The 72089-nt window shown below is 45.2% G+C and overlaps 2 protein-coding genes and 1 pseudogene across 3 annotated transcripts; all 3 read right to left on the bottom strand.

Moving 5' to 3' along the window:
* Positions 1-27528: 27528 nt before the first annotated feature.
* LOC123145538 (pyruvate dehydrogenase E1 component subunit alpha-1, mitochondrial) lies at positions 27529-31292 on the bottom strand. Its single transcript, XM_044564970.1, has 8 exons — positions 30508-31292; positions 30326-30405; positions 29712-29789; positions 28797-28892; positions 28638-28709; positions 28450-28503; positions 28297-28362; positions 27529-27873 (listed from the first exon to the last, which is right to left on the bottom strand). Exons 1-8 carry the CDS (start codon positions 31181-31183, stop codon positions 27829-27831), a joined length of 1167 nt encoding a protein of 388 aa, XP_044420905.1. The 5' UTR covers positions 31184-31292; the 3' UTR covers positions 27529-27828.
* Positions 31293-33099: 1807 nt separating this feature from the next.
* Positions 33100-36723, bottom strand: LOC123145537 (E2F transcription factor-like E2FE). 2 transcript variants are annotated; one of them, XM_044564969.1, is made up of 10 exons: positions 36166-36723; positions 35953-36073; positions 35749-35826; positions 35587-35652; positions 35355-35481; positions 35191-35258; positions 35021-35093; positions 34858-34919; positions 34321-34705; positions 33100-33469 (listed from the first exon to the last, which is right to left on the bottom strand). In XM_044564969.1, exons 1-10 carry the CDS (start codon positions 36351-36353, stop codon positions 33345-33347), a joined length of 1293 nt encoding a protein of 430 aa, XP_044420904.1. In that variant the 5' UTR covers positions 36354-36723; the 3' UTR covers positions 33100-33344. The 2 variants fall into 2 exon arrangements, with proteins under 2 accessions (XP_044420904.1, XP_044420903.1); XM_044564968.1 differs by having other exon boundaries at positions 35021-35096; positions 36166-36670.
* A 371-nt stretch (positions 36724-37094) lies between these two features.
* On the bottom strand, positions 37095-43304 carry LOC123145536 (protein Rf1, mitochondrial-like; annotated as a pseudogene).
* Between the last annotated feature and the right edge of the window lie 28785 nt (positions 43305-72089).

The raw sequence follows: 72089 nt of genomic DNA, 5'->3' as shown, positions 1-72089 counted from the left end.
TTGAAAAGTTTACCACAAACACTACACAAATTTACCGAAAAAGAAAATCAAAATTTCCCCCATTTAAAAAAATAAAAACAAGAAGTTCAGATTGAAACAACAAAGAAATTCAAATTATTTTTTTCCAAAAACTAAAAACGAAGAATTTCAGATTGAAAAACCAAGAAAGTCCAAATTAAAAAATAGAGAAGTTCACTACTTATTAAAACTGATTTTTCCCTATCCACAAACACTACTGCTTTGCGGCTTTAGTAAACAAAAGTTAAAATTTTGTTGAAATGTGTGCATCTTTTGCATTATACGGAGTGAGAGATTGAGAAATATGAATGTGTATGTTGCTGCTCTGTTCTGTTGGCTGCTTTTACAACATCAATGCTGCCATTCCTTTGTTTAATGAAATATGAATGTGTATTTGCTGACTCAAACATAAAAATTCACAGAAGTTCAATATAAAAGCCACTAGAAGTTCAAACACTAAAACTCTAGCAAAAATAATAAATTGAAATATGCTTATCAAAACAAAAAAAAGGTTGGTTGCAAAACATATTTTTGATATATCTAAAAAATCCAAGAAAGGTCAAATTAAATAACATAACATTTCAAAAAGTTTATAAAATATGAAGTTTCCCCAATTCTAAAATAAATTTAAATTCAAGTTGAAGTTCATGTATAAAAAAGTTGAATTCGCATATAGTAAAAAGGTGCATTTCTGAAAAAGATGTAAGAATAAATTATATATTTTCTTATAATAAAACCAAGAAGTTCAAATTACAAAAATAGAGAAGTTCGCTATTTATAAAAAACTTACATTTTCTTGGTACTAAAAGAAATAAAAACAAGAACTTCAAATTTTCACATTTATAAAACACACACAAAGAAGTTCAAATAAAAAAGTTAGAGCGGTTCAACGTCTATATAAACTCAGATTTTTTTTCCATTACTAAAGTGAAACACAGAGAAGTTAAAGGTGATATCAGCCAGAAATTCACGTCCTGCATGGTGTGTGTTTCGTACGAGAAAAAAGAGTAAAAAAGGCGAAGTTAATTTTTTGTTGTTAGAAGTTCAAGTGCTCTTCCGTCAGATGTTCAAAAATTCTTGTTAGAGAGGTTCAACGTGTGTTTACATGCTCAAAAAACACAAAAAAGATGTTGTGTCCCATGTTTTAAAATAATTCTCTCAATCAATTACAAATTCGGAACAAAAAAACTCTACATGAAAAAAATTCTTCTCTATTCAACAACTTTTCAAGGGGTATATTGTATGCTTTGTTCGAAAAATAAATTGGTGTATGTTGTTCGAAAAGAAAAGTTTAACCGTATAAAAAAAATTGCATCTTTTCAACAAGTTTCTAATTATTTATCATTTGTGGAACTCCGAGGAAAGGGTGAGGAATTACAAACAAAAACTACGTGGCCGAAGTTCAATATGAAAACAGCGAACAGTTCAATTACTATACAAAATGCATTTCAAATGAGAATAAAAGAATACAAACCACCCTACACGGTTCAAAAATTATATTACGAGAGTCCGAACTTCATAAACTTTCCAACCGTATATTATATGCTACATTCCGATGAGCGGTTTAAAATTTTCATGTATGCCATTTCAAATACATTTTTATATATTCAAAAATTCTTTTGAACCATCGCGAGCATGAAAACTAATCAACACGGGAAAGTTGCGAGTTTTCAATAGCTTTCCATCGGTATATCATTTGCTCAATTCCGGTAAGCGGTTTACGGGTAAACAACAACACGTGAAAAAAAGAGTAAAGTTCAAAAAGAACTGCTCCAGAAGTTCAACCTCTTCACAACAAAGTGCATTTTCGGAGACTTTGTTTTTTCGATGAAGGCAGAACGCATGTTCTCAGAAGTTCAGATTGATAACTGCTAGAAGTTCACGTACTACACGGTGTGCATTTTGTATTAAAAAAGAACAAAAATGCAAAGCCTAGAGTTTTTTTGCTAGAAGTTCAAGTGCTCGGCCGAGAAAGTTCAAAAATTCTTGTGAGAGAGGTTGAACAAAAATACATGACAGAAGTTCAAGGTGAAAACAACGAGAATTTCAACTACTGCAAGGAATGCATTTCAGGTGAGAATAAAAGTATAGAAAAATAAAATCTTAAAAGGTTTGTTGAAAGAAGTTCAAGTGCTTTGCCCGGGGAAGTTCAAAATTTCTTGCGAGAGAGGTTCACCTTGTATTTCCATGTTCGATTTTTTTTGTATAAAAATCGAATACAATTCTTTACTCAAAATATAAAAATGTGAAGTTCATATTGAAATAACAGAGAAGTTCGGAGTTTATTAAAACCTAGGATTTACCTGTTCAAAAAATAAAAAACACAACACCATTTTTTGCACTTTTAAAAACAACTCATAAACGCAAAAATGGTTCTAGAAGTTCAAGTGCTCGGTGAGGAAAAGTTCAAAAAATTCTTGTGAGAGAGGTTCACCGTGTCTTTAGATGTCCAAAATACATAAAAATATGTTGTTTTTTGTGTTTTAAAATAATTCTCTCAAACCAGAGAGAAGTTCAAAGTGATAACAACCAGAAGTTCACATACTACATGGTGTGTATTTCATATAAGAAAAAAACAATAAAGTGAAACAGAGTGAAGTTCAAACAGACATATCCCAGAAGTTCAACTACTTCATGCAGTGCAAAAAACAGCACGTCAAAAACAGAGTGAGGTTCAAACAGACATGCCCGAGAAGTTCAACTACTTCACGCAGTGCGTTTCCATTCGTAATGAAGGCAGAAATCATGATCTCGTCATTTCTCTAATTTACTTCAAAATGACGGGAATATCATTTGTGTAAGTTCAAGTCCTCGGTCGGAGAAAGTTAAAAAATATATTGTGAAAGAGGTTTGTACAAAAAGAATATCATTTGTGTAACACTGACGAAATGGATGAGAAAATTACAAACGAAAATACGTCACAGAAGTTCAACGTGAAAACAGCAGGAAGTTCTGTTGGAAATATGCCCTAGAGGCAATAATAAAATGGTTATTATTATATTTCCTTGTTCATGATAATTGTCTATTGTTCATGCTTTAATTGTGTTATCCGGAAATCGTAATACATGTGTGAATACATAGACCATAACATGTCCCTAGAGAGCCTCTAGTTGACTAGCTCGTTGATCAATAGATGGTTACAGTTTCCTGACCATGGACATTGGATGTCATTGATAACGGGATCACATCATTAGGAGAATGATGTGATGGACAAGACCCAATCCTAAGCATAGCACTAGATCGTGTAGTTCGTTTGCTAAAGCTTTTCTAATGTCAAGTATCATTTCCTTAGACCATGAGATCGTGCAACTCCCGGATACCGTAGGAATGCTTTGGGTGTACCAAACGTCACAACGTAACTGGGTGGCTATAAAGGTGCACTACAGGTATCTCCGAAAGTGTCTGTTGGGTTGGCTCGGATCGAGACTGGGATTTGTCACTCCGTATGACGGAGAGGTATCTCTGGGACCACTCGGTATTGCATCATCATAATGAGCTCAATGTGACTAAGTAGTTAGTCACGGGATCATGCATTATGGAACGAGTAAAGTGACTTGCCGGTAACGAGATTGAACGAGGTATTGGGATACCGACGATCGAATCTCGGGCAAGTAAAGTACCGATTGACAAAGGGAATTGTATACGGGATTGCTTGAATCCTCGACATCGTGGTTCATCCGATGAGATCATCGTGGAACATGTGGGAGCCAACATGGGTATCCAGATCCCGCTGTTGGTTATTGGCTAGAGAGGTGTCTCGGTCATGTCTGCATGATTCCCGAACCCGTAGGGTCTACACACTTAAGGTTCGATGACGCTAGGGTTATAACGAAGGTTTGTATGTGATTACCGAATGTTGTTCAGAGTCCTGGATGAGATCCCGGATGTCACGAGGAGTTCCGGAATGGTCCGGAGGTAAAGATTTATATATGGGAAGTCACCATACGGTCACCGGAAATATTCGGGGGTATACCGGTATTGTACCGGGACCACCGGAGGGGTTTCGGGGGTCCACCGGGAGGGTCCACCTGCCCCGGAGGGCCTTATGGGCTGTAGATGGAAGGGAACCAGCCCTTAGTGGGCTGGGCGCCAACCCCCTAGGGCCCATGCGCCTAGGGTTTGGGGGAACCGTAAAGGGGGGGCGCCCCCCTTGCTTGGGGGGCAAGCTCCCTCCCCCCTTGGCCGCCGCCCCCCCTCTAGATCTCATCTAGAGGGGCCGGGCCCCTTCCCCCTTCTCCCTATAAATAGAGGGGTGAGGGGAGGGCTGCAGCACCACATCCAAGGCGCAGCCCCTCCCCTCCCCAACACCTCTCCTCCTCCGCGTGTGCTTGGCGAAGCCCTGCCGGAGAACTGTCAGTCCACCACCACCACGCCGTCGTGCTGCTGTTGGAGCCTTCTTCCTCAACCTCTCCCTCCTCCTTGCTGGATCAAGGCATGGGAGACGTCACCGCTCCGTACGTGTGTTGAACGCGGAGGTGTCGTCCGTTCGGCGCTTGGATCATCGGTGATTTGGATCACAACGAGTACGACTCCGTCAACCCCGTTCTCTTGAACGCTTCCGCTCGCGATCTACAAGGGTATGTAGATGCACTCCTCCCCTCTCGTTGCTAGTAAACTCCATAGATTGATCTTGGTGATGCGTAGAAAATTTTAATTTCTGCTACGATCCCCAACAAGTTCGACTACTATAGTGAATGAATTTGAGATGAAAAACTTTTCGCGAGTATGAAAAAACGATCAACACGGGAAAGTTGCATGTTTACATCAGCTTTCCACCGGTATATTACTTGCTCAATTTTGGTGAGTGGATGGAGAGCTACGAGCAAAAAAAGCACGTGAAAAATAGAGTGAAGTTCAAGTAGACATGCCGAGAAGTTCAGGTTCTTCACGCGGTGCATTTTCGAAGAATCTGTTTCGCGAATGATCTCGCCATTTTCGAAATTACTTGAAAACGGCTAGGAATCAGAGAAAACCATCAACATGAAAAAGTTTCGCATTTTCCTTAACTTTTCAACGGTATATTATTTGCCCCATTCCGATAAAGTTTGTAAAAATTACGGCGAAAATACGTTTTTAGCCATTTTCAAAATTGACTTAAAACAATAAGGATCTGGGAGAAACAATATATACCAAAAAGTTTCGCATTTCCCCCAAGCTTTCCAACGCCATATCATTTGCTGCATTCGGGCGTACGGTTAAGAAAATAGATCGAAAATACCAACTCGGTGGAACTTGTATTGTTTTCTAAATTACTCTTAAACCGTTCAAAAGTAGAAAAAACTGTCTACATGAAAAAGTAGCGCATTTTCATAAGCTTTCCAACGCAATATCATTTGCCTCAATTGGATTAGCCGTTTAGAAATGGCATCGAAAATACGAACTCGACTGTTCGGTTTGCGAACTTTTACAATTTTCCTAATTACTCTTCAACCGTAGGGAATTAGAGAAAAACTTTGAACATGTGGAAGGAGTGGGTTTGCAGTAGCTTTCCAACGCCATATTATTTGCGTCATTCCGATAAACGGTTTTAAAATGCAACCGAAAATACGATTCACGTTTTTTGTATGAAGAAAAAACGGTTTTCAAAACTGCTCTTACACCGCTTACATTTTGCCAAAAAAATTAACTTGGGTCATGATATTGGTGTCCATAGCTTTCTAACAATATATCGCAAGCCCCATTTAGGCAATATTGGCGGAAGTTCAACCTAGCACTGGGAGAAGTTCAGGTCGAACAACTCAGGCAGTAAAATTGCAAAAAACGCAATTTCATCACGACCCGAGAGCAAAATCCGCTAATGAGCGAGATTTCTATTTAAAACCAGTATTTAGTTGATAAAAAACGTTTCTAGATTACACTAACATCATATAGAACACGACTAACCAGAATAATTCACGGGGGAAGCCACGGTTGCGAAGATAGCCCGAAGGTCGGGTTCGTACAGAGGGAAGTTCAGGCAAGTTACTCAGGCAGTTCAGGTTGTGATCAGAATATTATTCTGATCCCGTGATCAGAATAGTGTTTATGTATGTATGTATGTATGTATGTATGTATGTATGTATGTATGTATGTATGTATGTATGTATGTATGTATGTATATATATATATATATGAATATAGATATATAAGTGTAAGAATCAATCGTATCCAAGACATATCACAAACCCACATAAACAACTAAGAAGAGTTGTAGCCTAAGTCACCATGTTTGAGTATACATAACCTGGGATACCAAAGAGTTGAACTTTAGACCCATAGTTACTACTCCATCATTGTAAAGTACTATGGACACAAAATAAGTGTCATAGTGACTTTGAGAGTGTTGGTTTTATTTATGCATAATGTAGGGTGAGAGTACTCATGAATTGAGTGTCTCCCCCTAAGAATATGCCTACATCAAGACAAGACATTATGAAAATGCATGAATGGGTTCTAGATTTCACATAATATTATCAAGCTCCAAGATGCCAAGTTCACGCCTAAGTTGACAAAACCTTGCTTCATCCAATGGCTTGGTGAAAATATCTGCAAGTTGCATATCTGTGCCAACATGAGCAATGTCAATATCACCCTTCTCCACATGATCTCTCAAGAAGTGATACCTAATGTCAATGTGCTTGGTGCGAGTATGATCTTTGGGGTTCTCAGCAATATTGATGGCACTTTCATTATCACATAGAAGAGGCACATGTCTGTAAGTGCTACCGTAATCCTTCAAAGTTTGCCTCATCCATAGTAATTGAGTTGCACAACTGGCGGTTGCAATGTATTCAGCTTATGCGGTGGAGAGGGTAGCACAATTTTGTTTCTTCGAGGACCAACTTACCAAGGAGCGTCCAAGAAACTGACATGCGCTGGAGGTGGACTTACGATCCACTTTGTCTCCAGCCCAATCCGCATCTGTGTATCCAATGAGATCAAACTTAGCATCCTTGGGGTACCATAGACCCAACTTTGGGGTGTGAACAAGGTATCTAAGAATATTCTTAACCGCCTTATGATGACTTTCCCTAGGGGAAGCTTGAAATCTAGCACACATGCATACACTAAACATGATGTCTGGCCTAGATGCACAAAGATAAAGCAATGAACCAATTATAGAGCAGTATTTAGATGGGTCGAAAGGGATACCGTTTGTGTCTTCAGTGAGTACAATTTTGGTTGGCATGGGTGTCTTACATGGACTAGCATCAGACATGCCAAACTTTTCTAGGATATCCTTGAGGTATTTTTCTTGACACAAGAAAATTCCTTCTTGAAATTGTTGAATTTGAAATCTGAGGAAGAACTTCAAATCCGCATTGAGTGACATTTCAAAATTCTTGGTCATGGAAGCCACAAACTTCTTGCACAAATGAATGCTAGGAGAACCAAAAATGATATCATCTTGCCTTGTTGCGGATGATTACACCATTCTCATCTTGCTTGTTCTTGAAAATCCACTTTGTTCCAATGACGCTGTGTTCCGTAGTTGGCCTCTTGACTAATGACCACACTTGGTTGAGCTCAAAGCTATTCAACTCTTCTTGCATAGCAATGAGCCAATCGTTGTCCATCAACGCTTCTTGTACCTTGAGAGGCTCAACACTAGACACAAACGAGAAGTGAGCACAAAAGTTTGTCAATTGTTTACGAGTGACTCTACCTTCGATATGCCGGTGAGGATTTTATCAACATCAACACGACCGGCCACTCGAGGCATGATGGAGGTTAAGGTTTCGCGAGGTTCAACTTCATGTCCATCATCCACGTCCTCAACATATGGATCATTAATGTGTGGTGGAAAATCTTCTTCTTCATCTTGCATTTGTTGAGGTTCATTGTTAATGATTGTAATTTCTTGTTCTTGCCCTTGGGGATGATCTTGTTCTTGATAATTATCATGAAGAGGAACTTGATCATCATCTTGTACTTGAACTATGGGCATTGGTTGAGTAATAGGAGCTTGTGGTGGTATGGGTGTTGAAGTAGTTTGATGATGTGTGAAGTTTCCATCTTCTTCTTCATCATCATGAGGTTCTTGTTCCATTGGAAGAAGTGCAACAATACCCATGGTCAAGATATCTTGAGAAGAATCTTCTTCACCTACATCACTTAGCTCAACTTGCTCCCCATGGGAGCCATTAAATTCATCAAACACCACGTCACAAGTTTCTACAACACATCCATTGGATTTGTTTAGACTCTATAGGCGTGAGAGTTTGATCCATAGCCAACAAATATGCCCTCAATGGTTTTGGATTGAAATTTTCCTAACCGTTCTCTTTTGTTGAGGATGAAACATTTGCACCCAAATACACGAAAGTACTTGACATTTGGCTTGTTCCTAGTTAGAAGCTCATATGGAGTCTTTTCCAATATAGTGCGGAGAAAGAGCCGGTTTGATGCATGGCATGCAGTGTTGACAGCCTCGGCCCAAAAACTATGTGGCGACTTGTATTCATCCAACATGGACCTTGCCATCTCCACAAGTGTGCGGTTCTTCCTCTCTGCTACACCGTTTTGTTGGGAAGTGTATGGAGCTGAATATTGATGTTCAATCCCTTCATCACTAAGAAATTCTTCCAAGGTGTAGTTCTTGAAATCAGAGCCATTATCACTTCTTATTGCCAAGATTTCTTTGTCAAACTTGCGTTGTGCTTGCTTGGAAAAATCAATGAAGGTGATCTTCGTCTCGTCCTTGGACTTGAGGAAGAAAACCCATGTATATCTTGAGTAATCATCAACAATGACAAGCCCATACTTTTTCCCACCAAGACTATCCCATGAAGGAGGCCCAAAAAGATCCACATGAAGGAGCTCCAAAGGCCTTGAAGTAGACACAATATTCTTGGGTGGGTGCTTTGACTGATGTTGCTTCCCGGCTATGCATGCACTGAAGGAAATATGCCCTGGAGGCAATAATAAAGTTATTATTTATTTACTTATTTCATGATAAATGTTTATTATTCATGCTATAATTGTATTAACCGGAAACATAATACTTGTGTGAATACATAGACAAACAGAGTGTCACTAGTATGCCTCTACTTGACTAGCTCGTTGATCAAAGATGGTTATGTTTCCTAGCCATAGACATGAGTTGTCATTTGATTAACAGGATCACATTGTTAGGAGAATGATGTGATTGACTTGACCCATTCCGTTAGCTTAGCACTTGATCGTTTAGTATTCTGCTATTGTTTTCTTCATGACTTATACATGTTCCTATGACTATGAGATTATGCAACTCCCGTTTACCGGAGGAACACTTTGTGTGCTACCAAACTTCACAACGTAAATGGGTGATTATAAAGGTGCTCTACAGGTGTCTCCGAAGGTACTTGTTGGGTTAGCGTATTTCGAGATTAGGATTTTTCACTCCGATTGTCGGAGAGGTATCTCTTGGCCCACTCGGTAATGCACATCACTATAAGCCTTGCAAGCATTGTAACTAATGAGTTAGTTGTGGGATGATGTATTACGCAACGAGTAAAGAGACTTGCCGGTAACGAGAGTGAACTAGGTATTGAGATACCGACGATCGAATCTCGGGCAAGTAACATACCGATGACAAAGGGAACAACGTATGTTGTTATGCGGTTTGACCGGTAAGGATCTTCATAGAATATGTAGGAGACAATATGAGCATCCAGGTTCCGCTATTGGTTATTGACCGGAGACGTGTCTCGGTCATGTCTACATAGTTCTCGAACCCGTAGGGTCCGCACGCTTAAAGTTCGATGACGGTTATATTATGAGTTTATATGTTTTGATGTACCTAAGGTTGTTCGGAGTCCCGGATGTGATCACGGACATGACGAGGAGTCTCGAAATGGTCGAGACGTAAAGATCGATATATTGGATGACTATGTTCGGACACCGGAATGGTTTCGGGGAGTTTCGGGCATATACCGGAGTACCGGGGGATTACCGGAACCCTCCCCCCCCCCCGGGGGGGAGACTAATGGGCCTATTGGGCCCTAGTGGAGAAGAGGAGGGGCGGCCAAGGGCAGCCGCGCGCCCCCTTCCCCCCCAGTCCGAATTGGACAAGGAGGGGGGCGGCGCCCCCCTTTCCTTCCCCCCTCTCTCTCCTTCCCTCTCCTCTCCTACTCCCACTTGGAAGGGGGGAGTCCTACTCCCGGTGGGAGTAGGACTCCTCATGGGGCGCGCCTAGGGTGGCCGGCCCCCTCCCCCTCCTCCACTCCTTTATATACGGGGAGGGAGGCACCCCTTGGAGACACAACAATTGATCTCTTGGATCTCTTAGCCGTGTGCGGTGCCCCCCTCCACCATAATCCACCTCGATAATAATGTAGTGGTGCTTAGGCGAAGCCCTGCGTCGGTAGAACATCATCATCGTCACCACACCGTCGTGCTGACGGAACTCTCCCTCAAAGCTCGGCTGGATCGGAGTTTGAGGGACGTCATCGAGATGAACGTGTGCTGAACTCGGAGGTGCCGTATGTTCGGTACTTGGATCGGTCAGATCGTGAAGACGTACGACTACATCAACCGCGTTGTGCTAACGCTTCCGCTTTCGGTCTACGAGGGTACGTGGACAACACTCTCCCCTCTCGTTGCTATGCATCACCATGATCCTCTGTGTGCGTAGGAATTTTTTTGAAATTACTACATTCCCCAAGGGTGGTATCAGAGCCTGGTTTTATGCGTAGATGTTATATGCACGAGTAGAACACAAGTGAGTTGTGGGCGATACAAGTCATACTGCTTACCAGCATGTCATACTTTGGTTCGGCGGTATTGTTGGATGAAGCGGCCCGGACCGACATTACGCGTATGCTTACGCGAGACTGGTTCTACCGACGTGCTTTGCACATAGGTGGCTGGCAGGTGTCAGTTTTCTCCAACTTTAGTTGAACCGAGTGTGGCTACGCCCGGTCCTTGAGAAGGTTAAAACAACACTAACTTGACGAAATATCGTTGTGGTTTTGATGCGTAGGTAAGTACAGTTCTTGCTCAGCCCGTAGCAGCCACGTAAAACTTCCAACAACAAAGTAGAGGACGTCTAACTTGTTTTTGCAGGGCATGTTGTGATGTGATATGGTCAAGGCATGATGCTATATTTTATTGTATGAGATGATCATGTTTTATAACCGAGTTATCGACAATTGGCGGGAGCCATATGGTTGTCGCTTTATTGTATGCAATGCAATCGCCCTGTAATTGCTTTACTTTATCACTAAGCGGTAGCGATAGTCATAGAAGCAATAGTTGGCGAGACGACAACGATGCTACAATGGAGATCAAGGTGTCGCGCTAGTGAAGATGGTGATCATAACGGTGCTTCGGAGATGGAGATCACAAGCACAAGATGATGATGGCCATATCATATCACTTATATTGATTGCATGTGATGTTTATCTTTTATGCATCTTATTTTGCTTAGATCGACGGTAGCATTATAAGATGATCTCTCACTAAATTTCAAGGTATAATTGTTCTCCCTGAGTATGCACCGTTGCGAAAGTTCTTTGTGCTGAGACACCACGTGATGATCGGGTGTGATAGGCTCTACGTTCAAATACAACGGGTGCAATACAGTTGCACACGCGGAATACTCAGGTTAAACTTGACGAGCCTAGCATATGCAGATATGGCCTCGGAACACTGAGACCGAAAGGTCGAGCGTGAATCATATAGTAGATATGATCAACATAGTGATATTCACCATTGAAAACTACTCCATCTCACGTGATGATCGGACATGGTTTAGTTGATTTGGATCACGTGATCACTTAGATGATTAGAGGGATGTCTATCTAAGTGGGAGTTCTTAAATAATATGATTAATTGAACTTTAATTTATCATGAACTTAGTCCTGGTAGTATTAGCATATCTATGTTGTAGATCAATAGCTCGCGATGTTGCTCCCCGTTTATTTTTGATATGTTCCTAGAGAAAACTAAGTTGAAAGATGTTAGTAGCAATGATACGGATTGGATCCGTGATCTGAGGATTATCCTCATTGCTGCACAGAAGAATTATGTCCTTGATGCACCGCTAGGTGACGGGCCTATTGCAGGAGCATATGCAGACGTTATGAACGTTTGACAAAGCTCGGTATAATAACTACTTGATAGTTTAGTGCACCATGCTTTACGTCTTAGAACCGGGACTTCAAAATTGTTTTGAACGCCACGGAGCATATAAGATGTTCCAAGAGTTGAAATTGATATTTCATACTCATGTCTGTGTCGAGAGGTATGAGACCTCTGATAGTACTTTGCCTACAAGATGGAGGAGAATAGCTCAACCAGTGAGCATGTGCTCATAATGTCTGAGTACTACAATTGCTTGAATCAAGTGGGAGTTTATCTTCCAGATAAGATAGCGATTGATAGAATTCTCTAGTCACTATCACAAAGTTACTAGAACTTCGTGATGAACTATAAAATGCAAGGGATGACGTAAACGATTCCCGAGCTCTTCGTGATGCTGAAATCAACAAAGGTAGAAATCAAGAAAAGCATCAAGTGTTGATGGTTGACAAGACCACTAGTTTCAAGAAAAGGGCAAAGGGAAGAAGGGGAACTTCAAGAAGAACGGCAAGCAAGTTGCTACTCAAGTGAAGAAGCCCAAATCTGGACCTAAGCCTGAGACTAAGTGCTTCTACTGCAAAGGGATTGGTCACTGGAAGCGGAGCTACCCCAAGTATTTGGCGGATAAGAAAGGATGGCAAAGTAAACAAAGGTATATTTGATATACATGTTATTGATGTGTACTTTACTAGTGTTCATAGCAACCCCTCAGTATTTGATACTAGTTCAGTTGCTAAGATTAGTAACTCGAATCGGGAGTTGCAGAATGAACAGAGACTAGTTAAGGGTGAAGTGACGATGTGTGTTGGAAGTAGTTCCAAGATTGATATGATCATCATCGCACACTCCCTATACTTTCGGGATTAGTGTTGAACCTAAATAAATGTTATTTGGTGTTTGTGTTAAGCATGAATATGACTTGATCATGTTTATTGCAATACGGTTATTCATTTAAGCTAGAGAATAATTGTTGTTCTGTTTACATGAATAAAACCTTCTATGGTCATACACCCAATGAAAATGGTTTGTTGGATCTCGGTCGTAGTGATACACATATTCATAATGTTGAAGCCAAAAGATGCAAAGTTAATAATGATAGTGCAACTTATTTGTGGCACTGCCGTTTAGGTCATATTGGTGTAAAGCGCATGAAGAAAATCCATGCTGATGGGCTTTTGGAATCACTTGATTATGAATCAGTTGATGCTTGCGAACCATGCCTCATGGGCAAGATGACTAAGACTCCGTTCTCCGGAACAATGGAGCGAGCAACAGACTTGTTGGAAATAATACATACCGATGTATGCGGTCCAATGAGTGTTGAGGCTCACGGCGGGTATCATTGTTTTCTGACCTTCACAGATGATTTGAGCAGATATGTGTATATCTACTTGATGAAACACAAGTCTGAAACACTTGAAAAGTTCAAAGATCTTCAGAGTGAAGGAGAGAATCATCGTAACAAGAAAAAAAAAGGTTTCTACGATATGATCATAGGGGCAAATATTTGAGTTACGAGTTTGGCCTTCAATTAAAACAATGTGGAATAGTTTCACAAAATCATGCCACCTGGAACACCACAGCATAATGGTGTGTCCGAACGTCATAACCGTACTTTATTGGATATAGTGCAATCTATGATGTCTCTTACCGACTTACCACTATTGTTTTGGGGTTATGCATTAGAGACAGCTGCATTCACGTTAAATAGGGCACCATCTAAATCCGTTGAGACGACGCAGTATGAACTGTGGTTTAGCAAGAAACCGAAGTTGTCGTTTCTTAAAATTTCGGGTTGTGATGCTTATGTGAAAATGTTTCAACCTAATAAGCTCGAACCCAAATCGGAGAAGTGCGTCTTCATAGGATACCCAAAAGAAACTGTTGGGTACACCTTCTATCACAGATCCGAAGGCAAAAATTCTTTGTTGCTAAGAATTGATCCTTTCTAGAGAAGGAGTTTCTCTCGAAAGAAGTGAGTGGGAGGAAAGTAGAACTTGATGAGGTAACTGTACCTGCTCCCTTATTGGAAAGTAGTTCATCGCAGAAATCTGTTCTTCTGACTCCTACACCAATTAGTGAGGAAGTTAATGATGATGATCATGAAACTTCAGATCAAGTTACTACAGAACTTCTTAGATCAACCAGAGTGAGATCCGCACCAGAGTGGTACGGTAATCCTGTTCTAGAGGTCATGTTACTTGACCATGATGAACCTACGAACTATGAGGAAGCGATGATGAGTCCAGATTCCGCGAAATGGCTTGAGGCCATGAAATCTGAGATGGGATCCATGTATGAGAACAAAGTGTGGACTTTGGTTGACTTGCCCGATGATCGGCAAGCCATAGAAAATAAATGGATCTTCAAGAGGAAGACGGACGCTGATAGTAGTGTTACTATCTACCAAGCTAGAATTGTCGCAAAAAGGTTTTCGACAAGTTCAAGGTGTTGACTACGATGAGATTTTCTCACTCGTAGATATGCTTAAGTCTATCCGAATCATGTTAGCAATTTATGCATTTTAAGAAATCTGGCAAATGGATAAATAAAACTGCATTCCTTAATGGATTTATTAAAGAAGAGTTGTATATGATGCAACCAGAAGTTTTTGTCAATCCTAAAGGTGCTAATAAAATATGCAAGCTCCAGCGATCCATCTATGGACTGGTGCAAGCATCTCGGAGTTGGAATATACGCTTTGATAAATTGATCAAAGCATATAGTTTTATACAGACTTGCGGTGAAGCCTGTATTTACAAGAAAGTCAGTGGGAGCACTACAACATTTCTGATAAGTATATGTGAATGACATATTGTTGATCAGAAATAATGTAGAATTATTCTGCAAAGCATAAAGGAGTTTTTGAAAGGAGTTTTTCAAAGAAAGACCTCGGTGAAGCTGCTTACATATTGAGCATCAAGATCTATAGAGATAGATCAAGACACTTGATAAGTACATACCTTGACAAGATTTTGAAATAGTTCAAAATGGAACAGTCAAAGAAAGAGTTCTTGCCTGTGTTACAAGGTGTGAAGTTGAGTAAACACTCAAAACCCGACCACGGCAGAAAAATAGAAAGAGAATGAAGAGTCATTCCCTATGCCTCAGTCATAGGTTCTATCAAGTATGCTATGCTGAGTACCAGACCTATTGTGTACCTCACCATAAGTTTGGCAAGGGAGTACAATAGTGATCTAGGAGTAGATCACTGGACAGCGGTCAAAATTATCCTTAGCGGAATAAGGATATGTTTCTCGATTATGGAGGTGACAAAAGGTTCGTCGTAAAGAGTTACGTCAATGCAAGCTTTGACACCGATCTGGATGACTCTAAGTCTTGATCTAGATACATATTGATAGTGGGAGCAATTAGCTAGAGTAGCTCCGTGCAGAGCATTGTTGACATAGAAATTTGCAAAATACATAGGAATCTAAATATGGCAGACCCGTTGACTAAACTTCTCTCACAAGCAAAACATGATCACATCTTAGTACTCTATGGGTGTTAATCACATAGTGATGTGAACTAGATTATTGACTCTAGTAAACCCTTTGGTTGTTGATCACATGACGATGTGAACTATGGGTGTTAATCACATGATGATGTGAACTATTGATGTTAAATCACATGGCGATGTGATCAAGATTATTGACTCTAGTGCAAGTGGGAGACTGAAGGAAATATGCCCTAGAGGCAATAATAAAGTTATTATTTATTTCCTTATTTCATGATATATGTTTATTATTCATGCTAGAATTGTATTAACCGGAAACATAATACTTGTGTGAATACATAGACAAACAGAGTGTCACTAGTATGCCTCTACTTGACTAGCTCGTTGATCAAAGATGGTTATGTTTCCTAGCCATAGACATGAGTTGTCATTTGATTAACGGGATCACATCATTAGGAGAATGATGTGATTGACTTGACCCATTCCGTTAGCTTAGCACTTGATCGTTTAGTATTCTGCTATTGCTTTCTTCATGACTTATACATGTTCCTATGACTATGAGATTATGCAACTCCCGTTTACCGGAGGAACACTTTGTGTGCTACCAAACGTCACAATGTAAATGGGTGATTATAAAGGTGCTCTACAGGTGTCTCCGAAGGTACTTGTTGGGTTGGCGTATTTCCATATTAGGATTTGTCACTCCGATTGTCGGAGAGGTATCTCTGGGCCCACTCAGTAATGCACATCACTATAAGCCTTGCAAGCATTGTAACTAATGAGTTAGTTGCGGGATGATGTATTATGGAATGAGTAAAGAGACTTGCCAGTAACGAGATTGAACTAGGTATTCTGATACCGACGATCGAATCTCGGGCAAGTAACATACCGATGACAAAGGGAACAACGTATGTTGTTTTGCGGTTTGACCGATAAAGATCTTCGTAGAATATGTGGGAGCCAATATGAGCATCCAGGTTTGGCTATTGGTTATTGACTGGAGACGTGTCTCGGTCATGTCTACATAGTTCTCGAACCCGCAGGGTCCGCACGCTTAAATTTCGATGACGGTTATATTATGAGTTTATGTGTTTTGATGTACCGAAGGTTGTTCGGAGTCCCGGATGTGATCACGGACATGACGAGGAATCTCGAAATGGTTGAGACGTAAAGATTGATATATTGGACGACTATGTTCGGACACCGGAATGGTTTCGGGGAGTTTCGGGCATATACCGGAGTACCGGGGGGTTACCGGAACCCCCCGGGGAGACTAATGGGCCTATTGGGCCCTAGTGGAGAAGAGGAGGGGCGGCCAAGGGCGGCCGCGCACCCCCTTCCCCCCAGTCTGAATTGGAGAAGGAGGGGGGCGGCGCCCCCCTTTCCTTTCCCCCTCTCTCTCCTTCCCTCTCCTCTCCTACTCCCACTTGGAAGGGGGAGTCCTATTCCCGGTGGGATTAGGACTCCTCATGGGGCGCGCCTAGGGTGGCTGGCCCCCTCCCCCTCCTCCACTCCTTTATATACGGGGAGGGAGGCACCCCTTGGGTACAAAACAATTGATCTCTTGGATCTCTTAGCCGTGTGCGGTGCCCCCCTCCACCATAATCAACCTCGATAATATCGTAGCGGTGCTTAGGCGAAGCCCTGCGTCGGTAGAACATCATCATCGTCACCACGTCGTCGTGCTGACGGAACTCTCCCTCAAAGCTCGGCTGGATCGGAGTTCGAGGGATGTCATCGAGCTGAACATGTGCTGAACTCGGAGGTGCCGTACGTTCGGTACTTGGATCGGTCGGATCGTGAAGACGTACGACTACATCAACCGCGTTGTGCTAACGCTTCCGCTTTCGGTCTACGAGGGTACGTGGACAACACTCTCCTCTCTCGTTGCTATGCATCACCATGATCCTGTGTGTGCGTAGGAATTTTTTTGAAATTACTACGTTCCCCAACATGCACTACACACACGATCTTTCTCAAAAGAGACATTGGTTAGTCCAAGGATGTGATTACCCTTTAAGAGATCCTGAAGATTTCTCATGCGACATGGGCTAGCCGGCGATGCCATAGCCACCCCTTGTCGGCCTTGGCCATTAGACAAGTTGTATGGAATGTGCTCTCTTTCGAGAAATCAACCGTGTAAAGGTTGCCATCCAACTTTCCAACAAAGGCCACTTCGAGAGTATCTCTCTTAAAGACTTTCACATCCGTTAGTCCAAAGAGTGTATCATAACCAACAGAAGCCAATTGGCGAACAGAAAGCAAATGGTATTTAAGGGATTGGACAAGCATGACATTGGCAAGAGACATGTCATTTGTGATAGCCACCTTACCCAAACCAAGTACATGTCCTTTTGATCCTCCACCAAACATAATGCTCATAAATGGTTGAATAGCTTCCATGAAATCGTAGAGCAATTTGCTATCTCCGGTCATATGATTTGTACATCCACTGTCAATCACCCATTTTACTCCACCGAAGAAAGCAACCTACAAACAGTTATGACTTGATTAGAGGCACCATTTTGCAATGGGACCTCTCAGGTTAGTCACAAGGGTCTTAGGGACCCAAGTAGCATAAAACTGAAATGCATTTCGAGGACCAACAAACTTTGCATAAACTTCTCCATCCTTAGTCTTACGAAGAACATAGGATGGAGGCATGAACTCTTTTGGCTTGTTGAGAGTGGGTATGCCCCATGTGGCCTTCCCACTAACAACCTTACCTTTCTCCTTGTGCCCTTCTCATACAAAAGTTTCTTTTAGAGGGGTGGTGCACTTTTGAGAAGGCGTCTTCTTCTTGCTTGCGCTTGGGTCAAACCCGAGCCCCTCTTTGGCAAACACCTCATTGTGTTGCCTCAATACATCATCAAGGTTCTTTTGACCTTGAGCACATGTCATGAGACCTTTCTCGATTTGAGCCTTGAGAAAGTGATTCTCCTCAAGAATAGATGCTAGATCACTACTAGAGTTAGTAGTACATGCATCAACATTGATAATAGGAGAAGAGTAAGCCTTGGCTAGAGTTTCAAGATAAGTAAGCTTGAGCGTCTCAAAACTCTTTTTAAGAAGGGTGAGCTCTTCTTCCTTAGTCTTGAGGGACAAGGATAGGAGCTCACAATCCTTAGAGAGAGAAGTATTAGACTTCACAAGCTTACTTTTATCATCCATCAACTCTTCGCAAGAGTCAATAGCCTTTTTCAAGGAGGCAAGATCTTTAGTATGAACATCAATGTTTGCACCAATTTTCAAGTATAGTTCATCATTTCGTGATTCCTCATATTGGACTTTCTGCTCAAGGATTTCATATTTTTCCTTTTCCTCGGTAACGAGGGTTTCGAGTTCCTTAATGGTGATGGTGTGCTTACTCACCATCTCCATAAGCATACGAAACATAGTGAGCTTCTTTCCTTTGAGGGAGCACATGAACTTATTTAGTTTAGCAAGCATAGGATCATCTATATCATCATCCTCATAACTATCCTCTGCATCAAGATACTCATCACTAGGAGTAGGAGGAGTGAAAAGAGGAGGGTTTGATCGTGGGGTTACCTTGACCTTGTCAGGAGAGTGTTGGTCCTCTCCATCTTCTACCACGGCCTTTGCCATGAGGCACTTGTGAGCGTTGCCCTTGTAGTCCTTCGCGTAGTTGTAGGTGACAACATCACCACTCTTGTTGACTAGCCTCAATGTGTTTTAAGAATCTTGAGCAACTCCGGCAACACCACTAACATCATCCGGATCGGATTCTTCTTGAGCAACCATTGCTTTCCCATCTCTCTTCCTGAGCTTGGAGTTCAAATGATTTGGCAACTTCTTCTTGGGAAAGGTCTTGGGAAACCTTGGTGTATCCTCTCTCTTCTCATAAGGACACTCGTTGGAGAAGTGGTTGGTTTCTTCACAGTTGTAGCATTTTCTTACTTTCTTCTTTTGAAATCTTACCTTGAATTTTCCCGCGCTAAACTTCTTGACAAAGAGAGCCATGTCTTCATATGAAGGGCCCTCATCAGATCAACCTCATCACCATCTTCATCATCATCATCTTCTTCTTCTTCTTCTTCACTTTGCTCATCTTCACATACATGTTTGGCCTTCAATGCAAGATTGATCTTTGATGTTGGAGTACCATGCATGGCAAGATGTTTTGTAGCATTTGCCTTCGACTCTTCAAATAGTTGGAAAGTGGATATTATGTCATCTGTAGTCATTTCCTTGAAGGCATAGTGTTGTCTTATGTCCCACACCATTTGATGGTGATATGGGGCAAGAGCATGAAGCAACTTGTCCACAAGGAATCGCTTAGTCATGTTGAATCCATCTTGTGTCTTGTCACACTCACACGACTCAATGTCAGCGGTGAGAGTCATGAGACGCTCAAGGAGTTGATTGGGAGTTTCACCTTTCTCCATACAAAAGTTTTGCAATTGCCCCTTGGCAATTTCATATTGAGCACTCCGGTGGGTGGAGGTACCGGTCTTGGATCTTATAATACTTTCCCATAGTTCCTTGGCACTTGTGATGTGTATGAAAGGTCTCCTTTGCTTTTCAACCATCCATACCTCTCCTTATACACATGATTGCAGTGTCATTGAGATTCTTGTCATAAATTTCTCTTGGTGTAGGATTCTTTGGATCAACCACATGGTAACCATACTCCAAGATCTCCAGCATCTCATCGTTTCCATATCAAAGATGATCCTGGATAGCAACTCTCCACAAGGCTAAATCAGAAGTGGCATCAAGTAAAGGAGGTTTTCCTTGAGGGTTATATTTCGGTTTCTCAACTTGGGGTCTTGCATAAAGCCAAGGAACACTGGAGTGTTCATTGCTAGGAGGTTGTTGACCAAGTGTCGGAGTAGGCACAGCTGGCCTCGAAGCCGCACCACCCGAAAGTGGTGCAAGCACCGTGGACAACGTGGCTATTCTCATTTGTACCAAGGCCTCAAGAGAAGCATCATGCTCCTCTTTTTGCTTAGCAAGGGCCCATTCTAGATCCTCAGAAGTAAAGGACTTGACTTCTGAAGAAGCTTCGCCTTTATCCTTCGGATCTGCAACACAGGGAGTCCCATCGGGGAATCTCACTCTAGGGCGGTTAAGCCACAAGAATAGAGCACGAGGCTCTGATACCAATTGAAAGGATCGAGATGGACCTAGAGGGGGGTGAATAGGTACAATTACAAATTTTAATTATTACTTAGCAATTTTAGGCAATAATGCGGAATATGAAGGTGAGCCTAACAATTGCAAGTGTGAAGCTAAGAGCTAAGCAAGATTAAACAAGTGACACAAGTATGTAAATAAGCAAGCACAATATGATATAAGTAAGTGCTAAGAGACAAGTAACCACAAGTAGAGAGTTAGGGTTAGGAATAACCGCAACTCCGGGAGACGAGGATGTATGCCGATGTTCACTTCGTTGGAGGGAAGCTACGTCACCGTTAGAGAGGTGGATGTTACCACGAAGGCACACCAACGCCACGAAGGCTCACCCTATTCTCCCTTTGAGACAACACCACGAAGGCGTTTCTCAACCACTAGTGGTAGACCTTGGGGTGGTCTCCAAACCCTCACAAACTTTTTCGGGGGTAATCACAATGGTTGATTCCTCTCCGAAAGACTCCTACCGCCTAGGAGTCTCCAACCTCCAAGAGTAACAAGATCCAAGGGGAAAAGCTCAAGACTTGCTCAACTCACGATTTGCTTCGGTCACAAGAAGGAGAGGGAGAAGATATTTCTTTTGATTGGAACAACTCTTCGAAACTCTCAAGAATCAAACCGGGATCTAGGATTTAGTGTGTGAGCAAGGGAGAGGGAGCACTGGTGTTCTTGAGGCGTGTTTGAGTGAAGTGTTAAACCTTATCTCGAAGAGGTAAGGGACTATTTATACCACAAGCAAATTAGAGCCGTTTAGACAGAGATTGACCTGCCCGAATGATCCGGAAGACCATCCGGATGGTCTGGTCAGGGTACGGATGATCCGGCTACATCCACCAAGGTTCTGTAAATATAGGGGCAAGATTACCCGGATGATCCGAGACAGTATCCGGACGATTCGGGCTGTCGGGGCACCGTCCGGATGATCCGGATTCAACCATCACTGTTCTGTGATGAAGGGCGCACATTACCCGGATGATCCGGAACAAGGTCCGGACGATCCGGGTTTAGCCCGGATGATCTGGGGCACCGTTCGGATGATCCGGCAAGGAGTTTGTGTAGAGAACGAGGAGGAGTAGTAGGTTTTGGCTAAGGGGTTTTGCTAGGGATTTTGGTCCTTTGTGAAAAAGTTCTTGTGAGACAAAATATGAGCAAGCCTTGAACCTATACCTCGGATCCCCTCTTAATAGTGCGGGGTTCCTATTACTCAAGAAATATAAAAGAGCACGATGCTTCGTCTTTGTTTGCTCCTTTCCTCATTGATAATTTGCTTGAGTAAGATCTCATATGATGTGATCATGATGCACATTAGAAAAACCAGAGGACTAACAACCTGTGTATATATTTAGCAAACACGGTTAGTCCCCTATATGTAAATTTGTCATCAATATCGAAAATATTCTTTAAGAGCAAGATTGCACTTTCACCTTCTACAAAGACTGCCTTTGTCAAATCTGATTCAACTAAGGTGGGAGAGACAGACACCCGCCAGCCATCTTTATGCAACAAAGTCACATGTCTATCGATGGAACCGGTCCCATGTACGTGGACATGTAAGGTTGGTCTGGGCCGCTTCATCCCACAATACTGCCGAATCAAGGAAAGACCAAGGAAGGAAGCAATCTAAATATCAACACCCACAAACTCCTTTGTGTTCTACTCGTGATGTCACCTACACATAGACCTAGCTCTAATACCACTGTTGGGGAACGTTGCATGGGAAACAAAAAAAATCCTATGCTCACCAAGATCAATCTAGGAGATGACCATCTACGAGAGGAGAGATTGGATCTACATACCCTTGTAGATCGCTAAGCGGAAGCGTTAAGAAACGCGGTTGATGTAGTCGAACGTCTTCGCGATCCAATCACGATCCGTCCCGCGGACTCCCGATCCAAGTGCCGAACGGACGACACCTCCGTGTTCAACACACGTATGCCTTGATGACGCCTTCACCTCCTCAATCCAGCGAGCGATGGTGAAGTAGTAGCTCGAGTCCTCCGGCAGCACGACGGCGTGGTGGCGGTGGTGGTGGCGGAATCTCAACAGAGCTTCGCTAAGCACTACGGAGAGGAAGAGAGATGCGAGGGAGAGGAGAAGCAACGTCGTGGCATGGAGATGTGCTCTCTAGGGTGCGGCTTCCCCCTCTCTACCTCTCTATATATAGGGGAAGGGAGGAGGGGTTGGCGCCCCTAGGGTTTCCCCTAGGGGGCGGCGGCCAGGGCAGATTGGATCTCCCCTAGGGTGACTTTCCCCCCAAGTCGGGAGGTGGGAAGCCCTAGGGGGGCGCCCCCAACCCTCCTGGTTACGTGAGATGGGGTGAGGGGGCGCTTAGCCCCTTAGTGGGCTGGTTTGCCCCCTCCCCTTGGCCCATGGCCCCCCCCCAACACTTGTCGGGGCCCTCCGAAACCCCTTTCGGTGACGCTGGTCATCACCCAGAACAATTCCGGACTCCAATACCCTTTGTCCAATATATCAATCTTCACCTCCGGACCATTCCATAGTTCCTCGTCACGTTCAGGATCTCATCCGGGACTCCGAACAACCTTCGGGACTCAACTATACTTATCCGTCACCAAACGTTAAGTGTGTACACCCTGCGGGTTCGAGAACTATGCAGACATGCCCGAGACACCTCTACGGCCAATAACCAATAGCGGGACCTCAATGCCCATATTGGTTCCTACATATTCTACGAAGATCTTATCGGTCGAACCTCGATGTCAAGGATTCAGCTAATCCCGTATGCAGTTCCCTTTGTCTATCGGTATGTTACTTGCCCGAGATTCGATCATTGGTATCTCCATACCTAGTTCAATCTCATTACCGGCAAGTATCTTTACTCGTTCCGTAATACAAGATCCCGTGACTAACTCATTGGTCACATTGCTTGCAAGCTTATTGTGATGTTGTATTACTGAGTGGGCCCGGAGATACCTCTCCGTCATACGGAGTGACAAATCCCAGTCTTGATCCATGCCAACTCAACAGACACCCTCGGAGATACCTGTAGAGCACCTTTATAGTCACCCAGTTACGTTGCGATGTTTGGTACACACAAGGCACTCCTCCGGTGTCAGTGAGTTGCATGATCTCATGGTCATAGGAACATATACTTGACATGCAGAAAAACGATAGCAGTAAACTTGATACGATCATATGCTACGTTTATAGTTTGGGTCTTGTCCATCACATCATTCTCCTAATGATGTGATCCCGTTATCAAATGACAACTCATGTCTATGACTAGGAAACCATAGCTATCTTTGATCAACGAGCTAGTCCAGTAGAGGCTTACTAGGGACATGTTGTTGTCTATATATCCACACATGTATTTGAGTTTCCGGTCAATACAATTATAGCATGGATAATAAACTATTATCGTGAACAATGAAATATAATAATAACCACTTTATTATTGCCTCTAGGGCATACTTCCAACAGTCTCCCACTTGCACCAGAGTCAATAATCTAGCATTACATGGTAATGAATCTAACACCCATAGAGTTCTGGTGTTGATCATGCTTTGCCCGTGGAAGAGGTTTAGTCAACGGACCTGCAACATTCAGATCTGTATGTATCTTGCAAATGTCAATTGAGTGTTCATCTTGAGTTCTTCTCTTGATTTGCTCCTTTCCCCACCTCCAAGTGTGAAAAGATCATGAAGTAGGGTTTTGCCCTACATCATATGTGCTTAAGGCAAATGGATTAACACGAATGGTTTAATCCTGGATTTAATTTTCACGGTATTATTTTTCTCATGGAAATACTTGATGTCGTGTTTCGCAACACCACTTGGCTTATAACCGCCAAATCCTTACGTAGAGAGAGAAGAAGAGAAGGCAACCTGGCCACCAGCCTCACCGGGGTTCCCTCACACCGGTTGGCTGCTCTGCCAGCTACGTGAGAGAGTGGAACATGAGACCTTGTTCCATGTGCATCTAGTAGTCTAGACTTGATCAATTATGATTTTTGACTATCCATGGTTTTGGCTACGGTGGTGGCAATAAGAACGACAAACAAATTCCTTCAGATCTCCCTCCGATGTTGTGGCTCTCTCTGTTGTTCCTTTGGTTCTAGGAGGTAGTGTTAGCGTTGTTTGGATTCTTTCAGATGTAGGGAGGCGCTTGTGCGTCTTAGTCGCGACATCAAGGTAGTGGCAGTGTCTCTCCTAGTCCCTATTGATGGAGGTGGCGATCATCTTCGTCATGTCCATCCCTTCTCCTTATCCTCTTCTTTGGGGTGACGATCCGTTTGTTCTTCGGATGGTGGTCATTGGCTTCTTCTGGCATAGCCCGAAGACTTCCCGCACAGATTCAATTTCTTGATGGCTTCCACGATGATGCAGAGTTCCAACCACGACATCAAGCATGGTTCATGGCACGTTGTTGTCATGTGCGGAGAAAGATAGTGTTGACTTCTCTAAGGATATGATTGCAACCTCTATTCTATTTTGGAGTTGCCTTATAAGGGTTGGTTCTTTTAATACATGGCCATTGGCCTTCAAAAATATATAAAGCACCACTTCACCTATCACAGGATAGAGAACTGTGGGTTCATTATCGTAGTCAATGTTTTAAATAGCGGGCTATGGAAAATAGCGACGGACCTCCAAATCAGCTATAGCGGGCTATAGAGGGCTATTTGTGAAGGCGATCATTTAGCGGCACCCTGCTGAAAAGGCTATAGCGGAGCTATAGCCGGCTATTTAAAACTATGATCGTAGTATAATGTTAGTTGCTTCCAAATGTTGTCTACCACTTGAAGTCTCGTTTTTTGCCATGCAGCCTTCTCACTAGCCTCACAACATGCTAAAAAGTATGTTCGTGCTATTGATAAAGCATTTATTGTTTATTTGAAACTTTCTCCAATACAACCCCTCAAACGAGTGCCCCCCAGTAAAATCTGCATTTGAATAACCCACAATTGTAAGATAATCACATCTCGATATGTAAACATGCAATCCCTATTGCCTTGCATATGACGCAAGATTTTCTTAGAGCGCTTCCGGTGGTGCAATACCTGATTTAGGGGCGGATCAGGGGGGTCCCATGGCACCTGTCTAAAGTTGCAAAGTAAATTTTACTATGTACTTAACACTAAATACGTAACAAGTTGATGCAATTTCAAGACTACTTATGGAGAACCAATGTTTAGACCAAATTGTATTATATGTAGTGTAGGTTTTCACAAAATTTGAACACTGGCGCCCCAGGACCAAGATTCTAGGTACGTTGCTGGGGTTGATATCTGCCAATCATCCTTGAGCTTATATGACTCCATTTGATCACACCTGTTTGTTCCTTGAACATTGAAATGTCCCAAACATATCGCCCTTGACTATAAGAGCAGGTGGGGCAGAGCGCTTATGCATATTGTATTTCTTTAACATTCAATAGGTTCCACATGCGCACGAGCCATTGGAAAAAAGTTCCCTCGGATAAGCAAGGATGGAATACAATCGTTCTCCTACAAATCAGTTTCTCTAACTTGTAACTTCATTATCCTTAAAGAACAACCTTGGTCTCCACTCTCCACAAACTTAGTGGTATGATTGGGATAAAAAAAACCACATTCCTCTTCCATGTGAGGGTATACTACAAAATAGCAGCTTACAATCTCGAAAGTCCACTTTGGTGCCCAAGCACACCTAATCCCTCTATCCAAGTAGTCCATTCACTCAGTGATTCAAGCCTAGGTATGTATACTGTAACGAGCAACCTTATAAGGTTTAGGTCTCCGTGCTTACCATGTCAGCCCATACACGATACCGATGTAATATCAAACACAGATGCATATATCCACTACATCACAAAGATCCAGAAAACTAGGTGAAAACATGTACAAATGACACACTACACCTACATAGACTAGGTCTAAAGCACTATAAAACATGCGGAAACGCCAAAAGGTCGAGAAAACATAACGCAAACGAAAAAGCACCACATCGGCAAAAGCGATGTCATTGTACATCATCAATCACACCCATGACCTACCAACTTCAACTTCACCGCAACTTCATCAATAAGCACTCCGTTTTGCTGTCGGTCGTGCCTTCCACAAGCATGTTCGATAACCTCGTTGACACCAGAGAGAGGACATATCTAAAGACGAGCAGACATGTGCCACTCTTGGTCCCAATAGGATGGCCAACGGAACTTGTGTGGCGCTGCCTACATTCCAAGTCGGGTGTGTTTGGTAGGGTGTATGAAGGATGCATGAGTCCGCACTAGCTTAACATAAATACACTAGGAGGATGCATGAAGATGAATGCTGAGATGAGCATGCACCAAGAGGGAACAACTATGCTGAGATGAAAATGCAACCAAACAGAGTGCTCACCACCGCTGTCATGAACGGAAGCACCACCGTAGACATGACGCACACCCCGCCTCCGACGGTTCCCGGCGAACCACATCAGCGCAAACCATGTGCTCCAGGCAAGATCATGTCTCCAAGATGATGATTCCATCAAAAGTAACAAAGCCCATGGTGCCGCAATCATAGGAGAGGTGCCATATCTCCTCGGTGATGCCCAAACCAGCGAGTGGGTAGTCGTTCAGAGTTTCAGGAAGTGTTGCGATAGGATGCTTGAATTGCACCATATACATTGGCACAAAATCATGACTGCAAGTACATCTGACAACTGGTCTATGGTAGCAAAAACAAAACATAATCTAAAAGGCTAGCAGACAATAACCAGAGCATATACTAATAGCTAGTTAAGCGTATCACAGTTAGGCAATTAACGAGTTGCTGCAACAACCACCTTGCTGCCTTTGATAAGACTAAGAGAACAGGGAAATATAACAGTCGCCATACGGCAAGGACTGCAAGTGTAATCGATAACTGAGACTTACGACACAGGCAAACATTAATTTCCACCTCATGATTTTGCGAACAGAAGCGATTATGGAGGCCAAATCACTAGCTTCAATAAGAAGCCAGCCAGCAGCAGTTAAACTGAATTGCAGAAGAAAAAAAAAGGAAAACAAAACAAATAAGGAACGAATTCCCCTGACATCACATCTCTATACAGGTTCGTTTTGCAACAAAAACTGCCAGCAACACCCAAGGGTTTGTTCACTGATGCTTATTTCTCCTCGATATCTCAACGTGTTAGAAGAGTACTCATCTTCATCTTCAGGTTGGTGACCTATGGGAGTGTAGCTCTCAACTCCTTTCTGTCTGCGCCAAATGACTGCATCATCAAGTAGTGCGTGTTAGTGCAGCCATGGTTCGACCAATATATAATCTACTATAGCACATACTACCTCTGTATCAAAATGTAAGACGTTTTTTGAAAGTCATAGTGTCAAAAAACGTCTTATATTAAGTTGCAGAGGTAGTACAGAAGAAAACATATTTTCAAGAGGCAATGAAAATTGTCGGTTCTGACCAAAATCATAAAATTTTAGTATTCCATCTCGTTACTGTGCAACAGCAGTTATGATTCAATTCTTTGCAACTTACTACTAGCACAAACAAGACATTAGACTAAAATGCCAGTTCACAAGATTAAAAGCTGTGACCATCAGTTTGACAAGTCCAGAATCACTTCAAGATAAAAATGGTGAATTCACTTCGGAGTAGCCTACATAAATTAGATCAGACATTAACTGACCTCAACGCCGAAACCCTTAACGTAGACATTTGTAAAGAGCTCAGAAGCATCAGGCATAGGACTTTCCTGGAGATATCAATACATGTATATGTAAGTGATAAGCACAACTAATTTAGAGTGCACAAAAGGAGTATATCCAAATGCAATGGTAACCTTGGCTTTAGCAATGGCAGCGTCGACTTCTTTCCTAATTTCTTTCTCCATGTCCTGAGATGAAAACATATTCATAGTAAGAATTAGAACTTTCCTCTTATTTAAATGGTAATTCTGTATCTATGATTCTCACTTGCTATTTATACAATAAACATAACTGACAATTTACAATACAAGCTCATACATACCTTGAGCTCAGCAGGGGTTGCTAGGTCATGAGCCAAGAGCAACTTCCTAACCCTTTCAATTGGATCACGCTCCTGTTGATACCACAAAACAAATAATAGTCTGAAATAGAAATATTTGGCACAAAACAACGTTTAAAATAAAGGTCACAACATTCCAACCTGTCTTACACCCGAGATCTCATCCCTGGTGCGGTAAGTGCTTCCTGGATCGGACATAGAGTGGCCGTGGTACCTATACGTGTCCATTTCAAGAACCTAAATAATGGGAAATATTAGTAACTATCATGCACTACTAACAAAATAACTCCACTTTACAAAACTATCCCAAAAACATACTCCCTCCGTCCCAAAATAAGTGTCTTAACCTTAGTACAACTTTGTGCTAAAGCTAGTACAAAGTTGAGACACTTATTTTGGGACAGAGGGAGTATTATTCACAATAGGTGGACTACTATGGAAATAATCACGGCCATGTATAAGAGGACTGTAACTGCCCGCGAAATTAAGTAGCAAAAAGAATCAGCAGCAGCCAACAATACATTAAAGTTAGCATCGGGTCAATCAGTGTTCAAAGCTGTCATCAGGCCGAGTGCATAGCATTTCCATACTTCACGGGTGAACGGGTATTTTAGCGGTTAGCAGAAATTGACATGACAAAACAATGTGATATTTGGGGTTCTGGAAACAGAACAATCAAGTGTTTCGATGGGAAACAATGGAAGGCAAAAGAAGATGGAATCAGTGTTAGATGTATTGATCATCAAAGTATACAGCGTATTCAGATCCAAGTCTCCAATCCATAAATCACCTATATGGAACAATTGCAAACATATAATTCAAGCCACCTACTGTAGAGAGCCACCAAGTGATAGACTAACAAGCAAGGCCAAATTCTTGGACACAGATCCGGCAAATTATTAATGTCAGGCAAATCTGACACCTGAGCTAGGCATAGCAGATGATTTTTTTTCAAGAGAAAATGGAGTGCGGGTAAATTAAGTTATTACAGTCTTAGGCATTATACTGATATGCATACTTAAATTGTAGAAGAAACAAAAATTGTTGGGCACTAACAATTGGGCCATTTGCAATGGCATGCTCCTTCGCAAATTTGCATGCCTGCTTCACAGCAAGAACATCCATTCCGTCCACCTACACCAAACATAATTTGAGGATGTTAATAGGACATAAACATGTAATGCAAGCTTATGTTATCACCTCGCATTCAAAGGAGAAATTGGCTCACAAATGCAGGTTAAAACAAAGACATAGTTTGAAGTGTAACCCAACTCATCATGGACAATAAGCTAGGGAAGATGAAGTTCTACTCCTAAGTAAACATTGTAGCTCCTATACAAACATAGTAACTTACGACAAATTAAAGCTGCCCTCAGGAAAACATAGTAATGAATAAATTATTGAAGAAACTACTTCCTGTACATGTTGGAACAGCTAGGCATGAATTAAAATAGCATAGTGAACCAATTATATATCCTTCGACCAAGGAAGGCCTCTTCTGTAACTCAAAAGACATATATAGGTAGAATCTATGAGGTCAACCCTCCATTTAAAACACACCAAAAGAAATCAAACATAGCACGCAGAATAATAAAATCCACGATGCTAATCAACCCTCATCAATCCATGCACAATGATTAGCAAAACCAACAAGAGGGATTTGAAATTACCTTCAATCCAGGCACATAGTCACCACGCTTGTAGTAGGAGGGGCTCTTGGCCGCCCTCCACTCCGCCGTTCCCATCCCATCTGCATAACGGAAATAGCGACCAGATCGCGTCACGTCAGATGAAAAAAAAAACAGGAATCCAGATGCAATCCGAATTTCCTACGATCGGCGGACGAACTTACAATGGTTGTTCTCGCAGACCAGTATGGCGGGCAGCTTCCAGAGGGCCGAGATGTTGAGCGCCTCAAAGAGCTGGCCCTGGTTGGCGGCGCCATCGCCGTAGAGCGAGAAGGAGACGGTGTCCTCCTTCCTGTACTTCTGCGCGAAGGCGAGGCCGCAGCCGAGGGGCACCTGGGCGCCGACGATCCCGTGGCCCCCGTAGAAGTTGGCGTCCTTCTTGTAAAAATGCATGGATCCGCCCTTGCCGCGGGAGCAGCCGACCTGGCGGCCCATGAGCTCGGCGAAGGCGGTGACGAGGTCGCCGCCGCGGGAGAGGAAGATGCAGTGGTCGCGGTAGGCGGTGATGATGGAGTCCTTGCGGGTGATGGCGGCCTCCATGCCGGCGCAGACGGCCTCCTGGCCGTCGTAGAGGTGGCAGAAGCCGCGGATGAGCTTGGCCTTGTAGAGCGAGTCGGCGGCGATCTCCATGCGGCGCATGAGGGACATGTCGTGGAAGAAGGCGACGAGCTCGGCGGGGGTGGTGGCGACGTCGCGGGAGGGCGGGTCGACGATGTGGGCCGTGAAGGGCATCGAGGTCTCGATGGTGAGCGGCGCCGTGGAGTCGGAGATCAGGCGCGTCGCCGCCATGAGGGGGGGCCGCGCGGCCGGGAGGCGGCGGAGGAGCATGGCCGCGGCCATGGCGGGTTGGCTGGCTAGGGTTCCGGGGGGAGGAGGGGCGGAGGCGGGCCGGGGCGGGGGGTGGGTGGGATGTGGGAGAGATAAAAGGAAGGAGGAGATTTTTCTGGTCGCCTCCTTATTAAGGGGAGATGGTTGCAGGGGAGAAGGAGATGGATGGAAGAGGTTGGTGCCTCGGCTTGCCTGGTGGGCCTTGGCGGGCCGGCGGCGCAGCGCTCGTGCGACGCAATCTTATTGGTTAGGGCCAGTTTGACTGCCACATAGGTTAATAATAAATCTTGCAACATTGATTACCCTCCTCTTAAAAATTGACAAGACGACAATTGCGTCAGGGTTTTTTGTAGGAAAAGATTCTTGTATATGTTTATTTATTTATTTATTTTTGCAGGGGGGTTCTTGTATATATTTATTTAAGCACAGCTCTTTCAGATCGATCGCGTATGAAATCTGATCTTCCTCCTACTTTATTGGGGTGGTTGCCACTTGGGGCAGTATAATATTTGGTGGTCTCTAATAAGTTCTGACGTAAGTACATTTTTCTTATGAACAGAATAGAACTACTAGCATCTCAATTTTCATGATGTTAATGATTGATGATACGACTAGCATCTCAATTTTCATGTATCGATTGGCTATCGGAATTCGGAAAATATGCACTGCCCAGCAGCCAGCAGAATTGTTTTATTGTGCATTCAACCAAAAGAGCTGGTTATTAAATGTAGTGCCGCTGTCATGACGTTGGGAATATTTGATGTTAGTTATTAGGAAGACAAAGCTAAGCCAACCAATCCTCTTTCATCATAAACAAGTGAAACAGCCCTGGCAATGGCCAGGGGCCACTTGGCTCAATCAACCATCCCTTTCATACACCGTTCCGTAATCTAGACCAACCAAAAGACAACTTCCAAGTTCCAACTTCTCACAACAAAACTTCTTTATTTACCAAAAAAAAACAGGTGAAAACAAATGCAGCCTTATTTGGTGTCCAAAAAGAAAAGTGCAGTTTTTTTTCTAAAGGCGAAAACAGGCGAAGGTTTTTAGTAAGACTAGCCACAATGGGTAGTAACATAGACTAGTAACATGCTCATGTTGCTAGTCTATGTTACTACTCCTTCCTTTCCGGATTATAGGGCTTATCTCAAAATTTTAGTTTTTCCATTTTATAAGGTTCAATTTGGTTGTTTCCCATCACATGTTCAGATTCCAAGATGCGTTAAATCATTGCATGCAAGTATTAAGAGAAAATTGACCAATGCATGTAATTTATGCATGCATGCATGCAATTAATGCATTGGTAAACATACTTTTTTGAGCAAAACAAGAGCATTAATTGGGTGATTTTGCAAACTACAAAAAGTTTTCCACCACTCACCATCTACCTTGGTTGGCGAGATTTTTGAATTGAGCCTTATAAACCGGAAAGGAGGGAGTACCTCTATAGTGAGGAGTAATATATGTGTGGTAACATGCAACACTTCATTTCTTAGGCTATAGACACATCTTGCCTTGATATGTGTGATGTTATTCATACTAGTAGTAACTAGCTATGTTACCACTTGCATCTCTTTCTTCATTTATTGCATGCCACATCATTTATTTAACCTAGATATGTGTGATGTTACTACCTATGTTACTCCCACTATGGGTAGTCTAAGTCATATGCAAACTTCCTAGCACCCTGTAAATATTATGATTCCTACTGTAATAGTCCCCTTGAATTGGAAAAATACCAGCCTGGAAGGACCGACCTCGAGTCTTCGACTGCTTAACTTGACGTGTGTTTTGCCTTGCTTTCATATGAATTGTACAGCTAAAATGAGATCATCCAGGTTGTATCATAAAAAGGATACAACTCTGGTTGAACAATAGTGTTTCCATGTCGGTTGATTGTCGCCGAAAGAGATGTGCAAAACAGAAGCTTTAGAATGCAGAGGTAGGCACACTTGTAGGTGCAAGAATGAAGAGTAGACAAGTTACACATTGACAGTGAGAAAATGTTCCCACTCTTTTTGGACTAGAAAAGCCTAAAGATTTCCTGCATTGAGTAAATACAATGAACCCTAGGCCAAGCCGTCTATCTGTCTCCCCTCTTCTTCTATTTTGACAAATTGTACAGGTCAAATCCCAAGCATGCAGGACTACTGTGCTTGGGTTTGTAGTTTGCCTACAAAAATCGTTTATTATTAACAGAACTGCCCAAGTGTTGCTGCATGATGCCGCTACCCTGCGAAAATTCAGAGTACCACGACTTCCACGCATCCACGTAATGAGCAAAAAGGTCACCAAGTGCTGCATTCAGAAAAAAAAAAGATGGGACAAAACTGTCAGTTTTTTTACATTATAACGGAGAAGATTCAATGTCTCATACTGATCCAATGCCTGGAAGTTCAAGCAACAGAACCACATGAAAATGTCAACTACAAGCTTTTTTCCTTGAGAAATTCTCAAAGAGGTCAGAGCGCTGCAATTGATGGAAAATAATAGAATTGGCCAGTAAATACTATAGTCGAAAAAACATTGAACTTGCTTCCAGAGAGTCAGAGAGCAGCTCCCATGCTATTTCTATGAATCTAGCATGATTTCCAAAATCACATAGATATGCATATTCATATATGTATGGAGCTATGTGCAACTTCTTTTGTGCTAGAAATTATTCAGGGAACTACCACTTGCATAGACCGAGTCTACTAACTAACACCAACTAAAATATTACAGATACCAAATTATGAGCAGCCGTGAAATCTAGTATGAGTGTAGCAACTGTAATAGTATTTCTTACATATTTCAAATAAGCATCACACACTACAAATACAGCATGATAGTTTCATTTGGAAGGTTGATTACGAATAACATGATTCACTTTATATGGCATATTTCTGCTCCTCAAGTATGCATGGCAAATAAGAAGCACAGCAACCAAAGGCGTGTCAGGGCAAATGCAGTAGGCCTCATGCTGTAACTTCAGCTAGATTGCTAGTCATACTGTAATTCCTATTTCCAGCACAATCAACGACAAGTATTTTCCTATCAGAAATTAACATCTGCAGTGACAAAGTGATTGACTTCTCATCATCTAAAAAAGTAAGCAACTTTCTACTAAGGAACAAAACCAGACCAAAGAAGTGCTGATAAATACCAACCTGGGTTCTGGTACTGCGGTCGAAATGAATCGGCAAGGCTCTCCCAATTATTACAGTCATCAGGCTCCTGTTTTCTTGCACAAGAAGGGTGGAAAGGCCCATAAACAAAACCACTCTTGTTAACCTGCCCGGGCTGCTTCTGCGCGGCCACGTTGTAGCTCTTCAAGATATCAGCACCGCCCTGTGCCAGCTTCGCTTTCTTCTGGATTGTTGGTTCCAGCTGGCTTCTATTTATACCAATGTTAGTGAGTTCAGTTCCAAAGACTCTCTTGTTTGACAGAGTCTTCCTTGCTGGGGATGCAACAACCGTGACACCATTTTCTGCTTTTGGTTTCCCCGCCATGCCCAACCACCGGAATGCAGGCTTCCTTGTGTCCACTTGTGTCTGCGTGAAAAGATTCAAGAACAGATTCCAGAACATCAATTATCATTTAGGTACAAATAACATTTTTAAGACCATGCAGGAGAGCTGCATGTATATGTACTGAGTGCAGCTGACAGACTTATCAGCTATTTATTTTGTAACAGCATACATACCTTTTCAATGAGCTTCAGTGAAGACAGCACATTAGCAATGTCATATAATCTCCGGACTTTAGCTGTAGCATAAACATAAGACATACTATTAGCTTTTGTTTTGATTGGTATTCATACTAATACAGCTTAAGAATTGCGCCGAGGAAATAGTACAGATACTAACTTCTCATATTGGACTCCTCATGGCCTTCCCCAAGGAGGAACTTTGCAGCTTCATCAAGTGAGATCGTGCTAACCTGCTGGATGTACAGATTTCATACCAATCAACAACAGTTCCACAAACCATAAATCTTCATCTTCAAAACAGAAACAAGGAAATGCAGAATTTCCCACCTCCATGGTGAGGAACAGCTTCACAAAATTTTGAGTGAGCAACCCAAGAGACTTCTCCTTCCTATGATCTGAAAACGTGGCAACCAAAATTCTAAGCCTGGCACGACAAAATGAGACTAAAACCATACGGCAGGCCAGCATTAGAGCAGATAATGCAGCCATACCAGATCTAAGCCGGCAGGGAGGTGCATCAGGCATGTCAGAAGGATTGTCAACAGTCTGGCTCAGCTTGTCACCCTCTGTTTCGGCCTCCGGATCACCCAGCTTATCATCGTCCTCGTCATCGGACATCTTTACAACATCAAATGGAACAAGGAACAACATAGTCAGGAACTACATTGTTCACCGGTACCACATGGATAAATGCAAAGGAAAGATGCAGACAACAAATCATACATTGGCAGCAGATAGCTCCTCCACTGGCAGAGGAGCCAGGCCAGACTTCTCTCTCAATGCCCTCTCCTGATGAGCAAATACAGGCAGGCAAAAGACCAGAATTGAGATGGATTACACTGACAGTTGTTGGTGGAACGATCGCATGGAAATGCAGATGCAAACCTTGAGCTCTCGCAGCGCCATCGGGACCCCTCCGAAGCCTATCCAGGAGTAGCGGTTCTTGGCCTTCCTCGCAAGGATCTACTCGCAGGGGATTGATTCAAAGCAGAACTCAGGACCCCGTGACCGAAGAATTGAGGATATACTACGAAGAAGTCTATCCGGTAACAGGCAAAAGAAGAGGAGGAAGCGAAAGGAAGAGCTGACCCCGACGCTCTCGAGCACGTTGACGATGTCGTAGATCCGGCGCCTCTCGACGCCGAGGCGCCTGGATGCGTCGTCCAGCCCGATGGACTCCACGCCGTCCCGGTCGTACAGGGCCACGAAGCTGCAGCAAAGGCACGCGCCAGAGAATTGGGTAAGAAAGACGCAGATCTCCGGCGGATAATAGGACGCGAAGGACAGATGGATGGCACTCACTTGGAGCAGAGCAGGCCGAGCGACTTCTGCTTGCGGCTGTAGGCGTGGTGGCGTAGCCTCGCGCCCCCGCCGCGCTCGGCGAACAGCGGCAGCGGCAGCGGGTTCGGAAGCCGCGGGAGGGGCGCCGGCGCCACCGCCGTCGCCGTCGGCGTCTCCACGGCTGTCGAAGAGTGGGGCGCCGCGGACATCGTCGTCGCCGCCGCCGATCCGCGTGCGGGCAGAGGCAGGATCTGTGTCGCGTGGCGTGGCGTGGTGGGCGGTATCGGATCGGAGGAGAGAATTGTCGCGGCGTTAATATAGACGGATAGATCTGCGGGCGGGCGGGCGGGCGCGGGGTGGGGGGCGCCGGCCGTTGAAAGGGAATCCGGCGTGTGCTCGAACGAATTGGCGCGGCGGTGGCGGCCTCCCCCCGCTTTTGAAATTTTCTCTTTCCGATGCGCTCGCTGTGCGGTGCGGCTCGTGGGGTGGGTTGGGTAGAGAGGGCGGCTGGCTGGCTGGCTCGCGTCGGGTCCGGCCGACGGCACGCGCCCCGGTTTGAAATTTAAGCGGCCGTCGCGCGCCTGGGGGTGGGGGTGGGGGTGGGGTTCTCTCCTCGTCCCGTGGCCGTCCGATCTGGGTCTCGGCTTTTTTCGCGGTGCGCTTTGGCTGGCCGTGATTCGGCGGCTCACGTCACGACACGTGCGACGGGAGGGCGCGTGATCGGCGCGCTGGCTGGACGCGCCTTTCCCTCCCGGCGGCCCCGGTGCGTGCCGCGGAATCATGTTGGCACCGCACCGCACCGCCGCGGTGGAATCGTGTTCCGGACGACGAGCCTGACTACTGCCTCTCTGCCTGCACTCTGCCACGGCTTGCTTTCTTTCTTTTTGACGTGTGCCATGGCTTACTTTCGACTCTTCAGAAAGCGCGACAATGTAACTTCAAAACAAAAACAAAAAAGCACGAAAAACATCACACACACGCGCGCGCGCGCGCATTGTCATTTTGTAGATGGAAGAGACCGGCTGATAGAAGTTCAGAACATCTACTGCAAACAAAAATCCCTGATACGGCCGCCCCCGCTAACACATGATCTGAAGTTCCGACTAAACAAGAAAACCTATTGATGTGCGGTGCAAGATTAGACGACAGGCATAATACATGAACAAAATCCAGTTCGTGGCCGTGGCCGAGGAAGCGCGAGGCTTCATCTTCACGGTAGAGGGGTAAGGGGTTGGAGGATTTATATACAGCGTTGAAATGCAAAGTGCTTTTTTTTTTAGAGAACAATGCAAAGTGCTTTTCATGCTTCAAGCCTAAGAAGAAAAGAAGATGGCACCCAAGACGAATGCTTCGAGCCTATGAATGGTTGTGATGCATTTTGGAGCGCCCCTCGACCTCGAGGAATCAGTTGGTAGAATCGTGGAGTCTGCTCCTGACACTGCCACGAACAAAGAGGAAATCCGTGTGATAGGCATTTGTTTAAACTGCTAGCATGAGCAAGGTTGATTGGCAGCAATGCCAGAACACACAATCTGCCAGCCATTTGCAGATGGGCATTTGCAGTAAAGTACGCACAAAATGGGAACTTCACTTAACAAATGCGGAAACTCACCTCACGAAGTGTTCGAATGAGCCATCATCCTTGTCTCCAAAACACGAACCCACAGAAACTTCTGCCATGGCCAAAAGTGCAAAGGCATTCAAACTCCGTGAGCTAGGGACAGCCACCAAGAACTTCCGCCTTCGACTGCCTTCTGGTTCTAGGAGATGGTAGCTGGACAGGGTCAACAAGGGCCACCGTGAAAATGGCCGGGTATATACAATAGCGCCTTGATGATAAACATTCTTCAGATACAGTCTTTTTTCTTCAGATAATCTTGCTGGCTTGCAACAAATTGCTCACTGCTTCAATTATAATTTTTGATTCACGGCTTGTAGCTGTGAAGCAACTAGACCTTAACTGATACTCCCTCCGTTCCAAATTACTCATCGTGGTTTTAGTTTAAATTTGAACTAAAACCACGACGAGTAATTTGGAACGGAGGAAGTATAAGGCTACAGAGTTCCCAGTCAAGATCTTGATGATCAGCCTCTTGTGCCATCCAAACTTGGTGAGCTTAGCAGGATACTGCACAGAGGATCAAAGGCTACTGGTGTATCATTTACGATACGAGTACAAGAAATTATAAGTTGAACTGGCGTCATTGTAGATAACAATTCTAATCAAATACTCCCTCCGTTCGGAATTACTTGTCGCGAAAATAGATGTATCTAGAACTAAAATACGTCTAGATACATCCATTTCTGCGACAAGTAATTCCGAACGGAGGGAGTACCACTCAGTTGCATATCAGGATGAAGATAGCCCACATAACTGCTAGGGGGATCGAACACCGCCATGAGAAAATGAACTAGCCGGTCATCTACCGAGGTTTCAAGTCCCCCAACATCCTTGATGAGAAATAAAACCATAAACTCCCAGGCTTTGGGCTCACAAAGCTCGGCCTGGTTTGGGAGAAGAGAAGACATAGTACATCTCAACTCCACTGATGGCCACATGTGGGCCCAATATATTCCCCCTATAAAGAATGCTTTGTTAGATTTTATTTGAAAATATGCTGGACGATATTTCTTTCCGACTGCTAAGCTAAATTCATATTTGGTCAACAGAAAAAGCCCATGATCAGGGATAGGAGGAGATACCATGAGTTAGTAGGCCCTCTTCTTAGACATGAATACAGGAGGAAGCCTCTATTCCGCCATACATGAATGATGTCGTTGTCCCATTGGGATTCCATGCAGAGGTGCCTGCTGGCTGTGAAGAGAAACCTAGTGCTGCAGAGGGCCAACAAGGTGTAGTCGAGGCCATCGCCAGTAGAAATGGGCAAAGCCATCGAGACTAATATCCACCAGCAGGAAGAAGAGAAGCTCAAGTTCAAGGAAGGACAACTCGCTCTCAGTGCATTATAGCCCCATCTGAAGAAAAAAAATCAATGTAGAAAAAGGCAACGCTACCTATTCACAAAGGTTATTAGGTTCCCCTGACATTAACTTCCCAATTTTGTGTTGCATTAGAGCTGAATTGTCATATAGAAACAAGAAACTGCAAATCACATTCCTGTCCCGTAAAGGTGGTAAGGGGTATTATAGCCTGTGCTGAATCCAAAAGGTTGTAAAAACCAGTATGTCCGATGCTTATATACGTTGCACAAAGATGTTACTATGTCAGGGATCTACGCTGCTTGCAAAAAATATGGGAGGAGCACTAATTTTTTTTTACACAAAAACCTAATAGTGAATCAAATGCGATTACGTGCTGATGTTTATTTGCAAGTGTGTTGGACATATACAAAAGAACCGGAAGGCTTGGATAGGATATCGTCAAACAATGAAACCCAGAGACATTTTGGTAACGTTTTAGATCCTACTCGGTACTCACCTCCTCTAGTTAGAAATATGCAACCAACACCTGACTGCCAAAAGAATAGTTTCAGTCCTCTTTGAAGAGCTAATTATCATTCTTCTCATCTCACTACAGTGCCAGCTCCAACCTCAAACAGTTTGCATTTTTCAGGAAAAGACCAGTTGGGTACTTCTTTATGTATCCATTGCCACATAGACAATGGGTTGCCTGCCATAAGGGAAGGTTTAAGATTAATTAGTGGACAAAAAAATAAGTTACTACATACTGCAACTCACTATGTCTAAAGAACCTGCAAATAGTAAATCATTTTAGACTGCTTGGATGACACAAGTGCATAATTCAGCAAGAACTTTTCCCAAGGAAGATAAAATGCGAGTGCTGGGATGACACAAGTGCATAATGTAACAAGAACTTTGCCCAAGGAAGATAAAATAAGAGTGCTTGGATGACACAAATGCAAAATTTGAAAAGTCAACTGATATCTGTCCAAAATATGGGCGACATTCTACGGTACTTGATCGAATTCCAAATAAATATAATTAATAAAAAGGAACAAGATATGCGACAAATTTATATGGAATGAATTGAAGGTCTTTATATCAACTGCAACTTGAGTTCTGCTATCAACAGAGAAGAAAATGTGAAATTCGCTGGCCACATTGCTCCCTCTAGTGAACATAAGGAAAAACAACATCAAGGCATGCCTGCAAGAGATATTTCCAGATTAAGATCATACGTCATAGTCATAACATAAATAAATGCACCAAGAAAATGTATGAAAAATGTTTAATATTGGTATCTTGTTCAGGAACTCAATTTTAAATTGGGGGTTCAGTAAGTCCTTTAGGGTGATATATGACGGTATCTAGTTCAGGAACTCATACAGTTTTCTGGTCTATAATGACACATGCATCTAACTATAAACATGAAGACCTCAAAACAGCAACAGGAGAATAAAAAAGAAAAGGCCCTGGGGTACTAGCACCCCTGGCATATTCTTAAGAGGAAGAGAGGATGCGAACCTTGAGCACGGAAATGGCATGCAGATTAGAGGCGATGTCCATAGGATGCATGCCCAGCAGCGGCATGCATCAGGCCAAAACGCTGGGGTGGCACCAACACACAGCTCGATCTTGTGAGCGCATGGAAGAGAACTCATGTCGACATCATTGAGAGGGAGCTCCAAACCATGCCAAATTGCCAATGTTTATCTGCCTAGTCCAGTGCATCAACTGACTCCATTGAAAAATTGGTAATTTACAGGGAGCAAACTGATTTGTTCCCGATATTTCCCTTTACTTAAAAAGAGACACATCAACAACGAAGTAGTTGAAGCTTCAAGTAAGATGCTCTTGCCATCAACTTTAGACATATAATTTCCAGCCTTGACGATGTCACCGTTTTCCAATAATATTCTGATGATATTATTTATAAGGCGAGAGTCTGGAGCACAACCACTCTTCTCCATTAATGAGAACATATTTTCAGCTTCTTCCACTGATCCTTCTTTTAGAAGATTTCCTATCAGCATTAGGTACCATCCCACTGGCTGATATTGCAGCAAACAAACCGTTAGCTTCTTCTCTTCTCCAAACCTTGAACATGGCATTGATCATGGTAGTGAGTATTTTAATATCAAACTTCACATTCATTGCTCCTAATTTCTGAAATAGGGTGATCGCTTCGTCAGAGCAATTATTCCTACAAAGTCCTCCAAGTATTATACTGTATGTGGAAATGCTCACTGTTATTCCCGTTTCAATCATCTCAAGGAACATTTTCTTTGCAGCAAATGTTCTCCCAGCACGAAATAACCCATCCAGTATGATGTTATATGTGATTGTTGTGGGTTTAGGTTTGTTTTGCAACATTTCTCTGAATAGAATCAACCCATCATCAATCCTTCCACATCTACAATAGCCATAAGCAAGTGTATTATATGTAAAAACATCAGCCTCAATGCCAGCTGATACCATGGAATCAAGTACTCCAAATGCTTTCTCCATCTCACCGACTAAGCAATGTCCATCAATCAGCGTATTAAACGTAATGATGTTAGGTTTCAGACCTATGTCTGTAACCAAGTGGAAGATATCATGTGCATCCATAACCCTTCCTTCTTTGCATAGACTGTCCATTATAGAACTGAAGAATGCAATGTTTGGACAAGGAATACCTTTGTTCGTCATTTCATAAACCAACTCCTTTGCTTTCCTCAAATCACCATGTGTAGAGAAACCCTGAATTAGGGAGTGATAAACAACTGTGTTCGGTTGTACTCCCTTACCAATCATCTGACTGAAGTTATCCATGGCATCAGCCAGCCTACCCATTCTGCAAAGTGCAGATATTAGAGTTGAATAGGTCCCTACATCTGGACACACTCCTTGTCCCTGCATTCCAGTAAATATGTGCATAGCTTCATCCATCATTCCATGTTTAGCATGTGCATCAATTAAAATGTTGAAAACCTGACGATCGGGTACAATACCTTTGGTTGCCATTGAATTAAAGAGATTAATCATATCAGCAAAGCATCCTTCGGTTGCATACCCATGGAGCAGAACATGATACATGACCAAATCAGGCTTGTGGCCCTTGGCAGTCATGGAATCAAAGAATTCGGCAGCTTCTTTGGTTCTTCCATGCTTACAGAGAGAGGCCATGAACGAGGTCCAAGTAACAATATCTGGTATGAGACCCTGTCTTGTCATTTCTCTGAACATTTTACCCGCTTCCTTCCACTGTCCCAGAGTGCAATATCCATGGATCATGACATTATATGTCACATTGTTCGGTCGAACACCTTTATGAATCATCTGCCGGAGGAACAACTGTGCTTTGTCCATAGCTCTGGCCTTGCACAGCGCATCAATAGTCAAGCTATATGTCACCACATTGGGCGGAACCCCTTTCTGCGCCATTTCATGGAATAGGTTACATGCCTTGCTTACTTCACCTTCCTTAAAGAAGCCGTGGATGACCGTGTTATACGTATATACGTTGGGGGAGCAGACACCTCGTTCATTCTCCCACATCCGGAGCAGGTCGAGTGCCCGCTGGCTCCTGCTATCATCGCATAAGCTCTTCAGAACAATGTTGTATGAGAAGTCGTCAGGCACGCACCCGAGCTCGGACATCCGATGTAGCAGGATGTCCACAGCCTCATCTGTCCGTTTGGCGCCGCACAGGCACTGGAGGACCGTGGTGGCGACGACCACGTTTGTCCTCAGGCCCATCCTGAGGACGCGCCCAAAGAAGGCAAGCCCAAGTTCCGGACGACGCGTGCGGCAGCAGCAGTTCATGAGGATGCCGTAGGTGAAGATTGTGGACGGCACCACCCAGGAGCCGGCCTCTTCTCGGCGGGTGCGGTTGAAGAGGGCGAGGGCGAGGGCGGGGCCGTCTCTGCAGGCGCCGGTGTCCGGCGCACGGGAGAGGGCCGTAAGTAAGCCGTTCAGGGAGCGCGCGGGGACCGGAGTGGCCTGCCGTAGCAATTCGTCGAACAGGCGGTGTGCGTCTTCCGGGCTGAGCGTCCCAGCGCTGACGCGCTCTGTGGCCGCGGCAAAGGCGGTGACGGGAGACCATGAGCGCGAGGGCGGAGAGATGGGGATGGAGGAGAAGCGGCAGCGGAGGAGGCGGAGGTGAAACATCGGCGCGGTGGAGGTGGAGTGGCGGAGGCGGGACATCGGCTATGTGGGGGTGGAGAAGGATGCAAGTGTTCAATTCAGTAAGACAGTGACAGTTCATTCATCAGTTAATCAACGGCAAGCTCGCTCCTCAACTCCTCGTCGCTCGACGGCCAAGATCACCCCACTGGTTACCGTAGCTTTATTATTCAAGTGTCAACTTTACCTTAGTTATTGGTCAATCTTGCCTATAAATAGAGACTGCTAAAACCTAAACATGCACTTTATACCTATATACTCTATATTTCAGTTCAAACGATATATTCCGTCTAAGAAAACTTCCCCTAAATGGATGTATCTAGCACCTAATTTTTTCGGACGGAGGAAGTATATATATACTCTATATTCAAACAATGGCCATATGAGAGGGGTGGATTTCCGTGGATCCTTTGCATTTTTGTGTGATCTTAGTGATGTTCAGGATATCGAGAGTCGATAAATGCTCGCTCGGGTGTTGTATAGAGATTACTCGACGAATTGACCTAACTAAAATTATATGTAACTCATTCACCGGTAGGTTAATTAGGGTCATATCTAGACTTGGACTTTTATGTGCTTTTCTTTCCCCTCCTGCAAGGCGACTAGGGCAAAGTCTTCCCCCTTTGATCTCCGTCAGCGAGCCTGTGGGTTCACCTCCTCTCTGCCTGTCACTCCAGCAGCAGGTGGCAGGAGTGGAATCCGGGTGCCTTGGTTTCGGCTAATAGATGGGTAGGGTTTTAGTCCTGGCAGGGATGGCGCTCGAACAGACGGCGACACTTCTTCTTCAAGTCAGCCTTCCGGGCTCCGATCCTTCTTCAGCTCATCCGTCGGGGCAGGTTAGACGGAGCTCTGATGTAGATTCCTGCTAGCTCCTCGGGGCTTCTCGTCGTGCTTACGCTACGATGAGATTTGGTGTTAGTTTCTTCAGATTCAAGGGTTGAACGACGACGACTGCGGCTCTGGGTGCCAGTCTTTGGGGGCGCGTGCACGAAAACTTCCCTGCTCTCATTGACAAGGTCAGGTTGGCTCCGGGTATGGAAGCGGTGTGCAGCGAGTCGTTCTGGCGGTGATAATGATCGTTCGGTGGTCCATGGATCTCGATGTCATTTTCACTGTGTTTAAGTTATTTGTACTTCCGGTGAATCTATGTAGTAGATCTGAGTTATTTCAATAAAAGAAACTAGGGTTATATCTCTACATAGCAAACATGCAATGTACTAAATGTTTAAATATTCTAATGTACATGTTAGTGTAACAAGGAAAAGTGTTACATATCCATATATCCTAAGCCACCCCACATCATCTGAATTTCCTTTCAAAGATGGAGCACTTGCAGCGATAGAATCCTACACAGAGGAGAGGGCAGATCAACAACGTAGATATAGCCAACCAGTAGCAGCATAACAATCTAAGGAGTGGGAGCCCCAAAACTAAAACGATGAAGAAGGAGCAGGCGGCTAAGAGAAGAGAGGGAAATGTGCTACATTTTGGGACAAAATAAGCTTTACCTCTTCTTGTAGTTAATTGCCCATCCAAAATTTTGGCATTTTATTGGCTGGCAAACCGATTAATCAATTGGCCCCGCTAATTGGTTGAATAGTAGGTATTTGATTACCTACAAGTGTAGGGGATCAATTATGGATCTTTTTCAATAAGTACGAGTGTCTACGCAATGAGGAGCAGAAGAAATTGGTCGATGGAAACTAGTAAAGTAGCAAAGATTCTTTGATTGTTCTTTTGGACGTGATGGCAAGCGCAACAACATAAATTGTAACAAAAGCAAGAGAGTGTAGTAAATGGCTCAATCCTTAATTACACAAAGGACAATCCGGTGGTGTTGCTTATATCGATCAAATCATTCTTGAGGAAAGCGGGTATTTCACCAAGTTATTTTGACTTTAACTTTCATTGCATTGATCGTGTGGTGGAGCCTATGCTTATGTACTGCCTTTACTTGGAAAAAAATACATACTTATGATTATACCCTTGATGCAAGCATTCGCAAATGGGACAAGAATAATTAGGATAACTTCTAACCATGACATTATGTAGGATCGAAAGTAGGTCTGGCGGGGGGTGATTAGACTACTTGGCCAAATAAAAATCTAGCATTTTCCCAATTTTAGGTGTTGACGGATTTTAACAACAAGTACAAGTCAAGCAATCAACCTACACATGCAATTCTAAGAGTGTAGCAACGGTAAGTAAAACATTGCATATGAAGGTAAAGGGAAGGATTTGGAGAAGGCAAACGCAATGTAGACACGGAGATTTTTGGCGTGTTTCTGATAGGTGGTGCTATTGTACATCCACGTTGATGGAGACTCCAACCCACGTAGGGTAACGGTTGCCTGAGTCCACGGAGGGCTCCACCCACGAAGGGTCCACGAAGAAGCAACCTTGTCTATCCCACCATGGCCATCGCCCATGAAGGACTTGCCTCACTCGGGTAGATCTTAACGAAGTAGGCGATCTCCTTGCCCTTACAAATTTCTTGGTTCAACTCCACATCTGATGGCTCTCTCACTAATGGAGAAGGGGGTGGAGGGGAATATATAGCCTCCACACAAAATCCAAATGTTACACACATTTGACCCAACTTGGTCAGACCGGATAGAAGAACTCGGTGGGACCGATTTAGTTCAAAATGTGAACGTTATGAATCTCGGTGGGACTGACATGATCAACTCGGTGTGACCGATGTGCTAGGGCTATGTCAAAACCTCATCTCGGTGAGACCGATTTCAGCAAAGATCAAACAGAGAGGATGTCAAGCAAACTCGGTGGGACGGATCGCTCATTTCGGTGAGACCGAAATGTTACGAAGGGAAACAGAGAGTTTGCAGGGCCATCTCGGTTAGACCGAGATCCGTATCGGTGTGACCGAATTGTCTAGGGTTTCTGGCAGTGGATATGTCAACTGAACTCGGTGGCGCCAGATAGAGTAGATTGGTGGGACCGAGTTTGACTTTGGGTTTTGGACATATTTGGAGTGGGAAAGTGGTTGAGGGTTTTGGAGCAATATCACTAAGCACTTTGAGCAAGTAGATCATTAAGCAACACCTCATCCCCTTTTAATACTATTGGCTTTCCTATAGAGTCAATGTGATCTTGGATCACTGAAATGAAAAATGAAGAGTCTTGATCTTTTGCCAATCTTTGTCCTTCGCATTTTGAGGGGTCCACATCTCTAGTCTATGCCATGCCAATCATTGAACTTTCTGAAATAATCAACTTGAATGATCATTAGTTCAATGAGCTATATGTTGTTATGAATTACCGAAACCACCGGGGATTAGTTGCACTTTCAATCTCCCCTTTTTTGGTAATTGATGACAACATATAGATCAAAGCTTCGACAAATGATAATATGAATGAAATACATCGTCGCTTTGAGAAGTATGTGATAAGCAAGAGCTCCCCCTAAATTTGTGCATTATTTAAAGTTTGCTTTTGAATGCAAATGCACCATCGATTAGGATCATGGGTCACTCTTCCATGTCACATACATTGGTGGAGCGCTCAAAATGATAAGAGTTAAATAACATGCACTCATCACGAAGGGTAAACATGATTGACCATACACACATATCATATCATCATGCAAGCACACATTAAGGCGTAGTATGATCAAACACATGATCATAAGAATACCTCACAAACAAGCACAAATATTGTAGCAAAGAAGCAAACGATTAAAGTAGCAAAAGCGACAACAAAAAGGCAAAACGCGCGCTCTCTCTCTCTCTCTCTCTCTCGAATCCTAATGATCTATACACTTTCTCCCCCCTTGGCAACAAGTTACCAAAAAGTTTGAAAATGCATAGTGATATGCGGCACTCTGGGCACGATCTCCAGGAGCTCCTGAAGGGGTCTTCTGGCTGGTTGCTCCGGTGTGCGTAGATGGCGTGGAGAGGAGTCCGTCTGCAAATACTTCAGCTGACGTCTGTGGAGCTGGAGGAGTTGAAACTGGAGGTGCAATAGTGGCAGTTGTTGCAGGTGCTGAAAGTGTAGTCCTGGTGTCATTGACAACTGGCACTGCTAAAGACCTTTGTGCCCTTGGCACTCACTGAAAAGTGTCGGTGGTAGGTCTGTCATTCCTGTCCTCAACTTCTTCCTGGAGCTTCTCCACAGTGGTCTGGATCTCAGTGACCTTAACATCTAGATCATGGAATTTTGTCTCAATGATCCTTTCGAGACTCTCTTGATTCTGAGTCAGGGTGGCCAAGCCCTTCTCAATCCTCACAGTAGCCTCAAGCAGATAACTGAGTTGATCTTGCTTGGTCTTGAGCATCATAGTTGAAGCATCTGGTGCACTAGCTGCCGTTGTTGCTTTTGTAGCCTTTGCTCTCTCTCTCTCTCTCTCTTCTCCTGAGCTTCTGCACATGTTGGATGAGATGCATCCATAACAATCTCATTGTCCTCAAATTCTGGCCTCAGGGGAAGATGCTCTTTATCTAGAAGATATGTCCCTGTTCCCATCTTGGAGTTGATCGACATCTGTATATGAGGGGCATATCCAAATGATCTCTTCTGATCAGCTGCAGTTCTCTTCACTGTTTCAACAATCTAACTCATCACTTTAAACTTCCGTGGCACATCAAACATATGGAGCAAGTTGATGGAGTGACCACGGATCATCCTATGATCTCTTGACTTGGGCAACAGAGTGTGCCTCAAGAAGGTGTTCATTGTTGTCAAGCCAGAGAGAAGATAGTAAATTGATCCAAACTTGTGAGTATCCAAGGCTTTATCAGGGTTTCCTTGTACATGTGAGTCATGGAGTTGTGATCCTTCCTAGGCTTAGCATACACATCAATGTCGTTCTCATCTTCCTTGGGGGCATTGATCAACTTGGCCCATTCAGAGATTGTTGATTGATATCTTGTGCCTTCAGTCATCCAGACAATCTTTCCATCCGGATAAAAATGAGCAGTTGAATAGAATTGCATTATCTTCTCATCATTCCATTTGGTCAACTTCTGACCAACAAATGTATCAACACCATTCAACCTGAAACTTTCATGCACACCTGGGAAGTAGTCCTCATTGTCATCGATGTACTTCCAATCAACCCATTTCATATCACAGACTATGGGCTTCTTGTCCAACAAGACTGTCTCATAGAAGTCATGTTGTTCCTTGGTGTGGAAACGATAGTCTACAACAGTTCTCCTTATGATAGCATAGGGATCAGTCTGTCTCCACAATCTCAGACATGCATCCTTCCTTTCCTTCATGTTTTCAACCACTGGATGATCATCACTATGATCCGGAATCTTTGGCTTCAGTTTTCTGAGCACTTGCTGCTCTTCATCTTCTTGAACTTCAGGCACTGGGGCCTTGTTCTTCTCAGTAGCAGGGATGTTTCTGGTGGATCTCTTGGGTGCAGATGGTTTTGGAGCTTGAGCTTGAGTTGGAGGCTTGGGGGCTGACTTGGTCTTAGATGTTGCAGCCCCAGTCCTTATAGCATCCCCCATGAGCTTTTGAGTCTTTGGTGGAGGTGCATCAGCCTCTTCCTCCTCCTCTTCTTCATCATCACTTCTCCTCATAGAAGGATATCCAAGAACTTTGGCAGTAGTGGTTCTAGCTCTCTTTTTCTTCTTGCCATCTCTTGCAGCCTCATCATCATCAGATTGCTCTATTGTGAATTGCATAGTCTTTTTGGGTGGAACTTTCCTGGGTTTAAACATAGGAGCTCTCCTAGGTGGAGCTTTCTTCTGCATTCCAGGCTTTGTGGCAACAGCAGCAGCATACTCTTTCTTGAGCACCTTTTTCTTGGAGGTCACCTCCTCCTCAACAACAAAGTTCTCTTCTTCCTTTGCCTAGTAGCAGCCTTAGGAAAGTTGCTTGGAGTGCTTCTGCTACCATCATCATAGCTGCTTGAGGGACTAGTGCCCTCACTGAGATTCACTTGCTCTTCAGACCTGTTCTGGCTGTCACTGCCCTTTGACATCGCTGAAACTGACCCTGTGAATAGTTGGATATAGATAGAGTGGATGAGCATCACAAAGTACAGCTTGTCGGATCTCGGGTTCCGGCAAAACCCTTAAGGTTCGAACACTGGGGTGCGCGCGCGAAGATCTCCCCCTCACAGATCACACCCTCTCACGCTTCGCGATCTCTAGGCTAGCTCGACGAACTCACAACACAAGGGACGCAAGATTTATACTGGTTCGGGCCACCGTTGTGGTGTAATACCCTACTCCAGTGTGGTGGTGGTGGATTGCCTCTTGGGCTGAGGATGAACAGTACAAGGGGAAGAACAGCCTCCTTAGGAGAGGTGTTCTTGTGCTTGGTGAACTTGTGTGGGTGAGGATGATCTGAATCCAAGATGAGATGATCCCCCTCCTACGGCGGGTGGCTAGTCCTATTTATAGAGGCCTCGGTCCTCTTCCCAAATATTGAGCGGGAAGGGATCCCACAACGGCCAATTCGAAAGGGGACATCTAGTACAGCTTATCCTGACAAAAGTAGTCTTCGCCTGCCAAAGGCTCTGGTTGTGACGCCGTCTTGGGCTCCACGGTGACCTCCGTCCTGCCATCCTGTTGGTCTTGGTCTCGTTGCATCGATAGGGAAACCTTTGCTTGACGCCTCGGTACTCCTCGCCTGCGCTTGCCCCCTTAGCACCAAAGAGGAAACTAGGACACTGTGCACGCTGGCGCCCGCCTGGTCTCGATCGTCATGGCTCACGTCACGAGAACCTCGCGAGGTTTGCCTTGCCTTGATCTCTCCACTCCTCGCGAGCCAGCCTGGTGAGGTCGCTCCTGAGGAGATCTTGTGTCGTCCGCCTCGCGAGGGTCTTGAGTGCTTGCTGGTGAAGATGGGTCGTACGGGCCCGCTGGTGGAGCCACGCCGTGGGCCGCAGGCAGGCAAGTCTGGGGACCCCCGTTTCCAGGACGCTGACAATAGCCCCCGGGCCCAAGGCGCGCTCGGGCTTGGCTTCGAGGCGAAGCCAAAGGTCAAGTGCGGAGCGCCGCGGGCCCCAACAACCTGTGGCCTTGGTCGACGCGTGGCGGTTGATTGGACGTGGGCGTCTCCGCTTCCCCATGCTGCCTTGATACCCGCCTGGCTACGCGGCCACCGCAGTCTACACGTTTTCCTTTCCCTTGTTTCGACGCACTCCCCCAATTCTTCCGCTTCCCCGAAGCTCGCCTCCTTCCCCTAATCCGATCTGAGCTCATCTCTCCCATCGCCATGGTGCCGGATTAGATGGAGAAAGAGAAGGAGCCCCAGTCCTCTGCCGAAATACATCCGGCCATTGAGCCCGCCGTTGGCAGGTCGCTGGTGCTCAACCAAGAAGCCATGGGCAAGGTGTGCCCCATGCTCGTCTCCAGCTTCAATGAGTGGGGGAAAATGGCGGCCTGGCCGGCATCTCGATCTCGCGTCGATAGGACGGCCACCGAGGTCCCATTCTTCATCGACGCCCTCTGGGCCAGCCTGGTTCCTCCTTTTTCTGCCTTCTTCAACGCAGTGCTTGCCCATTACCAGATCCACATGCTGCACCTCGATCCTCAATCTGTGACCCTTCTCTCCGTCTTCGCCTTTGTTTGCGAGGCCATGGTGGGCATTGCTCCTTCCGTGGCACTTCTCCGCCACTTCTTGTTGCACCTGACTGATCCCCGACAGACCTCGGGATGCCTGAGATTCCAGGCCGTGGCGGCGACGGCCAACGCGGGGATTGACTTTGAGCTTCCGCCATCCACGAGCGAATTCCGGACGCGGTGGGTATTTGTTGATGTCGTGGTGTGCAGCCCCCTGCTCTCTTCTCCGTCGGCGCCCGCCATTCCCAACTCCGGTTGGTGCCACCAGAGGATCGCCGATCCTTGCCTTGCCCCGTATGGCTCAGGTTGAAGAGGCTGAAGGACCTCGGCGTGACTGCGCCTATGGTGGTGCAGGAGTTCATCCGGCGCCAAGTCGCTCCACTTCAGCGACACTCTCGACCGATGTGGGCCTTGCTCGACAGCAACGACCACATGAGACTTCAGGAATCCGGGCTCCCCCTTGGGGCGCGGCGAACAGTGCTCGAGGTCCTGACAGGCGTCCCGTTGCCTGACGACTTGCCAGGGAAGAGTTGTCTTCTGTACCGCTGCTTGAACAAGGCGCAATTCGTGGAGCACATGCCTTCCTTCGATGAGTGGGGGTTGCGCCCAGTCGGCCTTGTGGGGGCACGTGAGAACCCCATCATTGTGGTCCCTCTCCTTGCCACCAGCCTCGATCTCGCCCCAAGAGTGGACGCTGGGGGGCAAGCACTGTCGGAGGCCGGTGGCGCTGGTGCAGATGCGTCGATGCTGCCTGAGGCTTCCGAGGCATCATCCTCGGGAACCCGTGATTCCCACACCGGGGCGGCAGCCGAAGGGGCGACGTAGCCCGCTGCTCCTGAGGTCGGAGCTCCCGAGGCATCAGCAGGTCGTCGCGAGGCAAAGCCCAACAGTTCTCCCCAGCTTGGCGCTCCTGAGGCCTCCGGGGGTGTTCCCCCAGTTGCGCCTCGGGATGGTCACCACGTACAACACTTCGGCCGGCTTCGTGTGGACTTTGAGGCTCCGCAAGAGGAAGGGATCCCCAAGCTGTAGCAGCGACGTCTTCGGGCCGTTGAAGCGGAGGAAGTATATCGCCATCAATGAGTAAGTACCTTATCTCTGTCATCCCTTGCGCGTCGCTTCCCTTTATAACGGTTGGTTCCCCAGGATCCCTTCCGCCAAGGCCACGGAGTCTCCTGAGAACGACCTCCTCTCGCTTTGCTTCCTTCGCCAGGTTCAAGCGCTGCGAGCCCGCACGCTACCCCCGGAGCGGGACCAGCCCGGGTGGCCAGCCCGCCTGCCGGGTGCCTTGAGCTCATGCCTATGCTGCCTTCTCTTGGCGGCCTTGTTTGGGGTGTGACCAGTGTGCCAAGGGCCCCTTCCCTGATCGTGGACGGCGGTTGGTTGGCTTCGGTCCTAGGGTCCTCTTCAGGTGGCGGGTCTTCGTTTGCTCGGGCCTCTCGTGAGGCCTGGCCAGCAACTAGGTGGGTGCCAGCCCCCAGCCCCCTGCTGAGAGGGGGTGAGCCGCTTCGGGCCTCCTCTGCGGCCCCCGTGGAGGAGGACAGAGTCAGCAGCGTGCTCAAGTCGGCGCAAGGAGGGAGCATCGTCCGCCACGAGCTCTTTCGGGAGGCGTTGGGCGCGATGAACCGGCTTGGTGAAGAGCTCGTGAATATGGATGCGCGCCTCATGGCCGAGGATCTTCGGTTGGCGGAGGAGCGACATAAGCTGAAGGTGGCTATCAACCTCGGGCGCCACCAGCGTGAGCTTGATAACCCAAAGGCCGAGGCTTCCCTCGCAGACTCGCGAGAGGCCTACTCTCGAGCTCAAGAAGAGGCTCGGGAAGCAGACCGCCGTCACGAGGCCGCGGAGAAGCGCGCGTGGGAGCTCCAAGCCTGGAGCGCCTCCTTGGAGCAGCAAGTGGAGGCGCGCAGAGCCGCCCTCGCATCGTTGAGGGGGACGCCTGCCGAAGAGGAAGAGATCCTGAAGCGCGAGGAGGCGTTGGCGCCGGAAGCCGTGGAGCGTAGCCTTGAGCTTGAGCGACTGGAGACGAGGGAGCGTCAGGTTGCCCAGGTGGAGGACGTTGTTGGCGCGCGCGAGGCCAGGGCCCAGGAGGAGGTCGATCGCTGGGTGGCCGAGGCTCGCGTGGATCATGAGGGTAGGTATGACCTGAAGCTGAAGCGCGTCGAAGACGAGGCTGTGGGCAGGACTGCCGCCCTCAAGTCTAAGCTGGCTGAGGCGGAGCGGCGAGAGGAGGCCGCCGCAACCGCCCTGGTCTTGGTGCAGGCTGAACTAGTTTCCGCCCGCGCTGAGCTGCTCCCTCTTCAGCAGCGGGTTATCGACGCCGAGGCCATTGCGTGGCAGAACAGGGAGGAAGTGCCTCAGCGACGGACATTGGAGCGCGTGCATGCCCCCATGCTCCAGGGCGTCAGGAACAGAGCCAACACCGCGCTAGGCCACATCTGTGACGAGAATGCCCCTCATCCCCACGCGGACGACTACGCCAGTCACCTTCGCTTCTTCACCGAGGTGGTGACGCGCCTGGAGAACCGTTCCGAGAGGGCTCGCTAGCTTGTCGAAGAGAGGAGTCGCAGCTTGCTCTGGCGCGCGTTCTCCTGCGTCTTCAGCCATCTCCAAAACACCTACCAGGACTTTGACTTTGATGCCGACATCACTCCCATTCCGGAGGCCATCCGGGGTGACCTGGCGCGGTGGGTGGAGGACAATGTGGACGCGCTGGTCAGGGCCTTCGCTTCCGAAGACGACGCGATGGTGGTCGTGGCAGACGAGGGCGACGTGGTCGACGACGGCGATGGTGGCACCGTTGAAGGTGATGATGATGTCGGCGGAGGTGACGACGACGCCAGCGACGCGTCCGAAGGCGATGCGGCGAGCGACATGTCCGACTGATTCCCGTGTTTCCCAGCTGTTTGTCCTGCACGCAGAGGCTTGGGCGCGGCCCCAGAAGTTGTAAGAGCATTTTGGGACGGGAAGCCCCTCATGTAAACAGATTACTATCTTTATTCCTTAGACCAAGCTGAATATATGTCTCCGCGAGCCGGTGAACCTCGCAACGAGTTTACTGTTGCGATTTACCTTAACCTGAACAGGTCCTGAACCGACCTGTGAGGTCGCGAGCTTCTGAGAAACTCCTGAGGAGCCCTCCGATTCATTTGAGGGAGCCTCGCGAGAAGCGCGCGCAGTCATGGCAGGGTATGCGGGCAGCGCCTGTGTGTCATACCCAGCCCCCGCTCGTGAGGGGCCCGCTGGTGAGAGGCAGCAGGTGCAAACTCCAAGGTAAGGCAAGGAACCAAATCGCAAGAAATCGCTCGAGAGAAGAAACCCCCCGCACATTCCAATGAAAACGCAACTTCAGCTTAAATCCAAGGCCCGAGAACGGGGCTACACAAAAGAGATCCAAAGCAAATGGCCGCGTCCGGCGCCTAGTCTAGTCTTCTGGTCTTCTTGTCTTCTCACCAGCGCGGAGCTAAGTGCTGCCACTAGGACGTGGGAGGGAGCCCCCGAGGCCCGAGGGCGGCTCTCCGGAGACTCCGGGGCGTGTACAGCCCCACTCATTATTACGTGAGAGTGTCACGAGCGGAGACCTTCATAGGCGTGAGTCTTACTTCATATCGCCAGACGAGGGCACCGCCTTGCGCCACCCTCGACCACTCTTGAGATGACCGGAAACCAGGACAGCGCAAAAGGGGCAAAGGGGACGCCAGCGGCGCCCTCGGCGACCACGGGTCCTCTGCCAGGGGGAAGGCTCGCCAGCGCCTCCCCGGCAGAGGGCCTACCTCCGGGCGGCGTCTTGCTTCGTGTGACGTGGCGAGGGGTCTTGCTCCTGGCCCCTTTCGCGCTGCCCCCAGTGTGCCTCCCCCGGCGGAAGGGGGGCGCCATGCCGGGGCCGTCGGCTGATGCTGCGACCTGATTCACCTGCGGCCCATGGTTAGCGTAAGCTTGCTCCTGAGAGATTAGTGATATCATGTAGCTGTTGTCGCTGGCGTGGTTGTCGTGGTTCCCTGGCGGCTCCTGGAAGGCCTCAGCTTCTAGCACCTCCTCCTCCCAGCCTGGCTCGAGGAACGAGCCAGGGTCGTCTTTCGGCGTGTACTCCTGGTCCATCATGCGGGGCACATAGGCTTCCGGGCCGTCACCCCAAAAACCTCGCCGTAGTGCCCCACGCTCCATGTTGCCCGACCCATCACGCTATCTTGAGGAGGGTAAGGCTGCGCCCCCCTAAGGCCGTGTGGGGCAACGCTTGTGCCCACACCCACCGGAGGTGGCGCGGGCGCGAGCGGGCGCCCGGCGCTGCTGGCCGTGCTGATGTCGACGAATCCCCCTGGTGCACCCGGGGGCACGCGGGCACGGCGAGGCCTGCCGTGGGATCCCGTCGCGCTCTGGGGCGTAAGCTGGTAGCAGAAGGGCGGTGCTCCCGTGGCCGCTGCGTCCAGCAGCTCGGCGACGCATTCCAGCAACGCGTCCCGGCCGCCCTCCATCAGTCGACACCGCGGCAGCTCCCGTGCCACTGTGAGCACGACCCTCATGTTCGCCTATTCTCGCCGAGTGTGAGGCGCTATTGCTGCATGGCTTGAAGCTCTTGCGGCTGCCCGAGCCTATCGTGGAGTAAGGGTGGATGCCGCCTGGCCGCGCCGCCCATGCCCTGCAGCGTTTGGCGGCGCGCGTGCCGCCTGGGGCGCGGGGTTGAGGTCTTCTTGGGCGGACGATGCTGCCCAGGCCGGCCAGGCTGCCCAGCGGTCAGCGTCGGTCCTCGGGTCGCCGGACATTGAGATCATGGAGTGTCGGTGGGTCAACGGGAGGAAGAAAGGCTCCGGCGCACCCCTACCTGGCGCGCCAAATGTAGGATCTCGGGTTCCGGCAAAACCCTTAAGGTTCGAACACTGGAGTGCGCGCGAAGATCTCCCCCTTGTAGATCACGCCCTCTCACGCTTCGCGATCTCTAGGCTAGCTCGACGAACTCACAACACAAGGGACGCAAGATTTATACTGGTTCGGGCCACCGTTGTGGTGTAATACCCTACTCCAGTGTGGTGGTGGTGGATTGCCTCTTGGGCTGAGGATGAACAGTACAAGGGGAAGAACAGCCTCCTGAGGAGAGGTGTTCTTGTGCTTGGTGAACTTGTGTGGGTGAGGATGATCTGAATCCAAGATGAGAGGACCCCCCTCCTATGGCGGGTGGCTAGTCCTATTTATAGAGGCCCCGGTCCTCTTCCCAAATATTGAGAGGGAAGGGATCCCACAATGGCCAATTCGAAAGGGGACAGCTAGTACAGCTTATCCTGACAAAAGTAGTCTTCGCCTGCCAAAGGCTCTGGTGGTGACGCCGTCTTGGGCTCCACGGTGACCTCCGTCCTGCCGTCCTGCTGGTCTTGGTCTCGTTGCACCGATAGGGAAACATTTGCTTGACGCCTCGGTACTCCTCGCCTGCGCTTGCCCCCTTAGCACCAAAGAGGAAACAAGGACATTGTGCGCGCTGGCGCCCGCCTGGTCTCGATCGTCATGGCTCACGTCACCAGAACCTCGCGAGGTTTGCCTTGCCTTGATCTCTCCGCTCCTCGCGAGCCAGCCTGGTGAGGTCGCTCCTGAGGAGGTCTTGTGTCGTCCGCCTCGCGAGGGTCTTGAGTGCTTGCTGGTGAAGATGGGCCGTACGGGCCTGCTGGTGGAGCCACGCCGTGGGCCGCAGGCAGGCAAGTCTGGGGACCCCCGTTCCCAGGACGCCGACACAGCTATTTTGCATAAATATTGAGACAAAAACTTAATTTTAGTTTTCTGCAGAAAGCATTTCGGAGCTACCGATATGACAAACTCGGTGACACCGAAGCTCAAACAGAGTCTAAACGTGCAGTTTCGGTCAGACCGAAGTTCGGTGACTCCCAGATGCTAGGGTTTCACAGAGTGAGTGATTTCAGTCACACCGATCAGTACACTTCGGTCAGACTGAGTTGTACTTGTGCAATGGCCTGAGCCAAATCGGTGAGACCGAGATCCTCAGATCGGTCGGTCCGAGATGAGTTCGGCGGAAACCTAAGCCTAAGTTTTTGCACCAAATCTATTCTAATGGAATCTTTTGGTGGATAGATTGATCTCATTCGTGGTAAGAACAATGACAAAGATCTTTGTGCAAGAATTGGAATAATGGAGCGCACAAAGAGGTCAAGTCCGTACCCTAACTTGGCGACGAACTTGCTATGGCGGTAATGGCGGTGAGATTCCCGTTGACGGCGATGGAGACTAACGGCAGGAGGCACTGGCGACGACGGCGATGATCCGGAGACCAAGGGGCAGCAGAGCTGGGAAGGCGCGGTTGAGAGGTTTGGAGAAATTTCCAAAATTCAGCCCGCGACACACACACACACAGATATATATATATATATATATATATATATATATATATATATATATATATATATATATATATATATATATATGTGCCCAGTCACTGTTGGTGTGACCGAGTGGAACGACTCGGTGGCACCGAGATGCAAAACTGCTAGCAGTTACTGCAACTCGGTGTGACCGAATTGTTCAAATCGGTTGCATCGAGATGAAAACCTAGATCAACTTAATGAATTCGGTGAGACTGAGTTGGATAAGTTGGTCTGACCGAGATGCATTAAGACGTTTTGGAAGTTTAAGCCCTTGACGGATCGGTGGCTCCGAGTGCTCCTCACCCGGAGGGTCCGAATTCGACTTGTTCAAACTTTGTGATGTAGCATGAATAGAGTTTGAGACAAGAAAAGCATAGATAGCTAGAGGGAGTACTTAGGCATTCCTGTCCATCCATTTGGCAAAAAGAAAACCAAACAATCAAAGCAACACATGGATGTCCTCGAATGGAGAAAATTATGGATCCAACATGCTCACACAACAAGATAGCAAATAAAATATGTGGCAAAGCATGCACAATCACTCTAGCATCTCTCTAGCAATTGGCGATGACTAGGTCATCTATATATGAGTATATTGACTTAGGAGTCAAATGAGAACATTTGATCATAGGTCATACTCATCATTTAAGCACAAGTGGGGTTACCACTTTTACACAAAGCATTGTTGTGTTCACACCATTTGAGTTGCTTTTGCTCAATTTCTTAACAAAGCTCCCCCTAGATGTGATATCCCCCCTTGAGAGGGATGAACTAACCTTGGGTTTTGTCGATGATGACTTCATGTAGGTGTTGAAGATGTGGATGCTCAATGTTGATGTGGATCATTTGGAGCAATCCATTGGAGTGAGTTGCACTTTCAATACCTACACGGGTTAGTCCCACAAGGAACATGCAAGTATATCCATAGACATAGAGTGAAACACACATATGATGATGTCCATGAAAGCATTAGGTTACTTTGTCCCTTGTCTTACCAACAAGAGGGTTTGTGACTCCTTGAACTAGTGCAAGATATGGAAGTGATTGCACTTGTCCTTGCCAAAATGAATATGAGTGAAGTTTGTTGGCGGAGTCACCCTCAAGAACTCTCTAGTTCTTCTTCTTTGGGATCCACATCAACTTGATGGGAATCCTTGGAGTTGTATTCGTACTTGATGAAGTAGAACTTGACGTAGTCTTGGGAACTAATAATCCCCAAGTGCAGGGAATCATCGTAGCAATTTCCAAAGGGGGGAGTGATAAGTATGGAGTGTCGAACCCACAAGGAGCTAAAGGTAAGATCAATATTCTCTCAAGCCCTATCTGCCACTGATACGACTCTACGTGCACCGAACGTTTGCTTCCAACTAGCAACGAGAAATAAAACTATGTTGTGGGTATGAAGAGGATAACTTTGTATGATATCGGAGAGCTAAAATATAAAAGTAGGTGTTGTTATCATAAAGTTAGAATATATTACTAAATATTATAAATAGCGAGTGTGGAATAATGGTGGATCGGTGTGCGGAATTGTCCTAGGCAATTGTTAACAAGACCGATAGTCGTCATTGCAATTTCATATGAGGGAGAGGCATAAGCTAACATACTTTCTCTACTTGGATCATATGCACTTATGATTGGATCTCTAGCAAGCATCCGCAACTACTAAAGATCATTAAGGTAAAACCCAACCATAGCATTAAAGCATCAAGTCCTCTTTATTCCCATACGCAACAATCCCTCTTACTCGGGTTTGTGTTTCAGTCACTCACCAACCCACTATAAGCAAATCATGAACGTATTGCAACACCCTACAGCGGGAATCCCTCACGCTTGCGCGACACGGAGGGCACCATAGGACAGCACCAAAATAAAACATACAACTCGTACCAATCTATATCATCAATCAACCCAAGGACAAAAGATATCTACTCAAAACATCATAGGATGGCAACACATCATTGGATCATAATATGTAGCATAAAGCACCATGTTCAAGTAGGGATTACAGCGGGGTGCGGGAGAGTGGACCGCGTAAAAGAGATGAGGATGGTGATGTTGGTGAAGACGATCACTGTGGCGATGATTCCCCTCTTGATGGCACTCCGGCGCCATCGGAAGAGAGGAGGAGAGGTTCTCCCCCTTGTGCTTCCTCCTCCATGGCCTCCACCCTCTGGTCCTTGGCCTTCATGGTGATGATGGCCCCTCCGGGATACTCCTCCAAGACCACGGTGATGATGGCCCCCTCCGGCAGGGTGCCAGAGAGGGCCTAGATTGATTTCTCGTGGCTACAGAGGCTTGCGGCGGTGGAACTTCCGATCTAGGTTTCTTTCTGGAAGTTTGGGTATATATAGAAGAGTTTTGCGTTGATTTCACGTCAGGGGGGTCTCCGGGCTGTCCACGAGGCAGGGGGCGCGCCCCCCACCCTCGTGGGCAGCCCGGGACTCTTCTGGCCTGCTTCTGGTACTCCGTGGGCTTCTTCTGGTCCAAAAATGATCTTCGTCAAGTGGCACGTCAATTGGACTCCGTTTGGTTTTCCTTTTCTGCGATACTCTAAAACAAGGAGAAAACAGAAACTGGCACTGGGCTCTAGGTTAATAGGTTAGTCCCAAAAAACATATAAAATATCATATAAATGCATATAAAACATCCTAGAAGGATAGTATAATAGCATGAATACTTCATAAATTATAGATACGTTGGAGACGTATCAGCATCCCCAAGCTTAATTCCTGCTCGTCCTCGAGTAGGTAAATGATAAAAGAAATAACTTATGAAGTGTGAATGCTATCAAGTGCTTAAGTTTGATCAATGATAATTCTAATCACTTTTTCTAGCATCATTATATGTCATAACAATAGCTCATCTCATAAAACTTTTCATGATCAAGTAACAAGCTATTCACATGTCAAAGTATAGATCATAAACTTTCTTGAAACTAACAAACTATATTCTCAGTCATCAAACAATTGCAATTCATCTTATTTTCAGGAAGGGTCTATGTCAGAGCTTTGATTTAGCAAACTCCACATACTCAACTATCATTTAATCTTTCACAATTGCTAACACTCACGCAATACTTGTGGTTATGGAGTTTTAATCGGACACAGAGAAAGATAGGGGCTTATAGTTTCGCCTCCCAACCTTTTACCTCAAGGGTAATGTCAACAATAATAGCTCATGCTAACTTACATAAAATGTAAAAAGGAAAGGTGAAGATCACCAAGACTCTTTCATAAGGTAGAAGATAAAAGTAAAAGATAGGCCCTTCGCAGAGGGAAGCAGAGGTTGCCATGCGCTTTCAGGGTTGGATGCACAAAATCTTAATGCGAGGGAACGCCACTTTATATTGCCACTTGTGATAGGGACCTTTATTATGCAGTCCGTCGCTTTTATTTCTTCCATATCACAAGATCGTATAAAGCTTATTTTCTCCACACTAAAAGATCATACATATTTAGAGAGCAATTTTTATTGCATGCACCGATGACAACTTACTTGAAGGATCTTACTCAATCCATAGGTAGATATGGTGGACTCTCATGGCAAAACTGGTTTTAAGGGTATTTTGAAGCACAAGTAGTATCTCTACTTGGTGCAAAGAATTTGGCTAGCATGAGGGGGAAAGGCAAGCTCAACATGTTGGATGATCCATGACAATATACTTTATTTCAGATATAAGAAAACATAACCCATTATGTTGTCTTCCTTGTACAACATCAACTCTTTAGCATGTCATATTTTAATGAGTGCTCCCAATCATAAAAGATGTCCAAGATAGTGTATTTATATGTGAAACCTCCCTTCCTTCAATATTCTTTCATGAATTGTTCAAGTGACCAATTCTACGTTTGCTAACTTTCAATAAGTTTACTACCTATACTTATTATGTGTGAAGTCATTACTCCCCATGTTATAAGCATACGAAACATATATAAATTCAGATTTATGACATTCAATTTATTCAACCATTTACTCATAGGATATACATGAAGCACATGAGCAAATGACAAACTACTCCAAAAAGATATGAGTGGAGAACACTGAGTAGTCAAATAATTAAGTAGCCATGGGAGGATTCTTTTTCATTCAATAATTCAGATCCAACGATTTTATTCAAACAGCAAGTAAAATTGAAAATACGCTCCAAGCAAAACACATATCATGTGACGAATAAAAATATAGCTCCGAGTAAGGTATACCGATAGTTTTGAAGACGAAAGAGGGGATTCCTTCCGGGGCATCCCCAAGCCTAGGTACTTGAGTATTCCTTGAATATTTCCTTGGGGTGCCTTGGGCATCCCCAAGCTTAGGGTCTTTCCACTCCTTATTCTCCTCATATCGATATCTCACCCAAAACTTGAAAACTTCAATCACACAAAACTTAACCAAACTTCGTGAGATAGGTTAGTATGATAAAGAGCAAACCATTCACTTTGGTACTGTCAAAGACAAGGTTCATAATTGTTCTCACACAATGCCTACTGTACCATATCATTTCTACAATTTATATTGAGAAATATAAGTTATAGAGATTAGAAAACAAGCAAACTATGCAATGAAAACAGAATCTGTCAGAAACAGAACAGTCTGTAATGATCTGAACATAAACCATAATTATGCTACTCCAAAAATTATGAAATAAATTGGTGGACGTGAGGAATTTGTCTATTAATCTTCTGCAAAAAGAATCAACTAAAAAGCACTCTTCTGTAAAAAATGACAGCTAATCTCGTGAGCGCAAAGTTTCTGTTTTTTACAGCAAGATCACATTGACTTTCTCCCAAGTATTCCCAAAGGTCTTACTTGGCACTTTATTGAAACAAAAGCTATAAAACATGATTACTACAGTAGCTTAATCATGTAAACACACAAAAACAGTAAGGGTAAATATTGGGTTGTCTCCCAACAAGCGCTTTTCTTTAATGCCTTTTAGCTAGGCATGATGATTTCAATGATGCTCACATAATAGACAAGAATTGAAACACAAAGAGAGCATCTTGAAGAATATGACTAGCACATTTAAATCTAACCCACTTCCTATTCCTAGGGATTTTGTGAGCACGCAACTTATAGGAACAAGAATCAACTAGCATAGGAAGGCAAAACAAGTATAACTTCAAGACTTTAAGCACATAGAGAGGAAACTTGATATTATTGCAACTCCTACAAGCATGTATTCTTCCCTCATAATAATTTTCAGTAGCATCATGGATAGCAACTTTGTTCTCATACTCAATTGGAACCTCTTCCGAAATAGTGGAATCATTACTAGCTAAAGTTGACACTCTTCCAAATCCACTTTCATAAATATCACACTAAGATTCAACACCCTCCAAAATAGTGGGATCACTAATTCCTAAAGTTGACACTCTTCCAAACCCACTTTAAATGATAGTATTATTCATACTCCAAAGGAAATAAGTGAAGTTCATGGAGCATTCTACAATTAATATAGACTAACCAAGCTCAAAATGTATAAGTGAAGCGCACGAAGCATTCTATAAAACCATACTCAAAAGATTTAAGTGAAGCACAAAGAGCAATTCTATAAGATCATTCTTAAAAGATATAAGTGAAGAACATGAATTATTCTATAAAGCAATGAAGGGATATCTCATGCTAGCATGGTTCTTGAAGAAAAAACAAAAACACAAAGGACACAAATCATGTGAACAAAACAAAAACCGAGGTATACCGATAATTGTTGAAGAAGAAAGATGGGATGCCAACCGGGGCATCCCCAAGCTTAGATGCTTGAGTATCCTTTGAAATATTTACTTGGGGTGCCTTGGGCATCCCCAAGCTTGAACTTTTGCCTCTCTTTATTCTTCTCACATCGGTAACTCCTCGTTCTTCGAACACTTCATCCACAAAAACTTAACAAAAACTTTGTGAGATCCGTTAGTATAACAAAGCAAATCACTACTATAAGTACTGTTGAAAACCAATTCATATTTTATTTTTGCATTATAGCTACTGTAATATAACTTTTACATGGCTTAATCCACTGATAGGAATCGATAGTTTCATTAAAACAAGCAAGCAATGCATCAAAAACAGAATCTGTCTTAAACAGGACAGTCTGTAGTAATCTGGAAGTTTAGCAAACTTCTGTAACTCCTAAAATTATGAACTAAATTTGACAATTTTAAAAATTTGTACAGAAGTAATGTGCAAAAAGTTTCAGACCCATTTGACTTCCCAGTAAAAAATGTAAATTCATGAACTACAGCCAAAGTTTCTGTTTTTGTTCTGCACATAGTAAACAAGCAATCTAATCATCCTAAAACCAAAGCTTGGCACATTATTTTGATAATACAATGAATATATACAAGGGGATAATTATTTACAGAGAAACTTCCATGAAAAATTCTACATTGTTTCCGTGAGCATGAGCACAAGTGCTCAAGGTCGACCCTCACTTCTTCAATGCATCACTTTCCAATCACTTCTCTTTTTGAAAAGCTTTTTAGGCATGAGAGGCAAGTAAATTTTTTTGTATTTTCATTCTTTTAATTTTTTTGTATGTTTAACCCACAACTAAACAGAAACAAAAAGGAAAAAAAAAATCTAATTAGTGAATAAAGCAAACAAGCACACACGAGAATATCAACCCCACGCTATTACTCCCCGGCAACGGTGCCAGAAAAGATCTTGATAATCCCCAAGTGCAGGGAATCATCGTAGCAATTTCCAAAGGGGGAAGTGATAAGTATGGAGTGTCGAACCCACAAGGAGCTAAAGGTAAGATCAATATTCTCTCAAGCCCTATCTGCCACTGATACGACTCTACGTGCACCGAACGTTTGCTTCCAACTAGCAACGAGAAATAAAACTATGTTGTGGGTATGAAGAGGATAACTTTGTATGATATCGGAGAGCTAAAATATAAAAGTAGGTGCTGTTATCATAAAGTTAGAATATATTACTAAATATTATAAATAGCGAGTGTGGAATAATGGTGGATCGGTGTGCGGAATTGTCCTAGGCAATTGTTAACAAGACCGATAGTCGTCATTGCAATTTCATATGAGGGAGAGGCATAAGCTAACATACTTTCTCTACTTGGATCATATGCACTTATGATTGGAACTCTAGCAAGCATCCGCAACTACTAAAGATCATTAAGGTAAAACCCAACCATAGCATTAAAGCATCAAGTCCTCTTTATTCCCATACGAAACAATCCCTCTTACTCGGGTTTGTGTTTCAGTCACTCACCAACCCACTATAAGCGAATCATGAACGTATTGCAACACCCTACAGCGGGAATCCCTCACGCTTGCGCGACACGGAGGGCACCATAGGACAGCACCAAAATAAAACATACAACTCATACCAATCTAGATCATCAATCAACCCAAGGACAAAAGATATCTACTCAAAACATCATAGGATGGCAACACATCATTGGATCATAATATGTAGCATAAAGCACCATGTTCAAGTAGGGATTACAGAGGGGTGCAGGAGAGTGGACCGCGTAAAAGAGATGAGGATGGTGATGATGATGGTGATGTTGGTGAAGACGATCACCGTGGCGATGATTCCCCTCCCGATGGCACTCCGGCGCCATCGGAAGAGAGGAGGAGAGGTTCTCCCCCTTGTGCTTCCTCCTCCATAGCCTCCACCCTCTGGTCCTTGGCCTTCATGGTGATGATGGCCCCTCCGGGATACTCCTCCAAGGCCACCGGTGATGATGGCCCCCTCCGGCAGGGTGCCAGATAGGGCCTAGATTGATTTCTCGTGGCTACAGAGGCTTGCGGCGGCGGAACTTCCGATCTAGGTTTCTTTCTGGAAGTTTGGGTATATATAGAAGAGTTTTGCATTGATTTCACGTCAGGGGGTCTCCGGGCTGTCCACGAGGCAGGGGGCGCGCCCCAGGGGGTGGGCGCGCCCCCACCCTCGTGGGCAGCCCGGGACTCTTTTGGCCTGCTTCTGGTACTCCGTGGGCTTCTTCTGGTCCAAAAATGATCTTCGTCAAGTGGCATGTCAATTGGACTCCGTTTGGTTTTCCTTTTCTGCGATACTCTAAAACAAGGAGAAAACAGAAACTGGCACTGGGCTCTAGGTTAATAGGTTAGTCCCAAAAAACATATAAAATATCATATAAATGCATATAAAACATCCTAGAAGGATAGTATAATAGCATGAATACTTCATAAATTATAGATACGTTGGAGACGTATCAGGAACCCACTTGACCATGGCCTTAGGAGCTTCTTCAAATGAATCAATCTCTTCTTGAAGCTTGTCCTTGCCTTTTAGCTTGTGGTCTTGTGGCGGAAGATCATCTTGAGCTTGTGTTCCTTTGAAAGAAGTGGGGTCATACTTCTCTTGTTGAGGAACAAACTTCATCTTGGGGTATTGATCTTCTTCCCACTCAACTCCATTGGCATTGAACTTACGTTCAAAACCAACACCTTGATTCTTCCGGTGCCTTCCTTGCTTGCGTACAATTACTTCAAATTGCTTACTTCCAGCAAGGCTCTTGTAAACACCTTTCTCTATAATTCCCTTCAATAAGCTATTTTCTTGCTCAAGTGTAACTTGGCTAAGAGAATCATTAGTGGAATCAAGAGAACTACTAGAAGCAACAATATTGGATTTAACATTGTCATTGTTACTACTAGAAGAAGAATCTTTCTTGTTCTTGTTGCTAGATTTTACTTGTGGCATATAAGTATACATGAGTAAACGCTTGGCAATGTAAGAAGAACTCTTCTTTCGAAGATCATCATTGATTGCTTTTAAGAACCCATGCTCTTGCTCTAAATTGAGCTTCTCAAAGCGTAGCTTCTCATGAGTTTTCAAAAGCTCTCGATGATCCTCTAAAGTAGTTTCATGAGCTAACTTAAGAGTGTTTAGTTCTTTAGTTAGACACTTAATCTCCTTCTTGTCATTGTTATTCGTTTCATCTTGATTAGTATGATTAATAGCGATTTCATCATAGTTTTCATCACTAGTGTTGTCAACAAGTAATTCATCATCACCTAGAAAATCATCTTCATCACTATTGAAATCAAAGTACTCGGGGTGTGATACCTTATGGTCTTTAGCCATGAAGCATCTTCCAATTCCTTCATTTGGTGAGTCAAATATGTCGTAGGAGTTGGATGACACAAGTGCAAGACCGGCAACACCTTCATCTTGAGTATATTCGGAGTCGGAGTGATAGCTTTTCTCGGAGTATTTGTCGGAGTCGGAACCGGATACCCATTCACCAACGTGAGCTTGATATCTTCGTCTTGTGTAGCTCTTTGATGACTTATCCTTCCTTTCTGAATCCTTGCTTCTACGAGAGGGTCTTCGTTCATAACGACCATCTCTACTCCTTCTCTCTCTTGGTGGTGATTCATCTCTTTTACTTCTCCTTTTAGGCCAATCTTCTCTTCTCTTGTAGGGAGCCGTACACTCATTGGAGTAGTGTCCGGGTCTTCCACAATTGTAGCAATTGCGATCACGACTAGAAGATCTTTTGTCATTGTAGGACCTTGACTTGGAACTTCTCTCTTTGCTTCTACTCTTGTAGAATTTGTTGAAGTTCTTCACCATTAAGCTCAATTCTTCATTGAAGACTTGTTTCTCACTTGATGTTGTAGGAGCATCACATGAAGCTTTATAAGGACCACTAGACTTGTTGTGAAGCTCTTCCCTATCCTTGAGTGACATCTCATGAGCAACAATTCTACCAGTGACTTCTGTTGGCTTGATATCTTTGTAATTGGGCATCTAAAAGGATCGATATGGTTGACTAGAGGGGGGGGGGGTGAATAGGCAACTAACAATTTTTAGCTTTTCTTGACCAAATTAAACTTAGCATCAAAATAGGTTGTCTAGATGTGCAACTAGGTGAGCAACCTATATGATGCAACAACAACAAGTACACAAGCAAGCAGGGGATACAACACAATATAAGCTTGCACAAGTAAAGGTAAGAGATAACCAAGGGTGGAGCCGGTGGAGACGAGGATGTGTTACCGGAGTTCCTTCCCTTTGAGAGGAAGTACGTCTCCGTTAGAGCGCTGTGGAGGCACAATGCTCCCCAAGAAGCCACTAGGGCCACTGTATTCTCCTCACGCCCTCACACAATGCGAGATGCCGTGATTCCACTATTGGTGCCCTTGAAGGCGGCGACCGGACCTTTACAAACAAGGTTGGGGCTATCTCCACAACTTAATTGGAGGCTCCCAACGACACCACGAAACTTCACCACAATGGAATATGGCTTCGAGGTGACCTCAACCGTCTAGGGTGCTCAAACACCCAAGAGTAACACGCAAAGGATTAGTGGGGGGAATCAAATTTCTCTTGGTGGAAGTGTAGATCGGGGCCTTCTCAACCAATCCCTAGAAAATTAACAAGTTTGACTGACTATGGAGAGAGATCGGGCGAAAATGGAGGTTTGAGCAACAATGGAGCTTGGGGAGGGAAGATGTGGTCTTCTTGGGGAAGAAGACCCACTTTATATAGTGGGGGAAAAGATCCAACAGTTATCCCCTCTCTCAGCCCACACGACGCAGAACTACCGCACACGGCCACGGTACCACCACACAGGGTTGCGGTAGTACCGCTGGAGGGTGCGGTACTACCGCTTGCGCGGTAGTGACCAGATGAGGGCCTGTTGTTGGGGAACGTAGCGGAAATTCAAAATTTTCTACGCATCACCAAGATCAATCTATGGAGTAATCTAGCAACGAGGGGAAGGGGAGTGCATCTACATACCCTTGTAGATCGCGATGCGGAAGCGTTGCAAGAACGCAGATGAAGGAGTCGTACTCGTAGCGATTCAGATCGCGGTTGATTCCGATCTAAGTGCCGAACCACGGCGCCTCCGCGTTCAACACACGTGCAGCCCGGTGACGTCTCCCACGCCTTGATCCAGCAAGGAGAGAGGGAGAGGTTGGGGAAGACTCCGTCCAGCAGCAGCACGACGGCGTGGTGGTGATGGAGGAGCGTGGCAATCCTGCAGGGCTTCGCTAAGCACCGCGGGAGAGGAGGAGGGAGAGGGGTAGGGCAGCGCCAAGAGAGAGATGTTCTCATGTGTATGGCAGCCCCAAAACCCCCACTATTTATAGGGGAGGGGAGGGGCTGCGCCCCCATCTAGGGTTCCCCCCCAAGGGGTGCGGCCAGCCCTAGATGGGACTTGGGGGGCGGCCAAGGGGGGGAGAGAGGGGGCGCACCACTAGGTGGGCCTTAGGCCCATCTGAGCCTAGGGTTTCCCCCTTCCCCCCTTTCCCGCGCCCTGGGCCCCTTGTGGGAGGCGCACCAGCCCACCTAGGGGCTGGTCCCTTCCCACACTTGGCCCACGCAGCCCTCTGGGGCCGGTGGCCCCACCTGGTGGACCCCCGGGACCCTCCCGGTGGTCCCGGTACGTTACCGATAGCACCCGAAACTTTTCCGGTGACCAAAACAGGACTTCCCATATATAAATCTTTACCTCCGGACCATTCCGGAACTCCTCGTGACGTCCGGGATCTCATCCGGGACTCCGAACAACATTCGGTAACCACGTATATCTATTCCCTATAACCCTAGCGTCATCGAACCTTAAGTGTGTAGACCCTACGGGTTCGGGAACCATGCAGACATGACCGAGACGTTCTCCGGTCAATAACCAACAGCGGGATCTGGATACCCATGTTGGCTCCCACATGTTCCACGATGATCTCATCGGATGAACCACGATGTCGGGGATTCAATCAATCCCGTATACAATTCCCTTTGTCTATCGGTATGTTACTTGCCCGAGATTCGATCGTCGGTATCCCGATACCTTGTTCAATCTCGTTACCGGCAAGTCTCTTTACTCGTTCCGTAACACATCATCCCGTGATCAACTCCTTGGTCACATTGTGCACATTATGATGATGTCCTACCGAGTGGGCCCAGAGATACCTCTCCGTTTACACGGAGTGACAAATCCCAGTCTCGATTCGTGCCAACCCAACAGACACTTTCGGAGATACCTGTAGTGCACCTTTATAGCCACCCAGTTACGTTGTGACGTTTGGTACACCCAAAGCATTCCTACGGTATCCGGGAGTTGCACAATCTCATGGTCTAAGGAAATGATACTTGACATTAGAAAAGCTCTTAGCAAACGAACTACACGATCTTGTGCTAGGCTTAGGATTGGGTCTTGTCCATCACATCATTCTCCTAATGATGTGATCCCGTTATCAACGACATCCAATGTCCATGGTCAGGAAACCGTAACCATCTATTGATCAACGAGCTAGTCAACTAGAGGCTTACTAGGGACATGGTGTTGTCTATGTATCCACACATGTATCTGAGTTTCCTATCAATACAATTCTAGCATGGATAATAAACGATTATCATGAACAAGGAAATATAATAATAACCAATTTATTATTGCCTCTAGGGCATATTTCCAACAGTCTCCCACTTGCACTAGAGTCAATAATCTAGTTCACATCACCATGTGATTAACACTCACAGGTCACATCACCATGTGACCAACATCCAAAGAGTTTACTAGAGTCAACAATCTAGTTCACATCACTATGTGATTAACACTCAATGAGTTCTGGTTTGATCATGTTATGCTTGTGAGAGAGGTTATTAGTCAACGGGTCTGAACCTTTCAGATCCGTGTGTGCTTTACGAATATCTATGTCATCTTGTGGATGCTACCACGCGCTACTTGGAGCCATTTCAAATAACTGCTCTACTATACGAATCCGGTTTACTACTCAGAGTCATCCGGATTAGTGTCAAAGTTCGCATCGACGTAACCCTTTACGACGAACTCCTTTTCACCTCCATAATCGAGAAAATTCCTTAGTCCACTAGATACTAAGGATAAGTTCGACCGCTGTCATGTGATCCATTCCCGGATCACTATTGTACCCCTTGACCAACTCATGGCAAGGCACACTTCATGTGCGGTACACAGCATAGCATACTGTAGAGCCTACGTCTAAAGCATAGGGGACGACCTTCGTCCTTTCTCTCTCTTCTGCTGTGGTCAGGTCTTGAGTCTTACTCAATACTCACACCTTGTAACACAGCCAAGAACTCCTTCTTTGCTGATCTATTTTGAACTCTTTCAAAATCATGTCAAGGTGTGCGTTCTTTGAAAGTATCATCAGGCGTCTTGATCTATCTCTATAGATCTTGATGCCCAATATGTAAGCAGCTTTATCCAGGTCTTCCTTTGAAAAACTCCTTTCAAACAACCCTTTATGCTTTCCAGAAATTTTACATCATTTCGGATCAACAATATGTCATTCACATATACTTATCAGAAATGTTGTAGCGCTCCCACTCACTTTATTGTAAATACAAGTTTCTAACAAACTTTGTATAAACCCAAAAACTTTGATCACTCCATCAAAGCGTATATTCTGACTCCGAGATGCTTGCTCTAGTCCATGGAAGGATCGCTGGAGCTAGCATACCTTTTAGCATCCTTAGGATCGACAAAACCTTTCTGATTGTATCACATACAACCTTTCCTTACGAAAACTGGTAAGGAAACTTGTTTTGACATCCATCTGCCAGATTTCATAAATGCAGCTAATGCTAACATGATTCCGACGGACTTAAGCATCGCTACGGATGAGAAAATCTCATCGTAGTCAACTCCTTGAACTTGTGAAAATACTCTTTGCCACAAGTCGAGCTTCATAGACGGTAACATTACCGTCCATGTCCGTCTTCTTCTTAAAGATCCATTTATCTCAATGGCTTGCCGATCATCGGGCAAGTTCACCAAAGTCCATGCTTTGTTCTGATACATGGATCCTATCTCGGATTTCATGGCTTCTAACCATTTGTCGGAATATGGGCCCACCATCGCTTCTCCATAGCTCGTAGGTTCAGTATTGTCTAACAACATGATATCTAAGACAGGATCACGTACCACTCTGAAGTAGCACGCATCCTCGTCGTCCTACGAGGTTTGGTAGTGACTTGATCCGAAGTTTCATGATCACTATCATAAGCTTCCACTTCAATTGGTGTAGGTGCCACAGGAACAACTTCCTGTGCCCTGCTACACACTAGTTGAAGTGACGGTTCAATAACCTTATCAAGTCTCCACCATCCTCCCACTCAATTCTTTCGAGAGAAACTTTTCCTCGAGAAAGGACCCGTTTCTAGAAGCAATTACTTTTGCTTCCAGATCTGAAATAGGAGGTATACCCAACTGTTTTGGGTATTCTATGAAGATGCATTTATCCGCTTTGGGTTCGAGCTTATCAGCCTGAAACTTTTTCACATAAGCATCGCAGCCCCAAACTTTTAAGAAACGACAACTTAGGTTTCTCTAAACGGTGTCGTCTCAACGGAATTGCGTGGTGCCCCTTTTAAAGTGAATGCGGTTATCTCTAATGCCTAACCCATAAACGATAGTGGTAATTCGATAAGAGACATCATGGTATGCACCATATCCAATAGGGTGCAGTTATGATGTTCGGACACACCATCACACTGTGGTGTTCCAGGCGGTATTAATTGTGAAACACTTTCCACAATGTCTTAATTGTGTGCCAAACTCGTAACTCAGATACTCATCTCTATGATCATATCACAGACATTTTATCCTCTTGTCACGACGATCTTCAACTTCACTCTGAAATTACTTGAACCTTTCAATAATTCAGACTTGTGTTTCATCAAGTAAATACACTCAGCATCTACTCAAATCATCTGTGAAGTAAGAACATAACGATATCCACTGCATGCCTCAGCACTCATTGGACTGCATACATCAAAATGTATTACTTCCAACAAGTTGCTCTCTTGTTCCATCTTACTGAAAACGAGGCCTTTCAGTCATCTTGCCCATGTGGTATGATTTGCATGTCTCAAGTGATTCAAAATCAAGTGAGTCCAAACGATCCATCTGCATGGAGTTTCTTCATGCATATATACCAATAGACATGGTTCGCATGTCTCAATCTTTTCAAAAACGAGTGAG

This window comes from Triticum aestivum, chromosome 6D, assembly GCF_018294505.1.
Source record: "Triticum aestivum cultivar Chinese Spring chromosome 6D, IWGSC CS RefSeq v2.1, whole genome shotgun sequence".
NCBI lineage: Eukaryota > Viridiplantae > Streptophyta > Magnoliopsida > Poales > Poaceae > Triticum > Triticum aestivum.
Note: the sequence above shows the minus strand (reverse complement) of the source record. Positions and strands in the feature narration are given on the sequence as shown.

Coding starts and splice junctions, on each gene's coding strand:
- LOC123145538 (XM_044564970.1), bottom strand. CDS start 31,183: ATGGCCGCGGCCATGCTCCTCCGCCGCCTCCCGGCCGCGCGGCCCCCC. Junction 28,710..28,796: donor AGATCTCGGGTGTAAGACAG/GTTGGAATGTTG, acceptor TGGTATCAACAG/GAGCGTGATCCAATTGAAAG. Junction 28,363..28,449: donor CTGCCATTGCTAAAGCCAAG/GTTACCATTGCA, acceptor TGATATCTCCAG/GAAAGTCCTATGCCTGATGC.
- LOC123145537 (XM_044564968.1), bottom strand. CDS start 36,353: ATGTCCGCGGCGCCCCACTCTTCGACAGCCGTGGAGACGCCGACGGCG. Junction 35,482..35,586: donor AGGAGCTATCTGCTGCCAAT/GTATGATTTGTT, acceptor GATGTTGTAAAG/ATGTCCGATGACGAGGACGA. Junction 33,470..34,320: donor ACCGCAGTACCAGAACCCAG/GTTGGTATTTAT, acceptor TTCTGAATGCAG/CACTTGGTGACCTTTTTGCT.